Consider the following 72,089-nt stretch of genomic DNA (forward strand, 5'->3'; position numbering starts at 1 on the left):
GTTTAGCACATTCTCTAATGAAGGAATTATAATCTGGGCAGTTTGGGGTCATTTTCTCCGAATCAATTGTAAAGTTCTTAAGTGAGACATTCAGAACCTCCCAGTCCTTAGAGAATTTTGAGATTCCTATAATTAATTAAAGCAGAGTTTGAATTAATCCTTACTTTACTTAATAAATGGATAAGCACCCTGGGTGGGTAGGGGGAGGAAGTTTGGGAGAAAGTATGCTAGGGTAAGGGGTAGAAATAGTTTATGAAATGCTTTAGCTTTTGGATGATACTTTGGTTCATGAGGATTGTGTGTACTAGGAGGTTTTTTTGAAACATTTAAGGAAAAATTAATTACAACTCTATATAATTTTTTAAAAGTAGGAGAAATTATGTCTAAATAATTTTATGAAAAAAAATATGATGCTACCTAAACCAGGAAGAACTAAATGGAAATTTAAAAAAAATCTACCTAAGGAACATTAATGCAAATATTTTAGTTGGATTTAAACCAAGAAGGCAGAGATAGTTCAATATTAGGAAACACCCAACATAATTGAACATATCAATAATAACACCAAAATAAAAATCTCATGCTTATTTCATATGCTTATCAATAGATACTTAAAAATCTTTTGAAAAAGCACAGCATTTGTTCCTATTAAAAACATTAGAAAGTACAGGAAAAATGGAGTTTTCTTTAAAATAATAATAAGTATCTATTTAAAACAATCAACAAATATATGCAATGGGAATAAACTAGGATCATTTCTAGTAAGGTCGGGGTGAAACAAGGATGCCCACTATCACCATCACTACATAGTATTAGAAATGTTAGCTTTAGCAATAAGAGAAGAAAAGGAAATTGTAGGAATTAAAGTTGACAATAAGGAAAAAAATTGCACTCTTTTCAGATGACATAATGGTATACTTAGAGAATTTCAGAATATCATCTTAAAACTACTTGAAACAATTAAGAACTTCACTAAAGCAGCAGGATATAAAATAAAACCACATAAATCACCAGCATTTCTATATATAAAAATACAGCCCAAGGGCAAGAGATAGAAAGAGAAACTCATTTAAATTAATTGCAGACCACATTGACTACTTGAAATTCAACCTCCCAAGACAAACCCAGAAACTACATGAGTAAAGCTACAAAACAACTTTCACAGAAATAACGTCAGTCCTAAACAAATGGAAAAATGTCAATTGCTCATGGTTACATTGAACTAATATAATAAAAATGACAATTTGAATCAAATTAAATTACTTGCTCAGTGCCATATTAACAAATAACTCATAGAAAAATTCATCTGTAGCAACAAAAGGTCAAGAATATAAAGGGAACTGAAGAATAAAAAATGTAAAGGAAAATGGCATTGCTCTACCAGATCGAAAACTAAACTATAAAGCCTCATTAAAACTACACTGTACTAGTTACAAAATAGAATAATGAGCAATTCATTCCACAATTGATGAATGGTCAAAGGATTTGAACAGATAGTTTTCAAATGAAGAAACTACAGTTATATATAATTATATGAAAAAAATGCTCCAAATCATTAATGATTTAGAGAAATGCAAATTAAAACAACTATAAGGTATCACTTCACATCTATCAGATTGGATAAGATGACAAAAAGGAGGATTGGAACATTAATATACTTTTGGTTGAGTTGTAAAGTGATCCAAACTTTCTGAGGAAATATGTAACTATACAAAAAGGTCAGTAAACCTATTCAGACTTTATGACCTAGTAATTCTAATAAGCGGTTTATATACAGATGAAATCATAAGAAGTCCCACATGTTCCAAAATATTCATAGCAGCTCATTTTGTAGTGACACAGAACTGGAAATTGGGAATGTCCATCAATTGAGAAATAGTTAAACAATTTATGGCATATGAATATTGTGGAATAATATCATTCCATAAGAAACCATAAATGGTTGGACTCTAGGGAATAAGGCAACAAATTATATGAACTGATACTGAGTGAAGGGAGCAGAACCATGAGGACATTGTATACATTAATAACAATATTGTGAATTGATTAACCTTGATGGATGCAGTTCCTCTCAGCAGTTCAGAGAACTAGGATAACCCTAGGGGACTGGTTATGGACAATGATATCCCCATCCTGAAGAAAAAAGACTTAAAAAAACAAAGCAAAAAAAACAAACTTCAGAAACCAAATGAACACTACGTTAATTTTTTTAATTTTTTAATATTTATTTTGTTCTTTCATTTTTTTATTTTTAAGGTATATTATATTTGATTCCCAATTATATAACAATAGTAGTTTCTACCAATTGTTTTTTGTAAGGTTTTGAATTTTGCAGTTTTTCCCTCTCCCTCCTTTCCCTCCCCCTTCCCCTGACAGAAGGCACTCTGATTGTCTTTACATTGTTTTCATGATATGCATAGATTAATATTGAATATATCGAGAGAACAAGTAATTCCTTAAGGACCAAAGAAAATATTAGACAGGTGAAACCGTAATGCATAAAACAACTTTTTAAAAATTTGACGATAATACTTTGGTCTTCATTCAAACTCCCCAGTTTTTCTCTGGATACTGACACTATTCTCCATCATAGATTTCCCCCAAATTGTTCCTGGTTATTGCACTGATAGAGTGAATAAATCCATGAAGGTTGATCATCACCAGACATTATTGTTAAGGTGTACATTGTTCTTCTGGTTCTGCTCATCTCACTCAACATCAATTCCTTCAACCCTTTCCAAGCTTCTCTGAAATCCCATCCTTCCTGATGCCTAATAGAAAAATAATGCTTTATCACATAAATGTATACCACAATTTGTTCAGCCATTCCCTAATTGATGAACATCCCCTCAATTCCTCAATTCTTTGCCACTAAAAACAGAGTTGCTATGATTATTTTTGTATATGTCAGGTTTTTACCCATTTTTCATGATCTTTTCAGGATATAGACAGAAATTGCTAAGATCAAAGGGTATGTACATTTTTGTTGCCCTGTAGGCATAATTATAGAAATGCTGCATCAGTTCACCATTTGACCAACAATGCATTAGTGTCCCAAATTTCCCACATCCTTTCCAATATTGGTCATTATGCTTTTTGGTCATATTGGGCAATTTGAGTATTGTGAGATGGTACCTCAAAGAAGCTTTAATTTACATTTATGTAATCAGTAATGATTTAGACCCACTTTTCATGTGACTACAGATTAATTTCCTCATCTGAAAACTACCTTTGCATATCCTTTGACAATATTTCAAATGGGGGAAAATGGCTTTTTGTTTTTACAAACTTGACTCAGTTCTCTACATAATTTTAAAAGGAGTCTTTTGTCAGAAACACTAGCTGTGAATATTGTTTCCCAATGTACTACATTGCTTTTGATCTTGGTTATAGTGGTTTTGATTGTGCAAAAGGTCTTTTATTTAATACAACCAAAATAATCCTGTTTGTTTTTTTATAATATTCTCTATCACTTCCTAGGTCATAACTGCTCCACTTTCTATAGATCTAACAGGTAAACTGTAACTTTTTCTCCTAATTCCCTTATAATATTGTCTTTTATGTCTAAATCTTCCATCCATTTTGATCTTACCTTGGTATAGGTGTGAGATGGTGGTATAATCCTAGCTTCTGCCATACTATCTTCCAATTTTCTTAGCAGGTTTTAGTGAAGACTGAGTCCGTTTCCCAGAAGCTTGACAGTTTGTATCAAACAGTAGATTACTAAAATCATTTCATAGTGTCTCTTTTTGTACCTAATCTATTCCACTAAACCACCACGCTATATTTTAGCCTGTACCATACAGTTTTGATGACTGATGGTTTATAATATAATTATAGATCTGGTAAGGCTAAGTCACATTTTTTGCCTTTTTTCATTTAAATAACTAGATATTCTTGACTTGTTTCTCCATATGACTTTAGTTACAATTTTTTCTAGCTCACTCAGTAATTTTTTTGGAAACATGATTGGTAAGGCATTAAATAAATAGTTTACTTTAGGTAGAATTTTTATTATATTAGCTCAACCTATTCATGAGCAGTTGATATTTGCCCATTTATTTAGATCTGCTTTTATTTGTGCAAAATATATAGTTCTTTTATAGTTTATAGAATTTATGTTTCTTTTATAGTTCTTTTCATAGTTTCTGAGTCTGTATTGGCAGATGTACTCCCACGTATTTTATATTGTCTGAAGTTATTTAAGTGAGATTTCTCTTTCTAACTCTTGTTGCTAAATTTTGTTAATAATATAAGGAACTGTAGAGGATTTGTGTGGGTTTATTTTATATTCTGTAACTTTGCTAAAGATGCTAATTGTTTTTAGTAATTTATAGATGATTTGAGGCTTCTCTAGGTATATAACTATGTCATCTCCAAAGAGTGAGAGTTTTGTTTCCTCCTTCCCAATTATAATTCCTTCAATTCTTTTTTCTTCTCTTTTTGCTGAAGTTAACATTTCTAATACAATATTGAATAGTAATGGTGATAGTGGGCATTCTTGTTTCACCCCTGATCTTATTGGGAATAGTTTTAGCTTATTCACAAGATACTACTTATCATTTTAAGGGACAATCAATTTAATCTTACATTTCCTAGCATTTTTCATATGAATGGTTGCTGTCTTTTGACAAAGACTTTTCCAGCATGCATTGAGATAATCATATGATTTCCATTAGGTTGGTTTTTGATATAGTCATTTATGCTGACAGATTTCCTAATACTGAACCAACCCTGCATTCCTGGAATAAAGTGTCCTTGGTCATATGGTACTATCCTAGTTATAACTTGTAGTAATCACTTTGATAAGATTTTATTTAAGGTTTTTGCATCCATTTTCATTTGGGAAATTTGTCTATAATTTTCTTTCTTTATTTTGAATCTTCCTGGTTTAGGTATCAATACCGTACTGGTGTCATAGAAGGAAATGGTCAGAGTTCAAACTACACTCATTTTCCCAAAAAGTTTATATAGAATTGGAACCAATTATTCCTTGAATGTTTGAAGGAATTCACTTGTGGATTCATCTGGCCCTGGAAATATTTTTCTTAGGGAGTTCATTAATGGTTTGTTGAATTTATTTTTCTGAGATAGGGTTATTTAGGAATTCAATTTTCTCCTCATTTAACCTGGATATTTTTTTTGTAAATATTCTTCCATTTCACATAGATCATCAAATTCATTGTCATGCAATTGGACCAAATTGTTCCAAATTATTACCTTAATTTCCTCCTCATTGATGGTGAGTTCAGCTTTTTCATTTTTGATACTAGTACCTTGGTTTTCTTCTCTCTTTTTTTGAAATAAAATTACCCAAAGGTATATCTATTTGATTGATTTTTCATAAAGCCAACACTAAGTTTTGTTTATTAGTTTAATAGCTTTCTTGCTTTTGAGTATATTAATTTTTCCTTTACTTTTCTAACTTGTTATTTAATTGGAGGTTTTTAAATTTGTTCTTTCTTTAACTTTTTTAGTTGCAGGCTTAGTTAAATCATTTACATTTTCTCTATTCTATTCATGTAAGCATTTAGAGATCTAACATATCCCTTGATAACTACTTTGGCTGTAGGTTTTGTTACGTTGTCTTAGATGTGATTGTCTTGCATAAAATCTTTAATTCTTTCTAAGACTTGTTGTTTGATCCACTCATTCCTTAAAATGAGGTTAATTAGTTTCCAATTAGATTTAGATTTATCTCTCCATGGCCCATTACTGCACCTGCTTTTATTGCATTATGGTCTGAAAAGGAAGCATTCAATAATTCTGCCTTTCTACATATGATTACAAAGTTTTTATGCCCTAGTATGTGGTCAATTTTTGCATAGGTACCATTTTTTTCTGAAGAATAAATGATATATTCCTTTCTGTCCCCATTCAGTTCTCTTCAAAGGTCTATCATGTCTAAGTTTTCTAGCATTCTATTTACTTCCTTAACTTCCTTCTTGTTTATTTTATGTTTAGATTTATCTAATCCTGAGAGAGTGTTGTTGAAGTCTCCCACCCAGTAGGGTTTTGCTCTCTGTGTTTACCTGTAACTCATTCACATTCTCCTCTAAGAATTTGGATGCTTTTCTTCTTCATCCATACATATCTAGTATTGAAATTGCTTCACTTTCTATTGTACCTTTTAGGAGGATATAGCTCTTTTCCTTATCTCTTTTAAGGAGATTTGCTTTTGCAGCTCCTTTGTCTGAGAAAAAGATTGCTGCCCCTGTCTTTTTCCACTTCAGTTGAAGTGTAATATATTCTTCTCTAGTCTTACCTTTACTCTCTCTACTTTCAGAATGATTTATATCTCTCGGCTTCAAATGTGTTTCTTATAAATAACATATTGTGGAATTCTGGTTCTAATTCACTCTACTATCCGCTTACCTTTTATGGGAGAGGTCATCTCATTATCATTCATATTCTTTATTGTCCTCTATGCTATCATCCCTCTATTTCAGTTTATCCCCTTTTTATCACTTTATCCTTATTCCCTAGCAGTTGTTTGTGGAAATAACCTCCTTCAATGGGTTTGTCCCCCTTCTATCTGTCCTTCCTTCAATTCCTTCTGCCAGGTTAATATGGTACATGCACATTTGTGTTAAACATGTTTCCAAATTTGTCATTCTTGGTATGGGGAATTAGGATTAAGGGAAAGAAACACAAAAGAGATATTTTTAAAAGTAAATGTTATGTTCAACAGATTCTGGAGGGTATTTTTTCCCTTACTCAAATAGGGCTGTCCTAGCTCTCTCAACTGCTGAGAGGAGTTGCATCCATCAAGTATGATCAATTCATGATGTTGCTGTTAATGTGTAGAATGTTCTTTAGGTTTTGCTCCCTTCTCTCAGCATCAGATCCTTTAAGTCATTCCATGATCCCATAAACCATTTATGGTTTATCATAGAATGATAGTATTCTATAACACTCATATACCATAACTTGTTCTGCCATTCCCCAATTGATTAGCAACACCTCAATTTCCAAATGTTTGCTACTACAAGAAGAGCTACTATGAATATTTTAGAACATGTTTGACTTTTCTCATCTCTTATGATTTCTTCTGGATATAGACCTAGAATGGAATCGCTGGATCAAAAGTTATGATCAGTTTGATTGCTCTTCGGGCAAAGTTCCATTTTGCTTTCCAGAATGGTTGAATCAGTTGACAAATCCATCAGCAAAGTATTAATGTCCCAGACCTATAACAACCACTCCAACATTGATCCTCTTCCCTTTTTGACATATCAGCCAATTTGATAGGTGTGAGATGACACCTCATAGTCTTTTTTTAATTTGTATGCCATTAATCAATAATGATTTGGAGCATTTTATATGGTTATCTATAACTTAAATTTCAACATTTCAAAACTGTCAGGTCATATTTTCCAAATTTTTCACTCAAAATGGACAATTTTCAATTCTTTTAGTCTTTAAGGGAAAAAAGTTCTAGAATCATATGATTCTTAACCTTAGAATCATCCCCTTACTCTTCTAACTCTTTCATTCACCTTCCCCTTCAGAACTATTACAATTTCTTTTCAATTTTGCCCCAACTACATGTCCTTAATTCATCCCACTCTTTCCAACATCCAAGTTTAGGTTCTGTTGTCTGAATTATTATAACTAATTCGTATTCCTGACTCCAATTTTCCTGTTATCTACTGTATTCTCTAGAGTTGCAAAAACAATATTTCTAAACATCAGTCTGAATGTATCCTTAATTTGCTCAATAACTTACAGTGAATCTCAATCATATTATAATTATTTCTTCCATTTTCTCAGGACAATGCAAACCGCTTAGTAAAAGGGAGCAATTTACTGCTGTGTATGTATAGTTCTCTCTATATATGCATTTCTGACTTTATCTCTATGCCTATATCATAAACACTTAGCAGAGTTTATGGTTAGTAGTAGCTGATAAATTTTTCTATACTGGCCATATTTCTGCCTAGACATTGCACTTTTTTGAAGGCAATCAGAATTAAGTTACTTACCCCAGGATCACATATCTAGTAAGTATCAGAGTTCAGATTTGAACTCATAACTCCAAGGACAGTGTTCTACCAAACTGGGATATTTGCTAAGCCTCTTTATGACTCAATAGAGGACACTGACAATCTCTCAGATTGGGTTCCAGATCAGGCAAATCTTTTTAGACCTTAAAATGTAAAGTGACTTCTTTCCCATTATTGACATTGCCTAGCTTAGCTCAACCTTACACTTTGTAGGTAGGTGAAAGGAGAGGTCAAACATTTATGAGTCCTTCCTCTAATACTGAGCCGGGAACAGAGTGAGGCCAGCTTTGGAAGTTCTTATGCCTCACAGAGTACAGAATATTTTGGAGGCAAAAGGGTATCATTGATTCTCTAGTGGTACACAGACTAAATAAAAATATTATATGTACCTGACCCAATTCAGGGCTGGCCATGGCCTCAACCCAGCCACCCTGTTCCCAACTAATCTACCGTCTGGTAGCTTAATTCATAACCTCAGACTCAGACTGTTCCAGCCAGCCTGACTTAAAGGATTTTCCCCCTCACTAACCCAGATGAGGAATTATACAAAGATGGTTCAAGCTTTATTTTAAAGGGAAAGAGAAAATTCGGATATGCAGTTGTCAGCCTCCATAATACTATAGAAACTCAATCTCTCTCACCAGGATACCGTTCCAAAAAAGCTGAATTGATAGCATTCACCAGGGCTCTAGAATTAGGGAAAGAAAAAAGGATAAACATTTTTTACTGATTCAACATATGCATATGCAGCTATTTGGAAAGAGAGGAGATAGTTTACAGCCATTAAAAAAAAAAAAAACAACCCTCCACTATCAAGAACAATTAGGAAATTCTAGACTTTGTCGAGTTGTTAAAAAACTCCAAGAGTTGTCAGTCATAGTTCATAGAGGCCACCAAACATGATTCAATAAAGTTGTGGGAAATGGACTGGCTGATGAAGCAGCCAAGTGAGCAGCCTATTAGTCTGTTACATTGGCCTCTTTAGTTCCACAAATACTTGAAGCCCCTTTGTTTCTGCAAATACTCTCCTTCCTATAGCTCTCAGGAGCAAACTTTAGCCAAAGAAAAGGGATATATGCTTTTCCCCTCTGGTTGGTTTCAAATTTCTCATGCCAGGAGACAGTCAGTGGGTTACACAGGCCACTCCATTAGGTAGAAAAACCTTTTATTCTTTAGAGGTCACAAGCTAAATGAAACTGTCTAGCAAGTCTGCAAAGTCTGCTCCATTTTTGCCTAATTAAACTCTGAGGGTGGAAATAAGCCTTTGCAATGGAGAAGTACCTATCCTGGGGAAGATTGACAAATTGACTTCACCCACATGCCCCCCTTGCCTTGGTTTTAAATTCCTCCCTGTATTGCTGGACACCTTCACTCATAGGTAGAGGCACGACCTTGTATAACTGAGAGAGTCCAGAAAGTCTCAAAAGCCCTTTTTGAAAGAGATAATCCCACATTTTGTCCTGCCATATCTTTGCAGAGTGATAAAGCCCCCAGTTTTGTTTCTCAAATAACCCAGGGAGTAGCATTGAACATTACATACTTTCTTCATTAAGGATGGCTCCCTGAGACATTAGGGAAAGTAGAAAAGGTGAATGGTACTCTAAAGCTGACCTTAGCTAAATTATACCAGGAACTGAAGAAGACTGGCTACCACTTCTTCCAGGTGGATTGTTTACAGTTCATATTGCCCCTTGGAAAATATTAAGCTTAACCCTTTGAGCTGTTATATGGCACATCATTTCTCACATCTGACATTCTTGTAGATGCAGAGCAAAACTTAGCTGCTCAAATGGGTGCTGTAAGGGCACCTTTTTCTGAGTATGCTAGCACACATCTCCCCAAACATGAAGATAATTATTCTGGAGAACTTTCTCTTGTAAATGCAGGGGCTATGATGTATTTAAAATTTCAGGAGACTCAGGGAGCTGACCTTTTTGGGGTGAAATGGAAGAGGTCATATTGAGTCATTCTTTCTATCCCAAGAGCAGTAAAATTGGAAAGTCTCTCTAGTTGGCCACACTTTTCTAAGATTAAACTTGACCTTTCCCTAGTTTCTCCTCCTGTGACATCACATATTTCTGTGAACCATTAGAACATTTGAATTATCTATTTAAGAAGACATACTCATGAACCTTGGAGATGTGTCTGGATGTTTTACACATTGGTTAACTAAACTGTTTTACTCTATATCTTATTTGTTTAACTTATCTTTTTTTTTCTTACTGTCCTTAAATAAAATCTATTATGTTGCTGCTAATTATCTTTTTTTCTCTTCACTACTATCCCTAAAGCCTTAGGGTTAAGACAGATTCTTCATAACTGGAATTCTAATGCTCTGATTCAAAACAATAATTCTATAAGACAGGATGGGTCCCATGATATCTGGGTATGTCACTATCTTCCTCAAGAGACACACTTGGTAACTCCTTTGCTCTCCTCTTATCCTCAAAGAAAGTGGCATGGGAAGTCACATATCAAAGATCAGTTCTGTATCTTCCTGATATACTTATCAGTCATCTACTCTCAAATCTCACAGCCCAAGAACCTTGTTTCTAGGTTGAAGAAGATCCAGGAGATTTTATCACTTTTATCTCCAATGACATTTTTCAGGGTGGATCAGGTATAGGCAGCAAGAAGATATGTTCTTTTACAACTCCCACTAGAACACCTTTCAGGTCTCATCCTATTTCCTTACAATAGTGCTAGACATATAACTGGAACATTCCCAGGTACCTGAAACACATCCATCCCACAAGCAGTCAGGATAAAGGCTCTCCTGAATGAGATGACAGGATCTTTCTGCCCCTGCATGAGCCATCTTCCCCTAATGGATTGACTGATCTTAGTATCACACTTCCATCACACTTCCATTACAGGTTGTTCTCAGTTCCCACTGTCTCTCCTCCTATCAGTCTCAGGGTCAGTCTGCATTTTGTCCTATACTTCCCCCTGTTATTATCTGCAATAAATTTCATAACAACCATTTTTGTACCAAGCATGGACTTTGGGAAAATAACCTTTGACACCTAATCCAAAGGACATGAATATTTGCTCACCTGGTATGGCCATTTGAAACATGAAACAATTTAACTCTAATTCAACACTTACACTTTCACTCCCTGTTAATAAGACTTCTAATCCCCTTTCTGATCCTCTAGAGTAACTTATTTCTTTGGCCAATGTGGTTCTAGATAATCATATTGCTCTTGATTATTTCCTTGCTTCCAAAGGTGGTATCTGTGCTCTAGTAACACATCTTGTTGCATTTATATCAACAACTGCTATATAGTAGAACTCCAAACCAAGAGAACACTGCAAGAAGCAGCCTGGATACAAGACCTCCACTCCACGTTGACCTCTCCCTCTTCTTGTTCTTCCTATTTCTTTCTCTACTAACTCCCTTCAATTGAGTTCCATCTGCAATGTGTTCCCTATCCAAGTGGACCCAATATGATTGGATAGATACAGAACTTGCTCCAAAAATTTCCAGAAGACTGACTTCTGTCCCAATTCCCCAGATGAATCTGGGCCCCCAAAATTTGAGGGGTGAATATGATATAGGGAATCATGGACAGAAGGACCATTGTAATTGGAAAGAAATTTTATAATATTTTGTTTGAACTTCACCTTGACTTCCAGTCTGACATTGACTGTGTTCACACTGGTAAAGTCAAATTAGGTTACAAAGACTTGACAGTTATTTTAAGACCACCCTGACCAAGAATGAACTCTCCAAATCAAGACCCCTGAACACTTCCAAAAGACAAACTCTCCAATGTAGGACTTTGACAACTCCCAAAACACTGCCTTTTCCCATGGACCCTGAGGAAGACAGCTAAGGAGAATCTAGAAGATGCTAATTCTCTTCTTTCCTTCTGATTTCCTACATACAAGCTGCCCTGCCAGGTTAATTTACATTTAAAAAATAAAAACAAAAAAAGTGGACTTTAACTTCTCTTAACTTTTTCTATCACTTTCTTTGCGTTGTAATGAATTCTTAATAAAACTCTTTTATTTTGGCTCCTGTGTTCTCAAGTCAATTTGAGATTCATCACAGGAAAACAGGAAAGAAAAAACTGAACACTCAACCACATTTTGAGTCCTGTCTATATGGATGGAGTCTTTAAGAGGTATTTCTTTGTTCCACTCTCCATCCCCCCAATTAAAAGTTGAAAATAATAGAAACAGAAAAATAACTAGAAGAAACAATGATAAACATTAACCAAGTAATGAACATTGTGAAAAATAGAAGGATGAGAAAAAGCTGTGACTTCATGAGACAGCAATGAACTATTAAGATAAAAAATGTCCAGAAATATTAGAATTAGGAAACAAAGTAAAATTTTAAAATAAAGTAAACTTGATAAATTCTTCTTGTTCATAATTTATATTTGCTAAGCCCTCTACACAGGCAATCTTATCTAATGCAGTCATCTATATAATCAATGTACTAGCATATATAAAGTATTTTTATAGTCCAGGTATTGTTCTAAACCCTCCAGATTAAAAAAAAAAAAGCAAGAACAATCCTTACCCTCAAGGGACTTTCATTTTAATGGTAGAGAAAATTTGTAAGCAATGGAGTTCAAGGAAAGATAAATTGTAAATCTCAGAGGGAAGCCATTTGGCCCTAAGAGGAACAGGAAAAGGCCTAATGCTCAAGGTAGGATTTTAGCTGAGTGAGATTTGATGGAAATTAGAGATGGAAAAAAAAGAAAACGAAAGACAGAAGAGAAGGAAGTAAGGAAAGGAGGGAGGGAGTGATAAAACGAAATGAAGAAAAAGAAATAATAATGTTTAAATGGATACTGTGTACCAGATACTATGATAAGCAACAAGGCTCTCAGGATTCAAGTACAAAAATTAAAATTAAAAGGTTTTTTCTCAGTGAGCTCAAATTGTAAAGGGATATATATATATATATATATATATATATATATATATATATATATATACATGCATTGATAAGATTTTGAGCAAGAAGTGAATTTAATCTGAGAATTACAAAAATTAAAAATAGAATTAAAGAATTGCTAAAAAGGTCTTCCAAGCAGACAGATTTAGTTGAATAAATGATGACCATGAACATTGGGAAGAAAACACAATAGATAAGTAGAAATGGAAATTTGAAGTTTGAAAGAGTTTAGATATAGGGAATATCACATAGATAAGTATTAACTGATGCCAAGGGAATGTACAAGGATGCCAATGCCAAGAAAGAGAGGAAAAAAGTATAGGAAAAGGATTTTAAGGTTGTTGATATTTAAGGAAAAGGAGAAGGAAGAAAATTTATTGAAGGAGAAAGAGACGGTTTTAAAAATCTTGGGATAATTTGTGTTAAGCAAATTCTTGATAACCAAACAATGATTTCTTTGAGAAATAATGGGTTCATCCACCATGCCAAACTATGAAGTGAACTGAACTGAAATTAATCCAAAGGAACAAATCCATTGTATTATTAATTAGGAAGTCATTGATGATCTAGAAAACCCTAAAATGAAATAAATGGGACTCAAATTGAGAATTCACATGGAATGAGTGTATAGCAAGAACAGAGACCCACCAAAGTTAACTTTAGAAGTCAGTTTGGACATGTAAAGAAGGACAGATGATAACCAAGAAGAAAAATGATAATTTATGGAAATACAAAGCTTCTGTTATTTGTAAAGATTTTTTCCATTTTCCAATTATAAATTCATTATAAATATGAATTTATAGATGTATTTCTGCATGTTTTGCTTTTCTAAGGAATATAAATAAAATTAAGAATGAGTCCTGTAAGTCCCATACTTTTCTATTTTTTAAATTTTGATTATTTTATTTATCTTCAAAAATTTCTGTCATGAGACAGGAATGCATGATAGAAATGGCTCAAATATCTTCACATGAACATTCTGATTCAGATTTCATTCACAAGTTTTCTAAAAAAAATACAATTTCATAATCCCACCCATTTTCATCCATCATCACATATTTTATTATTCAATAAACAGTAGTTGCCAGCAATTGAAAGTTCTAAGGATTTCTGCATATTCATACTGTTTTCTGAACTACCACACAAGAATATCACAATGATAATTTTCATCATACATGGCAACCCCACAAAGTGACAGATGTTTCCACATGAATCTCCCCATTTATTATGAGACCTCTGCATTCCACAAGTTTTATGATATGCTTTTCCTTTTCTCCATACTACTCCCCCATCTTATATTATGTTCATTTTAGGGAATTATATAACATGCTAATCTGATGGCTTTTAATTAATAATAATAATAATTGGCAAATGTCTGAGTCCTATACTGGTGCTCTGTGATAACTATGTACAGAACATATTGAAAAAAACCTACTCATTCTTCCTTTGAAGAGAACTACTTTGAGGTTTTCTTGAACAAATGTAAACAAAAGGAGATAAAAATTTATACACAGAAATATGTGTATCTGTTGATACAGAGAATTTCAATGTGTTTATCCCAAAACATATAGATCTATGCAGATATAAAGAATAAGTTTTTGTGTTCACATTCATACACACTGTCACATACAGCACAAGTACATGCATGCATGTGTGCATGTATGTTGTAAATGTCCTTTTGGAAGCCATTGGAATTTTTATATTACTAAATTATGACTAAATACCTGATCTGCAGCATTATACCTGAGAAGAAACTAGAAGGGAATGAGAATTTTGATGCACTTTGGAATGGCACAATCATGTAAATGCTTGAACATTTAAGACTTTTAAAGTTTTTAAACATGTTCTTACTGAAAGATATCTGAACAATGCAGCAAATAAAAAACAACAACTAAGATTTTATATATTCAAAGTACAAGCAAATACATAGAAAATGCATACTTAGTCATTTTTTAAAGGAAATAAGTATGTAAGGAAAACATAGGTGGCATGCTAAAACTTAAAAAAACAAAAATTTTCAAATGCATAACAATAAATGCCACGATAACCCATAAATGGCCAAAAAGCTTATCACATCTCTGAACAGAGGAAAAATGCCATGTATGCCAAATCTGGAAATCTGTCCTACACCAAAATCATTACTGTTAATAAGACCAGTAATAATTTTTAATTTACTGATGCTCAGTTTCATTCTAAGAAGTTGCAATTGGAAAGAAAGAGGGGGAAAAAGAATCCCAAGCACCAAATTCCATAATTAAAAATTTATTGTATATTTTTCCTAGTTATGTTTAACTAGGGAACTATCAAAGTTTAGTTTTAGGTACAAAATGTTTCCCATTCATAGGAATGTCAATCTGGATCATTTGGAAAACTATTTAATTCAATAGGAGAATCCATTGTTTTTGACGACCATTGATTTTGATCATTATGTAGATAAATCTAATTTATTCATTTTATTTTGGCAATATATTATATTTAAGTAGATAGGTGCAGGGAATAACATCTCTATTCCTTGCTTTAATTTTTATTAGAAAAATATACAAATTACAAATATATCTGGAATCTATTGGTAGTGTAAGAAAAATTGCATATATATGTATATATTATATATATATATATATAAGAAAAATGCATATATGTATATAAAATGGATAGATATATTTAACAGTGCTTTTGTTTTTTCTGGAAGTTCCTGCAGAAAACACTTTCAGATAATAATGTTATTTATTTCAGATCATAATTATTGTCATTCCCTCCCCCCCCAGTATTTACACTGTGCCACTTTCACACGTAACAGTCTTTGAAAAGATGGGTGTTTCAGTCTTTTCTCCTGCTAACTTTGTCCATTTCTCAAAAAACACCAAATTGAAAGTCAGCTCCATTCAGGAGATAAAAGGTAAGATTAATGAAGAAAGCAGACCACATGAAAATCAACATTTGGAGTAATGTACTTCTCTAATACCGCCCCCCCCATTGTCAACTTGACTTTCTCCTTGTTGCAAAACATTTACCATATGGGAAAAAGAAATCATCTTAAGCCAAGGAATTAGGAAGCTGGTGAGTCCCACTGGTCCTCTGGAATAGGTGACTTCCTCTGCTCTTTCCATAGGGTCCCTGGAAGGCTCCTCATGAGCAGCTTCACCCAGGTCCTCACTGCTCACCTCATTGTTCTTATCCCAGGTCATTCTCAAGGGGGGGTTGAAGAATCACTCATTCTTTCATTTTCATCAGCATCACTGAAGGGCTGGGAGCAGCAGCATGGCATGGGAGCATTTGGATGTAGGGAATTTTCATTAGTAGAAATGGGTACTTTATTTTGAGCACTATCAACAAAAGTTTCATTCTGAGGCAAAGCTAGTTTCTCCATGACTCTCCACTGAATGATACTCATGTCTTTTCCACCAGTTGAAATTAAGTGGCTGTCATTATGAGTTAAGCTAACATTGGTAACATGGTTGTTGTAACCACTGTGACTTGGTGTCTTAGGTTTAGAACAGGGATACTGGAAAATGGACCTTGCAAAAGTCATCAGCCACTGCTATCACTTTTCTGTGATCTGTTATCTGTTCCATCTGATCCCTCTGACTATACTCCAAATACTTGGAAGCCTAATACACAAGTATAAGTTGTCCAGTGAATGTCTTTACAGTCAGAACGATTCCGGATTAGTTTGTGGACACTTGGCATGTCCCAGTGCAGTATCTCATAGTGTCCTGAGTTGGACATTATATATTTATTATCTGGGGACCAGTCCAAGCCTGCATAGAAGTAACTGAACTTGTCATGGGATCTTACAGCAAGGAAGTTGCCATCTTTTGAGTAGCACACAACTGAGAGCTGATCATTACCATCTGTATGAATCTAAACTAGATATCTGATTTCTGCATCCAGGACAAACCACCTGTCTGAATGCATTCCTATAGCCACCATGGTGCTACTTGGATGCAGGTCTGCACAGTGTCCTGGTTCATCCAAAATACTGGTCCACTCCAGCCTGTGCTCCAATGAGTTCCACATGCACACTTGCTTGTCCTGAGCACAGGTCAATAGTAATTCTTTGAAAGGTTGTGTAGGGGTGGCTAGGTGGAGCAGTAGATAAAGCACCGGCCCTGGAGTCAGGAGTACCTGGGTTCAAATCTGGTCTCAGACACTTAATACTTACCTAGCTGTGTGGCCTTGGGCAAGCTGCTTAACCCCATTTGCCTTGAAAAACCTAAAACAAAAAATGTGTAGCAAGACCCTGAACTTCATCTGTGTGACCCTGTACTTCTATTTGAAAACTGTCATTAAATGTTCCCCATAGAATAGAATTTCTTGATGTACCAACTAAAAATTTATCTTCCTTTCCTTCTGCAACTGCTTGGATTGGTCCATACTGTTCAGGAACCTCTATTTTTCTTTAAGAGCTTAAGTCAAGGTCCCACAATAATTACTTTTCTTTAATTCCCCTCCTCAAGATAGTAGCATTCCATTCCTCATCTGACAAAAATATGAAAACTCTGCCATCATGAGCTTTTATTTGTTTGGTTATTTGATACACACCTTTAGGTCCTTTACCAGGTGTGGGTTCTATGCTAGTTTTATTCCATATAAGAATGATTCCACCTGACTCTCCTGTAAGACTATCTCCATTTCCCTAAAAAAAAAAATCTAAGCACTGGACAAAGTTGGGTTTTTTATATTTTCCAAAATATCCTTTTTTTCTTGTTAGTGAATTCCCACTCCATGTTCAAAAAAGGATATGAGATTTTCCACATGTTATTATTTTATTTGTATCTGTTGAATGGAATTCTGCAGTCAGATCAACTGCATTTCTAGTCTTTATTTCTGTTCCTTTTGATTTTTTCTGCCAGTCCCACAGTCAGCATGTGGTCATTGGAATCATCAATTACACATAAATGAACACCTGAGTCTGATTTTGAAAAATCCAGACAACCCACTCTGCATTCAAAGGTCCCAAGCCCAATGACCTGCAGTGTGACCAGAGTGATTGAGTCCCAGACTCTGACATGGGGCTGGAGAGACCTTCTATCTTTATCCATTCCAGCTATCTGTCCAGCTGCAATCATAATTTTGTTAGGATGTACAGCAAGGCATTTTACACAGTCTGTGTGACTCAGGTAATGTCTCTGAGTTCTTTCCTCATAATTAAATAAAACTATTTTTTATTAATCATTACAGATTTCTATTATAAGCAGAATAAGTGACTTTTTAGAAATAAAAATCACTACAGTATTGAACATCACTAGCAGTTTTCTAATCTTTCCTTGGTCAAACATTAACAGGCCAAAAAAAAGCAGTCTCATACATACTATCAAATAAAGTATTTATACAATAATAACAGGAAGTGCATTGGTAAAGAGCATCATATGCCCTGAATAGCCAGACCATAATCTCTCTCATGGAATACTAGTATCTAAGAACTCTATATTTTAAAAGGGGCTATTGAGAGAAGATTATGATAAATGCATCTACTATGAACCAATTGTGTTGCCATTTGTGCCATCTGTATTTATATAATCCCAAAGGTTAATCAAATTGAGTGTTTTGCTTTATCTCCTAGTGGGAATAGAAAGGAATTTTGTTCTGTGTTCAGATATTGGTCAAGTTGATGTTCTGCTAATTCAAAGAGAGAAAAGCCACATGGTTAATGATTATGAATGAGTAGAAGAGAATGGCATTTACTCTCAAACTCTAGAGACAACTTCGTGCTAAACCAGAAATCTAAGATCTATGGGGACTTAGGGAATCATTGCAATCTACAGAGTTAGGAGAGTTAGGAAATATTATCTTATTCATAATAATCTCTAGTGCAAGTAAACCTGAAGTAAGGGAGAGAGGGAAGGAATACTTTGACTTAAAATTCATGCTAAGATATATAATACACAAAGTTAACATCGATCAATTAGCTCAAACCTGAATTTACCTATTCACTTAAGTTTGTTCTCAGTCTCATATGATCCAAGCCAATGAATTTTTTAAAAGTATTACCAATGTATTTTTTTACATTATAAAAATTTATAACTTATTCCATGAAAAACTTTTTCCATAAAAAAGCAAATCTATTAAGGGAAAAAAACCTCATGTCATGATCTTACATGAAAGTGAAACATTCCACAACTCTATTATCTCCATCTCTTTTATACAAATGAAATAAATCTAATTTATCTTTCAACCCAAATTTAAAAGAAACGAATTCCATATTGCAAACATTTATAGTCAAGTAAAACAAAAATCTTCAATCACTATATACAGATTTCTCTGACAAAAATCTTTCACTTTGTTATAATATATGGATACACAAGAATATTGAATGGTCTTTAAGCAGATCTTATATCTCAGAAAATTTCAAAATTTTTTTACAGTGTCATCTAATTTATTCTTCTGGTTCTGCTCATTTAATCTTCATCAATTTATGAAAGTCTTTAAAACTTTTCATTTTTCTCATTTTTATGTTATGGCAGAGTTTATTCTTCTGATTCTTCTCATCTCTCTCTGTCTCTCTCTGTCTCTCTCTCTCTCTCTATCTGTATATATATATATATATATATATATATATATATATATATATATCAGTTGATAGAAATTTTTCTTTGAAATAATTTCTTTCCTTACTATTTACTGTACAATAGTATAGTTTATTTTGCCATTCCCCAATTGATAGACACCTCCAGTTTCCAAAGGGTTTTGAATAATTGAAAATAAAACACATATCCATGTCAATCTTGAACTTCAAACTCCAAAGTGTTCTTAGCATGTTCAAATTTTCAATCTAATAAATTTAGAAAATGTGAAAGAATAATTTAACAAGTCTAAGGTTAGATTGCTACAAAAAAGAAAAATGTGAATTATATTAAAAAGTCATAAAATACCCCTTGTTCATTAAAAAAAAGAAACCAGTTGGTTTTATTTGTAGTTTTATTCTTACTTCTTCATCCATAATCACTCCTCCCCCTCCAATCACCCTCTTCCCCATCCCCTCAACCCCACCCCCACATTAAGCCTCTCTGTATTTTTGCAGCAAAATGTTGTTTATTGAAGTTTTTTTTTTTTAAATGAGTTCAAGTAAATTCCCATTTCAAGAAAAGTTTTCACAGAATTGATATCTGGTAGAGTTTGGACTAAGTTAGAGTTTGGTCTAGAAAAAAAAAAATCAACCTGACTAGCATTATCATTAACTTTCCCATATATTGAACACTATACTATGTTTTAGGAATAAAAAGAAAAGTTAAAAAATTGTTCTTATAAAGCTCACATTTCTATGGGGGGTGCATTATACATATAAGGGATTAGGGTCATATAAATTATATTCAAAGTAAGTTTCTGACAACACTAGAATTCCATGATTTTATGTTTTCAGGTCATTTTGCTTCTGGTTAAGGTATAGATTGCATAGTTTTCAGATCCTCTCATCTCAAATCCCTCCCCCAAGTAAATGTCTATGATATACATTTTTATAATTTACCTTTTATTTTGGAAGAGGACAATTAATAAAATACAATTTAGAGAAATTCATTCCCCTAAATCTTCCAGTCTGATAGGTATGAGATAATACCTTATTGTTGCTTTAATTTGTATTTCTCTAATCAATAATGATTTGTAGCATTTTCATATGCTTATATATAGGTGTAATTTCTTCATTTGAAAACTGTTCATGTCCTTTAACCATTTATCAATTGGGAAATGGCTTGTGACCCTATAATTTTGATACAATTTTCTATATATTTTAGAGATGAGAACTTTATCAGAATTCCTTTTTGTAAAGATTGTTTCCAAGATTTTGCTTTCCTTCTAATATTGACAGCATTGAATTTATTAGTGGAAAAACTAATTCAATACAGTCAAAATAATTGGTTTTGCAGTTTACAATATGCTCAGAATCTTGTTTGTCATAAATTTATCCGCTTTACACAGATCTGAAAGATAGAGTATTTATTGATCTATTAATTTATCTCTGGTATCACTCTTTTTTGTCTAAATCCTGTACCCATTTTGACCTTATATTGGTAGAGGGTGTGAGATGTAGTTCTATGCCTAGTTTTTGCCACACTATTTTCCAGTTTTCCCAAAAATTTTTGTCAAATAGCGAGCTCTTATCCCAGAAACTGATGTCTTTGGTTTTGTCAAAAAGTAGTAGTAACTTACTGTGACTTCTTTTGATCATATCCTAATCCACTGATTATACTCTATTCTTAACCAGTAGCAGACAGGTCTGATGGCTGTCACTTTAAAGAATAGTTGGAGATCTGGTAGAGTTAGATGATCTTCATTTGCATTTTTTCATCAGTTTCCCTGTTATTCTAGCTCTGTTACTTCAGGTGAATTTTGTTACTATTTTTCTAGCTTAATAAAGTAGTTGCTTGGTAGTTTGATTGGTATGACACTGAATAAGTAATTTAAATTGGGTAGAATTGTCATTTTTATTTTATTTGCTTGACTTAACCATGAGCATTTGACATTTTTCCAATTATTTAGATTTGACTTTATTTGGGTGAGAAGTGCTTTATCATTGTGTTTACACAGTTTTTACATTTGTCTTGGGAGGTAGATTTCCAAGTATTTAATGTTGTCTATAGTTATTTTAACGGAAATTTCTCTTTCTATGTCTTGGTCTTTGCTTTTCATATATAGAAATGGTGATGATTTATGTGTGTTTATTTTATGTCTTGCTACTTTGCTGAATTCGTTAATTGTTTCATGCAGATTTTTTGATTGTTTTCTAGGGTTCTCCAAGTGTACTATCATATCATCTGAAAAGAGGGAAAGTTTTGCTTCCTCATTACCAATTCTGATTCCTTCAATTTCTTTTTCTTCTTTTATTGTTATTGCTATTATTTCTAATAACATATTGAAAAATGGTGATAATGGGCATCCTTGTTTCACCCCTGATTTTGTTGGAAATGCTTTAAGTTTATTCCCATTAGATGGTTTTGGGTAGATACTATTTATTATTTTAAGGAAAACTCCATTTATTCCTAAACTTCCTAGTGTTTTAATAGAAATGTATAGTGTATTTTATCAAAGGCCTTTTCAACATTCATTGAGATAATCATATGATTTCTGATGGTTTTTCTATTGTTATGTTTAATTATGTTGAGTATTCTCCTAATGTAGATGCTACATGATCCTGGTGTATTTTCCTAGTATAAACTTGCTACACTTTTATAGTTAAAATTTCATTTAATATTTTTGCATCAATATTCATTGGAATATTGATCTATTATTTTTTATCTGTTTTGATACTTCCTGGATTAGGTATCAAAATCATGTCAGAGTCATAAACAGAGTTTGGCAGAACTTACTCCTCTTCTATTTTTTGAAATTAGTTTGTGTAGACTAGCAAGTAATTGTTACTTAAATGTTTGATAAAATTTACTTGTAAATCTGTATGGACCTGGAGACTTTTTCTTAGGGAGTTTATTAATGGTTTCTTCCATTTCTTTTTCTTAAATGGGGTTATTTAAGCAATTTATTTCCTCTTCTGCTAATTGTCTTCTGCTAAGAAAATTGTATTCCAAATATTCATTCATTTCAATCAGGTCATCCAATTTATTGGCATACAGTTCAGCAAAGGAGCTCCAAATTGTCTCTTTAATTTCCTTCTTATTGGTGGTTGGTCTAGCTTTTTCATTTTCGATACTGATAATTTGGTTATCTTCTTTCTTTTATTAAAATCAGATTAATCAAGGTTTTGTCTATTTTATTGACTTTTTCATAAAACCAACTCCATGGTAATTTATGAGATCAAAAGTTCACTTGCTTTCAATTTTATAAATCTCTCCCTTGATTTTCATAATTTCTTATTTGATATTTAATTGGGGAATCTTTAATTTGTTCTTGTTCTAGCTTTTTTTAATTGTATATCCAATTTGTTGATCTCCTCTTTCTCTACTTTATTAATGTAGGCATTTAGATATATATGATTTTCTCTCAAAACTGCATTGGCAGGCAGCATCCCATAAATTTTAGTATCATTTCTCATAATCATCAGTTTCTTGGATATAATTATTGATTATTTCTATTATTTTGTGTTTGATCATCATATCATTTAATTTCCAATTACTCCTTGGTTTATCTTCCTATGACCATTTATTACATGAAATTTTCATTGCACCATGGTCCAAGAAGTGTGTGTTTATTATTTCTGCCTTTCTGCATTTGATTATAAATTTTTGTGGCCTAGTACATGGTCACTTTTGGTGTAGGTGTCACGTACTGCCGAGAATACAGTATATTCTTGTATACACCCCATTAAGTTTTCTCCAGAGGTCTGTCACATCTAAATTTTCTAAGATTTCATTCACCTTCTTAACTTCCTTCTTGTTTATTTAGATTTATTTAGATAAAATTATCTAGTTCTGAGACATGGAGATTGAGATCTCCCATTTTTAAAGTTTTGTTTTCTATGCCTCATTGTAATTCATTCAGCTTTTCCTCTAGAACTCCAGTTGCTATACCACTAGGTACATACATGAAGTATTTAGTGTCCTTCCTTATCCCTTTTAATGAGCTTAAAATCACTACCCCAGTTTTTTTTCCCCCTTCAGTTGAGGCTTAATATACTTTGCTCCAAACTTTTACCTTTGCACTGTCTATATCTCCCTTCTTCAAATGTGTTTCTAGTAAAAAACATATTGTAGGATTCTGACTTTTAATTCATTTTGCTATCTGTTTCTGTTTTATGGGACAATTCATCCCATTCACATTTATATTTAAGATTATTAATTCTGTATTTCCCTCCATGCTATCTTCCTTCATTTATAGCTTTCTATTTCCTTTTCTCATTTGCCTCCTCACCAAAATTGTATTGCCTTTCCCTTTGACTTTTTTAATAATTAAACTTTCAGTGTATTTTCACTTATTTTGTCACCTTCCCTTTAACAGTCCCTTCTTCTATTATCTTTTGCTTTCCCAGTCCCCTGCCTCCCCTCCCTGTAGATTAGCTTAGATTTTTAAACCCAAGTGGGAACGTATCTTATCTAAATCTACTGAATTGAATTTACTCAGCTTTCACATTCTCCCTTCTTTTCCTCTAGAATTATGAATCTCTGTGACTCTTCCATTGGTGTTACTTATGACACTAATACTATCAATAAGGTATCATCAATCACAATTTGATTATATTATTGCTTGATAAGCTCATATTGTTAACAATGTATCATCACACATTGTTTGCTTGATTGCTTGATAAGCAGGATTGACTCAAATTGCATCAAATTTTAATTATACTCAGTTTTTATCTTAACCCTTTTCAAGTATCTTCAAGTGCACACAGTCCTCCTCATGAGTCAAAGTATCATCCAAAGCCTTAAGACTTCTCCAACTATTTGTGCCCCTCCACCCAGACCTATTTTCTCTCATACATTATCCCCTTCCTCCTACCCCATCCAAATCAGGGTACTTTATCCCTGGTTAAGTGAAGCAAGGCCTATTCTCCCATTCCTTGACCCCCCCCCCCAAGAAATTAACCCCTTGCTATATGAAGTACAAGTTAATTCAAACCTTGTTCTAGTTAACTTCAAGAATCTTAAAGATCTCTGAGTACTGGGAGGCTCTGGAGGTATCATCTGTGAACTTTACAAATGATTGTAAGTTATAGGGACCTCCCAGTTTATTATTCCCTCATTAGTCAAGGTGCTAAGCATAGTAGAATTAAATTGGGTCAAAAGATAACAAGACACTTAAAGGTAAATTAACACCCTCGATTTTCTTCAGGACTTTTTGTCTGAAACATAGGGATATCATATTAGACCTCTTCAATGGAGACTTAAGACCCTATCATACCCATATCCTTTAGGTTCATTCTCTTCAATTATATTCTACCCTTTAATTATGTTAAGAGAGGTAAAGTTATAAAGAATTATAAGTATTTTATCTTCCCTTTTATAATTGTATACAATTGCATGGCCTTGGCCAACAATTGTTTTGTTTTGTTTTCTTCCCCTTTTAATTTAACTTTTTATGCAAGTACTCAATTCTGATTTGATGACTGAATTAACTTTTCACTTCTTCTTTGTGTCAGGAAATTCTGGAAATCCTTTATTTCATTTACCATCCATCTATTTTTCCTGCCAGTATATGCTGAATATTTCAGGGTGGTACATTATGGGTTGTAATCCCAGCTCCTTTTTTCTCCAAAATATGCCATTCCACTTCTTCTAATCCTTCTGTGTTGAGGCTGATAGGTCTTGTGGAAGTCTGATTGTGTTTTCTTTCTTTTTGAATTCTTTCTTTTTGTTGCTTGCAATATTCTCTCCTTTATGTGAGAGTTCTGTAATTAACTATTACAGCCCTTATCATTTTTATCCAGGGATCTCTTTCTGGAGGACTTCTGTGGATTTTTTCAGTGGTTATAATGTTGTCTTGTTCAAATCTATTTGGACAGTTTTCCCTTTTAATTTCCTGCATGATGATTTCCAGGTCCTATGTTTGGTCCAGATTTTCTAGTAGTGCAATGATTGGTAGAATGACTGTTCTGCTTCTATTTTTAGGTCATTTCTTTTCACTAAAAGGTATTATACATTTCCTTCAATTTTTTAAGTATTTAATTTTGTTTGATGGAATCGTATAGTCTTATAAATTCATTGGTTCCAATTTGTTCAGTTTTAATTTTAGTATTTTATTTTCTTCAATTAGCTTCTGTGTTTCTTTTTCCAGTTGTTTTTTTTTTACTTTCAATGGACTTGATTTCTTTGCTTAGTTTTTCATAATTTTTCTGCATAACTTTCTTTTTTCCCTTTTTCTTCTTCCTGTCTTCTTTTGTTTCTAATTCATTTTTTATGCTCTGAGACCTTTTATATTTTAGTCCAATTTATAGATTGTTTCTTTAATGGATTGTTTCTTTTTCATTTTTATCTATTTACACATTATTAAAATAGTCTTGTTCTAAGAGTGAACATAACATCCCCTCCCCTGACAGAAATAAAAAAAAACAACTCACGAGAAATAAAGTAAAAGAAAGAAAAAAATGTGCTTCAGTCTGTGTTCTGATAGAATCAGCTCTGTCTCTGGGTGAATTGCATTCCTTATCATAAGTCCATCCTAGAAGTTACTTCCATAATTTTCCTCAGTTGCTGTTACTGCTTATAATTCCCTCCATCCATTTCTCCACAGTACCAATTATTATATTTTCTCTCTCCTTTCATTCTGTCCCTCTTCAAAAGTATGGTGTGGGACAGCCAGCTTACACAGTGGACAGAGCACTGGGGCCCTGGGGCCAGGAGGCCCCAAGGCTACATCCCACCCCAGAGACCAAGCAACCATCCAGCTCTATGGTCAGGGAAAGGTCATGCAATCCCACCACCTTGCAAAAAAGTAAAAAAGAAAATGTGTTATATCTGACTATCCTCACCCATGAACTACCTTCTCCTCTATCACATACATCACCCTTCCCTTACCCCTGCCCCCTTTCTCCCAACCCCTTTCTCTCTTTTTTCTTCTAGATTTGTATGAACTATTAAGTGTATATGTTGTTTCCTTTCTGAGCCATTTCCAATGAGAATGAAGGCTCCTTCAATTCCCCTTCAACTCTCCCTCAACTCCCCCTCCCCTTCCATACCATTTTAAAAGCTACTTCTTCACTTTTTACATGAAATATCTTAGTCTAATCTATCTCTCCTTTACTTTCTCCCAGGCCATTTCTTTTTCACTCATTGAGTCCAATTTTAAAATATATTATTGTTGTGGCTTACTTCCTTGGGGCCCAAAGTAGCAACCTCCCTCCTGAAGGGGAGCTGAGAATAAGGAGTCAAGCCACTACTGCCTTATGCCTCCAGCTCAATTTTATTACTACTTAGTTATTACATATATACTGTTAGGTCTTCTGGGGTAAAACAAAGAACAATTAGGTAATTGGGGGATAAAAGCAGGGTGTATTTCCAGCATCTTGCATTACGGGATGGGGGGTACGTTAGGGAGGAGGTGATAAGGCACAGTTGTGTCTAATGCCCTTGGTCAGTGGGGTGGAATGTCCAGTTCCCAAGGACTCCAGCTCCCACGGACTCTGGCACATCTTTATCTCTAAGGGTGGCTTGCCAGTTCCTGAGATTGTCCAGGTGGCAGTTTACTTGGAGATGATCTGTGTCATGGCTGTTAGAATCACCTGTGTACCAACATATTATACCTTCTCATTTGACTTTCTCTTGTATCTTGACTATTATGAAAGCTCCTTATTAGTGCTCTAATAAATGAGAAGATTTATATGAGTATTATGTGTATCATCTTCCCATGTAAGAATACACGCAGGTCATCATCAAAAAATTCTTCATAATTTACCCTTCTCAACCAAATTCTATACTTCACCTGAGACCTGTACTTGAAGGTTAGACTTTTTGTTCAGCTCTGGCCATTTCAACAAGAACATTTTACATTCCTCTGCTTCATTAAGAGTCCATCTTTCCCCCTGGAAGAGGATGCTCAGTTTTGCTGGATAGTTGGTGCTTGGTTTCCTTCCAAGCTGTTTTGCCTTTGGAATATTATAATCCAAGGCATACTATCCCTTAATGTGGATGCTGCTATGTCCTAAGTGATCCTGACTGCAGGTCCATGAAATTTGAATTTTTTCTTCTGGCTCCTTGTAGTATTTTTCTTTGACTTGGGAGTTCTGGAACTTGGTTTTGTATCTCTTTCAGGATGAGATTGGTGAATTCTCCCAATTTGTATTTTGCCTTCTGTTTCTAGGATATCAGGACAATTTTCCCATAGAAATGCTTTTAAGATGAAGTCACGGCTCTTTTCCTGAGCATGACTTTCAGTTAACCCAATAATTTTTAAATTATCTCTTCTGGATCTGTTTTCCAGATCCATTTTTTTTTCCAGCAAGATATTTCATGTTTTCTTCTAATTTTTTAATTCTTTTGTTATTGTTTTATTGTGTCTTGATTCCTCCCAAAGTCATCACCTTCCTTTAGCTCAATTCTACATTTGGAGGATTTGTTTTCTTCAGATAGCTTTTTTATCTCCTTTTCCATCTGCCCAATTATACTTTTTAAGTTATTTTTCTCCTCATTAACTTTTTGAATTTTTTTTATTTGACCTAAAATAATGCTTAATATGTTATTTTCTTCAGCATTTTTTGGATCTCCTTAACTAAGCTGTTTGACCAGGTTTTCATGGTTTTTCCCTGCATCTCTCATTTCTCCTTCCAGTTTTTTTCCACCTCCCTTACTTGATTTTCAAAATCTTTTTTGAGCTCTGAAATAGCGTGGCATAAACTTCCATATATTTTGGAAGATTTAGTTGTAGAAGCTGGAACTTTCCCATCTTCTGAGTGTATGTTTTGGTCCTCCATGGGACCAAATTAATTATATATGGTCAAGTTCCTTTTTTCTGTTTACTCATTTCCCTAGTTTATGCCATTTTGGGGTGCTTCCAGAGCTTTTGAGTATTATTGGGAAGCCACAAAATGATCTCAGTTCCTCAAGGTCTTATGAAAGACTCTGATTGCTCTCCTATCCTGTGCTTTGATCAGTGGATTACCAAAAGCATGCCTCTCTGCCCTGGACATGTGAGGAGTGTCCCTGCTCTATGAAAGTATGGGGACCTAGACTGTGACCAGAGTCTGAATATGGACAAAGTCCAAGAGTTCTGTCCCAGGGCCAGAGGAGAGACCTCGACAGTCTCCCGCCAACCCCTTAGCATCTTCCATGGGCTAAGCACTCTGAGAGTAGCTGCCTGGCAGCTCTGCAGGTCTGCATCCATTTTCTAGGATTTGAGCTGTGTAGAGGGCTGCAGCTATGCTGATGACTGCTGCTGAGATGAAGGCCATGCTGACTCACACTCACTTCAGCAGATATTTCTCCACTAATCATCAAAGTTGTGCTTGGTGTTTCCTGGATTGGCAGATTAGGAAACTGTTTTTACAGCCAGGGACCAGCACTCCTCAAAAACCCAGTTTCCAAGCACCCAGCAGGCTGCTCCTGAAAGATGGGACCTCTTTTGCTTCCTGCAATATTCCAGACTATGCTGTTGCCATTTCCAACCCCATGCAATCTAGCTTTTCACTATCGTCCAGGTTACCTTAGGATGGAAAATTGCCTCACTGGACCTTTCTGTTGGTTCTGTCTCTTGCAAATTTAGTTAGAGCCATAAATTTAAGATTATTTTAAAGATATTTTGGAGAGAGCTTCTAGGAAAGGCTGTTCCCATGCCACCCTCTTGGTTCTACCATATAAACTGTTTTGATACTTCCCCAGTACATGATTTTTCACTACTTTCTTCTTCAGATATGACATTGTTATCATCTTTGTCTCTAAAGTAGTTTTCTATGTGAGTGTTCTTTTAGTTTATCTTTGTTCTTTTAGCTCTGCTCCTGGGGTATTAGAAGTATAGATTTCTTTTGCTGAGCCTGGGCTCTGATCCTGGGTCTGTCATTGGCCAAGATGTTGCCTATGCATTTCATCTTTACAGAGTTTTTTCTTTACTCCTTAATGTCCAGTGGTTTTGTTTATCTTTTTTGGTTTTAGCTTTTCTCCTGGGGTATAGGGAGTATAGATCCAAGCTTTTTTTATGCTGGGCCTAGGGTCTGATCCCTGACTTGTTAATCAAGATGTTACTTATGCAGTGCTGCCCTTGCCTTTGTGGAGGTTTATTTCCTCCTTTGTGTCCAAGTTCTGACTTATCAGTGATTTGTTCCCAATGCAGTTCAGTCTTTTGACCCTGTGTTCCAGGGTTCATATTGAGTTTGAGTTTGGGACCTTTCCTTCTATTTTGCTATACAGCTGCCGATACTTCTGCTGATGTCAAGAAGTAGAGACTTGGTATAAAAGCCTCCTGCTGACTTTCCCAATTTCCTGCCTACTGGATTTACTTTCCCTTCCCCAGCAAAGTGGCAGACCTTCACTGAAGATCCTACATGAAGTCTAAAGTTGAATACTTATTTGAATATTCTCTTTAATTGGCAGGATCTGTAGTATGAATGCCAGAGTAGAGGCTTTATTTATCTTTGGAATCAGAAAAGCTCTGTGAGCAGGAATTTCACACAGTCATCTTGAACTCTACCCTGGAAGTCCCCTCCATATTCTGAGAATTTGTTGTCCTCTTTTTATAAATAGCTTTAATGTCTGTGTTGAGGTTAAATTTAAAATTGTGTCAGGCAAAGTTCCAGGAGCATAAAAGCTTCATGCTGTCATCTTGACTCTCCCCTTAAGTGTCCCAACACAAAATTTCAATAGGTTTGGAGATATGTTGTGGGGAAATTTTTTAACATATAGTTTAGACTAGATTGCTATAAATATTTGAATACATTCTGTAATTCTTTGATACAGAAGCAAGATGGGAGTTGAGCAAATTTTCCACTTAGAAGGATATTTTCTTTCCATGCTTCATAATCTATGTTACAATAAATTAGCTTAGGCATTTCAATTTATTTACTCCCCAGAGGACCTAATTGTCAGAAATTTACCAATCCAGAAGTTCAACTCTCTTCCAATTGTCATCACCCTCACCACCCTGTATTTGACAAGACTAATCAATGGGTCTGATTTCAGTGTCCAAGATTGATGTATTAGAAAGTTACCAAAAATTCCCTGAAAGTTGAGCTTATGATGAATTGTTTCATTTCCCTTATGTAGTTAGCAACATCTAAGATTTATTCTACTAATCCCTGTGATTTAGAATTTCCATCTACAGAGGAAAAAATGTTTTCCCCTGTTTACTCATTCTGAATTATAATTCCTATACTATTGTAAGTCTACTGATACATAGTCTCCATTCTTTTGTCCCTCCCAGTTTCATTGTGACCTCTTGAAGTCTGCTGTTTATAGGATCCCATCACCCCAGATGTATTCATCACATAGTTTTTCAAAAAAAATGTGTGACTATTTAAAACATTTACTTATTTATTTTGAATTTTACAATTGTTCCCTTAATCTCACTCCCCCCCCCACCTCCCAGAGAAGGCAGTGTGCTACTCTTTATATTGTTTCCATGGTATACATTGATCTAAGTTGAATGTGATGAAAAAGAAAATATATCCTTAAGAAAACAACAGAATTGCAAAATAAGATACCTTTTTAAAGTAAAAATAATAGTCTTTGAGCTTTGCTCACACTACACTTTTCTTTCTCTGCATACAGATCTTATTCTCCATTGAAGATACCCCCAAAGTTGTGCCTGCTTTTGCAGGAATTCTTTTCTCTCCCACCAATTATAGAGAAGATTCAAATAAGTATTCAACTTTAGACTTTTCTCTTCAATATTTTCAGGGTTGTCTCTCCTAGTTCTATTCTTGAGGTCAGTGATTTTGCAGATGAAACGCTTTATATTTTCGTCTATTTTTTCAATGTTTTGGTTTTGCTTAACAATTCTTATTGTTTCATGAAGTCATTAGTTTCCACAGACTCCATTCTTTTTTTAGAAAACAATTTTCTTCATTTACTCTTTGCAACTTTTTTTCCAATTGTTCAATTCAATGATTGAAAGAGTTTTCCATTTGCCAAAATGTAATTTTGAGAGAATTTTCTTTTTTGCATTTGTTCAATTGTATTTTCCAAGTTGTTTTCTTGTTGCAAGATATTTATTTTCATTCTCAAATTTTCGAGTTGATTTTTAAACTCCTTCCTAATTTCTTTGAGACAGGCTTTCTTGGCTGGAGATTAAATCTTGTTTTCCTCAGAGCTTTTAGTTCTCTCTGAGTTAGGGTCTTTAACTTCTAGGTATTTTTCTATGGATCCCCCTTCTTCTAGCCTTTCTTTATTTTCCTATGATCTTATTTTGGAGGAGTGGATGTCTCACAAAAATTTTATATTGAGATCCCTTGTTCACTTGGATTACTAAATCCAAGTGGGCCAGCCAGTAGGACGTACTGATTGCTTTCTCTGGAATGTCTGTTGACTTTGATTTGAGGACCTGTCCTTTGGTTTTAAGGGGTGGGTGATACTGCTGGATACTTTTATACTTGAAAAATGTGGGCTATGCCCTTGGGCAAGGTAATATTCACTATTTTCAGCTGAGGGAACTCTGCTGCCCATGCCTTAGAATGGGAGGGTGGGGTGGTGTGGAGGAGCTGTTACTGTGCTTGTTCTGGGAAGAGAGTTCAGCTGAAATAAATGTATGAAGTCTGAGGTCCTCCAGAACAGAGGAACCCATCTGATCAATGTCTGAAACTCTCCTGGCTTGAGCTCTCCCTCCAGCCCTTTCAGAGGGCCACACGTTGTCAGTCCCACAGCCAGTACCTCCACAACTGAGCCTAGGATATTCCAGCTCTCACCGCATCCCTATACACACTCTTTTCTCTGCCCCTGGCTCACCTACAATCAGTGAAGACAAAACTTGAGGTAGATATTCTTCTCCTAAATTCTTTCTCTGGGTTTGATAATCAAGTGTCTCTCTCTATTATTTTTTATAAAAGATTTTATTTATTTTTGAGTTTTACAATTTTTTCCCCCAATCTTAATTCCCTCCCCCCACAGAAAGCAATTTGTCAGTCTTTACATTGTATCCATGATGTACATTGATTCAAATTGAGTGTGAAGAGAGGGAAATCATAACATTAAGGAAGAAAAATAAAGTATAATAGATAACAAGATCAGACAATAAGATAACTGTTTTTTTTTCTAAATTGAAGGGAAAAGTCCTTGAATTTTGTTCAAACTCCATGGTTCTTTATCTGGGTACAGATGGTATTCTCCATTGCAGAAAGTCCAAAATTGTCCCTGATTGTTGCACTGATGAAATGACCATTTCCATCAAAGTTGATCATCACCCCCATGTTGCTGTTAGGGTGTACAATGTTTTTTTCTGATTCTGCTCATATCACTCAGCATCAGTTCATGCAAATCCCTCCAGGCTTCCCTGAATTCCCATCCCTTATGGTTTCAAATAGAACAAAAGTGTTCCATGACATACATACATATATATATATATATATATATATATATATATATATATATATATATGTGATATTTTTACACTTTTTCACAATTTCTTCAGGGTATAGACCCAGTAGTGGTATTTCTAGATCAAAGGGTATGCACATTTTTTGTTGCCCTTTGTGCATAGTTCCAAATTTTTCTCCAGAAAGGTTGGATGAGTTCACAGCTCCACCAATAATGTAATAGTAACCCAGATTTCCCATAACCCTTCCAACAATGATTGTTATCCTTTCTGGTCATATTGGCCAGTCTGAGATGTCTGAGGTGGTACCTCAGAGAAGCTTTAATTTTCATTTCTCTAATAAGTAATGATTTAGAGCAATTTTTCATATGACTATGAATTGCTTTAACTCCTCCTCTGTAAATTGCCTTTGCATATCATTTGAGCATTTGTCAACTGGGGAATGGTTTTTTTTTTAAAAAAAATATGACTCAGTTCTCTGTTTATTTTAGAAATGGGGCCTTTGTCAGGAACATTAGTTGTAAAGATTGTTTCCCAGTGTACTACATTTCTTTTGATGTTGGATAAAGTTGTTTTAACTGTGCAAATGCTTTTTAATTAAATATAATCATCTGATTTCTTTTTAGTGATGTTCTCAATCTCTTCCTTAGTCATGAACTGCTTCCTTTTCCATAGATCTGACAGGTAATCTAGTCCTTGATCTTCTCATTTGCTTATATTGTTTTTTTTATGTCTAAATCCTGTATCCATTGGGATCATATCTTGGTAAAGGGTATGAGGTGTTGGTCTAATCAAAGTTTCTTCCATACTAACTTCCAATTTTCCCAGCCATTTTAAATCAAAGAGAGAGTTTTTATCCTAATAAATGGACTTGTTGAGTTTATCAAAGTGAAGATTACTATAATCATTTCCTGCTATTGCACCTAATCTATTTCACTCATCCACCACTCCATTTCTTAGGCAATACCAGACAGCTTTGATGACTGATTCTCTATAATATAATTTTAGATCACATAGCACTAAGCCACCTTCTTTTGCAATTTTTTCCTTAAAGCCCTGGAAATTCTTGACTTTTCATTTTTCCATATGAATTTCTTTACATTTTTTTCTAACTCATTAAAGTAATTTTTTGGAATTTTGATTGGTAGGGCACTAAACAGGTAGTTTAGTTTTGGTAGAATTGTCATTTTTATTTTATTAACTCTACCTATCATGAGCCATTGATATTTGCTCAGTTATTAAAATATGATTTAATTTGTGTGATAAGTGTTATATTATTTTTTTCATAATATTTTTGAGTCTGCCTTGGCAAATAGACTCCCAGGTATTTTATATTATCTGAGGTTTGAATGGGATTTCTCTTTCTAGTACTTCCAGCTGTCTCTTGCTAGTCATATATAGAAAAGTTGAGGATTTATGAGGGTTTATTATATATCCTACAATTTTGCTAAAATTGCTCATTGTTTCCATTAGTTTTTTGTATGATTTCTTGAGATTATCTAGGTATACCATCATGTCATCTGCAAAGAGTGACAGTTTTGTCTCTTCCTTCCCAATTCTAAATATTTCAATTTCTTTTTAACCTCTAATTGCTGAAGCTAACTTTTCTAATACGACATTTAATAGTAGTGGTGATAATGGGCATCCCTGTTCCCCCCTGATATTATTGGGAATAACTCTAGCCTCTCCCTATTGAATATAATGCTTGTTGATGTTTTCAGATAGATACTGCTAATTATTCTAAGGAACAGTCCATTTATTCCCACACTCTTTAGTGTTTTAAGTAGGAATGGCCACTGTATTTTGCCAAAAGCTTTTTCAGCATCTAATTTTTGATAGGTTTCTTGTTGATATAATTGATTATACTAATAGTTTTCCTAATATTTAAACCAACCCCACATTCCTGGGATAAATCCTACTTGATCATATTGTATTATCACAGTGATAACTTGTAACTTGTTTTAATCATTTTGACAAGATGTTATTTAAGATTTTTGCATCTATATTCATTAGGAAGATAGGTCTATAATTTTCTTTCTCTATTTTACATCTTCCTAGTTATCGTATCAGCACCATATTAGTTTAATAGAAAGAGTTAGACAGAGTTCCATTTTTCTCCTATTTTTCCACGGAGTTTATATATATAGAATTCGAACACATTGTTCCTTGAATGTTTGATAGAATTCACTTGTGAATTCATCAGGCCCTGGAGATTTTTTTTTAGGGAGTTCAATGATAGCTTGTTGAATTTCTTTTTCTGAGATAAGGTTGTTTAGGCAACTAATTTCCTCTTCATTTAACCTGGGCAACTTATATTTTTGTATATATTCACCCTTTTCACTTAGATTGTCAAATTTATTGGGATAGAGTTGGGCAAAATAATTTCAAATTATTATTTTTATTTCCTCTTCATTGGTGGAGAGTTCATTTTTTTCATTTATGATACAAGCAATTTGGTTTTCTTCTTTCCTTTTTTAATCAAATTGATCAGAAGTTTATCAATTTTATTAGTTTTTCAGAAAACTATTGGTTTAATTTATTAATTCAATGCTTTTTTGCTTTTTATTTCATTAATTTCTCCTTTGATTTTTAGAATTTCTAATTTGGTATTTAATTGGGGATTTTTAATTTGTTCTTTCTCCAAATTTTTTAGTTGCATATTTAGTTCATTGATTTCTTCTTTCTCTAATTTATTCATGTAAGCATTTAAAGATATATAATATATCCCCTGACAACCACTTTGAGTGAATCCCATAGGTTTTGGTATGTTGATTCATTATTGTCATTATCTAGGATAAATTGATTAATACTTTCTATAATTTGTTTTTTGATGCACTCATTCTTTTTTTTACGTTTTTGCTAGACAAATGGGGTTAAGTGACTTGTCCAAGGCCACACAGCTAGGTAATTATTAAATTTCTGAGGCCTGGATTTGAATTCAGGTACTGCTGACTCCATGGCCAGTGCTCTATCCATTGTGCCACCTAGCTGCCCCTCCACTAATTCTTTAAAATGATGTTATTTAGTTTCCATTTGATTCTAGTTCTATATCTCCTTGGCCCAATATTGCATATAACCTTTATTGCATTGTGATCTGTAACTTCTTTCTTGTTTATTTTATGATTCGATTTATCTAGATCTGAGAGTGGGAGATTGAAGTCTCCCACTAGTAGAGTTTTGCTGTCTATGTATTCCTGTAGTTCTTTCAGCTTCTCCTCTAAGAATTTGGATGCTATCCCATTGGGTACATATACATACATACATACATACATACACACACACACACACACACACACATATATATATATATATATTCAGTATTGAAATCACTTTATTGTCTATCGTACCTTTTAAGAGGATATAGTTTCCTTCCTTATGTCTTTAACACTATCTATTTTTGCAGCTGTTTTGTCTCAGATAAGGATTGCTACCCCTGCTTTTTTTTTTTACTTCAGCTGAAGCAAAATATATTTTGCTCCAACCTTTTACCTTTCTTCTATATTTATCTCTATTCTTCAAAGAAGTTTCTTGTATGCAGCATATTGTAGGTTTCTGGTTTCTAATCCACTCTTATAATTGCTTCTTTTTTTGCCCACCATACTATCTTTCCTCTGTTTTTATTTTCCCATTCCCCCCTTTATCCATATTTCCCAGTATTTTGTTTCTGAATACCACCCCCTTCATTGTGTTTGCCTTCCTATATCAAATTTCTCTTAAGAGGTTTGTTTCATATTATATATGAGGGAAGATCAACAGACCTCAGCACAGTGTTTCTCTTTTCTCAACCATCTTGTCCAGAAGTCCCTGTGTCTGTGACTTCTAGAAAAAAATTTGTTTACTTCTACACTTTTTTTATAATTGAATATACAAAGATTCAAAGATAAGTTATGAGTAGGACTTGATGTCATTTGAGAGGAGAATAAATCAAAACATCTTTTCTTAAGATCAGAAGAATGTTTGATTGGAAGAGGTGTTGTTTTGAAACAATAAATTTAAGATTTCTATTGGAATATATTATTTTGTTTAGAACTGGGAGATTTCTGTACACTGTCTGACACTCCTAAATCTAGATTTTATGCTGAGAATTAGTGGGTTAGTATATCCTACAAGAATGTGTTTAAACTGAAATTGAAATTACTCTCAGGTTACAGAAGTTATATTTAGGGCATAGTTTTGTCTTTTTTGTAAAGACATTTTTATAGAAACATTTTTAACATAATCTTAATTGATAGATTTCTAAGTGCAATTTAATTTCAATTTATTTTTTTAAATGTTAAAGGTAGAGTAACAGGAATGGCAGTTTAAAGATCTGGATTTGTCATTGCTAGAAATAATGAACTTAAAAATATTTTACTCTTTTTTCAGAGTTTCTGCTTCATAAATTTAAGTTTCCTTATTTAGAAAACAAGGGAGTAAAATAGCATTTCCAATATTTCTTCAATTCCAAAATTCCATAATAGCTATAAAGCTAATAAAGAATGCAAGACATCTAAAATTATATTAATGTGGAAGTTGTTAAATAAAAATATAATAAAGCACTTCAGTAAATTTAGCAAATTCCTCACTCCAGGAAAGAAATCCCTATAAAAACAAAAGTATCATAGATCCAATAAGAGCACTGAATTAAGGCTCCAGTCAACTATGTATGCCTTTGCCTTGGGCATATTTGTTTAGATGAAAATTGAATTTCAGAAACAGGTAGAAAGTGGGGAAAGAAGGTGAGTGCTTCATTTTTGAATGCTTAGGAATGTATCATTTGAGGACTATTTTGAATGATGTAATTCACATTCACCTCTGAGAGGGGAAGCTTAGAGGAGAAATATACTGTCTTCAAGCAGGGCAATAAAATGAAAGCATGTGAAACCAAGTTGATAAGCATTAATTGATCCTACAAGTTAGGACTTCAAGACTTTTAGTCTCTTATCAAGAAATTAATACCTGACTGCCATTAAGGAAAATACATACTTAATATTAAAATTGGAATTCATGGAAGTCCACATTGTTTACAAACAAATAGAGAAGATTATTATCTCTAGGTAATGAAAAGTATGTTAGCAGAATGGGAATAGACTCATTATTTTTTTTCTTTTTTTGGTTTTTGCGAGGCAATGGGGTTAAGAGACTTGCCAAATGCCACACAGCTAGATAATTAAGTGTCTGAGATCGGATTGGAACTCAGGTCCTCCTGACGCCAGGGTCAATACTCTATCTACTGTACCACCTAGCTTCCCCCTAGACTCCCTATTAATGCAGAACATTATTGCTGCAGTATGTAACTGCCTACTTTTCTTTTTACCTGCTAAATAAATAATAGATTGCATGAGTTGCAATCTCTGACTTTCCAGCTAACTACTTTTGTTCTTTAATTATACTGATTTCCACTTATTTTCCATCACATAAAAAAATCAATGCAAAGTTTAGCTACTAAATTTAAGTTAATAACAATCTGTACTTTACCATGGTGTACTTGCTTTTAAAAATTGTGGATAACATTGGCATTCTGAAATGTGTAGGATTAATAATTGGTTAAGAACCATAAATGGTGCAAGCTCACATGACTGTGACAGCTTCCCCCACACAGTTCTGCCAACATGTCTCATTACTTCAGTATTTGCAATGCTCTCACTGTTTTAATCCAGAATGTTCCCTTCAGTGCCAGAAGTTGCTAACTTGTCACACTGTGATTTAAAGTACAATTCCAAATTCTTATTAAAGAGCTGTCAAATGCACTTTGGTAGTAATGAATATAGCCCTGTATCCCTTGAAACAAAGTCCTATATTTTCTATTTCTCTGTCTCCTCTATCATTTATATGTCAAAGCCAGGCATGAAGCTTGTGCTCAGCGAACTTTTGTTGCTCAAGGTGGGAAAACCTGCCTCCATTTCTGTACCTCATGTTCTCACATCTATGACATTTATAATACTTTAATCTCTTTTTAACTATAGTAAAATACTGAAATACTTAACCACATACTATTTTCAGGAAAAATGTTCATTTTTCTTGTTTGTGCAATTTTTAAAAATTTTAAAAATTCCATCACTAATAAATAATCTCAATGATGTCAATTTACTTTGTTTTTTTAATTTTCTATCATTTATTTATCTATTCTTATTTTGTACAAATAATGATTTTTATACATTACTAAAATATTTTTGTTTAAGAGTAACATAATACCCTTTCCCTCCAAAAAAAACATAGACCCACATGAGAGACAAAGTAAAGGGGAGAGAAAAAAATTAAAATTAAAATTAAAAAATAGTGATAATAATTGTAGGTATGGTTAGGTGGTGCAGTGGATGGAGCACTGGCCCTGGAGCTGGAAGCACCTGAGCCCACATGCGACCCCAAACACCCAGCAATCACCCAGTTGTGTGACCTCAAGCAAGCCACAGCAACCCCATTGTCCTGCAAAAACTAAAAAAAAATTTTTAAAAGACCCAAAATAAAATAAAATAGTAATAATAATAGTAGGGGTGGCTAGGTGGTGGACAGAGCACTGGCTCTTGAACCAGGAGCACCTGGGTCCAAATCCAGCCTCAGACACCCAGCAATCAGCCCCAGGCAGGTCAGCCAGCTCCATTTGCCCTGCAACCCTGTCAAAAAATAATAATAATAATAATAATAAATGTGCTTCAGTCTGTGTTCCAACACCACCAGCTCTGTCATGAGTGGACTTAATGCGTTCAGACTCCATTGTTCTTTCTTTGTTTGGGGATGACATTTTCCTTCACAAGTCTTTCAGAATTATCTCTGATAATTATATTTCTGAGAAGGGCTAACTCTGTCCTAATTGATTATCACATTTGTTGCTGCAAAGGTGTACATTATTCTCCTGGTTCTGTTCAACAGGATTAGTTTATGTAAGTCATTCCAGGTTATTTTGAAATCCATCTGCTCATGATTTATTATAGGATAATAGTATTCTATCACATTCATATTCCATACTTGTTCAGCCAGTTCCCCAATGGATGAACATCTCTGCAAATTCCAAATATTTGCCACCACAAAAAAGAGCATCTGTATATATTTTTGCATGTGTCGACACTTTCCTCATTTTTATGATCCCTTTGAAATACAGATATAGTAGTGATAATGATGAATCAAAGAACAATCAGTTTTATAATGTTTTGGACATGAATACCAAATTATTTTCCAGAATGGTTGGATCACTTCACAACTTCACCAGTAATGTATTTGTGTCCCACTTTTCCCACATCCCCACCCATATTTATCTTTTTTTCCCTTTTCTTACATATTAGTGAATCTAATATGATGATATTTTGCTTTAAGTTTCATTTCTCTAATTCAAGTCTGTCCAACCTTAGCTATCTTACGGCTGCATTAAAATAAAATTGGTATTCCAGGGCCACACTCAGAATAAAAAAAATATACTGGACAGTAATATAATAGTTAATTTGTAGTTCTACCTTAAATTTAGCAAGAACTAAAAAAATTTACAGCAGTTTTAACTTCTTGGAAATTGGGAAATGCATCATCAATGCAACAAGCAAAGGAGCAAAGAGTGAAAGTAAAAAGTAAAAAACAAAACATCAAAGTGACAACACAACAGTGTAAAGATAGTTGCAGAGAGTCTGCATCATACTGACAGAATGCATTCTACGGATTGAAAATTCTGCATAATTTGCTCTGTCCTTAATACTGCTTAAAAACACCAGAGAAAACTGGCATCACTGAGATTATTTATTAGCGATGGAATTTGAAAAATCTAACACATATTCCATGCAAATTATTATTTTATTTCTTCATTTATGTAAATCAAAACTGACAGGCAGGCTGTATAAAAATTGTACTGTGGGCTGCATGCAGCCAGAGTGCCATATTTTGTATACCCTTGCTCTAATAAATAGTGATTTAGACCAGTTTTTTTAGATAAGTTTGCATTTTGTGCATTTGAACATTTATATATATTGGAAAATGACATATATTCTCATAAATTTTACTCAGTTCTCTATCTTAGTTACATTAACTCTGAAATGTTTTTACAGCTTTTTGCTTTCCTTGTAATTTTGGTTGTATTGGTTTTGTTTGTGTAAATCATTTTTAATTTAATATTATCAAAATTATTCATTTTGAATTTCATAATGTTCCCTACCTCTTATTTAGTCATGAATTTGTCTAGTCTACATGGATCTGACAGGTAAACTATTACTAATTTTCCTATTTAGTTTATGGGGTCACCCTTTATATCTAAATCCAATATTCATCTCAACTTTATCTTGGTAAATGGTTCGAGATGTTCATCTATGTTTAGTTTTTGCAATACTGTTTTTGAGTTTTCCCAATAGTTTTTTTTAATCAAATAGTGAATTCTCAGGACAGAAATTGAGTCTTTGGGTTTATCAAACAACAGAATATTATAGTCATTTACTATGATGTTTTGAGTAACTAAACTAATGAAATGATCCAGTACTCTATTTCTATAACCAGTACCAATTAGTCTTGAGGATTGCTATTTTATAACATGTTTTTAGATCTTGTACAGCTAAGTCTCCATCCTTTGCATTTTTTACTAGTTCTTTTTAAAATTTTTGACCTTCTGTTCATCTAAATCAATTTTATTTTTATTATATTCTTTATCTATAAAATAATTTTTAGGAGTTGATTAGTATGGCATTGAACAGGTACATTAATTTAGGTAGAAATACCAATTTTTGTTTTATTAGTTTAGCCTATTCATGAACAATTGATATTTTTCCAATTGTTTAGATCTGATTTATTTGTGTGAAAAGATTATTATAATTGTGTTCATATTGATTCAGGTTTGCATTCAGTGCATGTTATATTTTTCTTTCTTCTCAATCATTTTTCTAGCTCATTTAACTTTGGTGGCAAGAATTAGAATTTCTGTGGTTAAAATTATCTAATTCTGAAGGAAGGAAGATAAATTCTCCAATCATATAGTTTTACTGTCCATTTCAGTTTGTCTATTCCAATTAACTTCTACTCTAAGGAACTGGGTATTATGCCACTTGGTGCAAATATGTTTAATATTGATATTGCTTCATTGAATATAAAACATTTTAGCAAGGTGTAGTTTCCTTCCTTATCTCTTCTCATTAGCTCTAATTTTGTTTTTTGCTTTATCTAAGAACAGGATTGTTGCCAGGCTTTTTTTTTAACTTCAGCTGAAGCATAACATATTTTGCTCCAGCCTTTTATTTTTATCCTGTGTATATCTCTCTGTTTCAATTTCTTGTAAATAATATATTGTAGGATTCTGGTTTAACATCCACTCCATCATCAGGTTCCATTATATTGGAGAGTTCATCTAATTGTCATTCATAGTTATGATTAATAACTTTATATGTCCTTCCATTCTATTTTTCCCTTTTTGTACCTTTCTCTTCCTTTTTTGCCCATTTCCATTTAACTAGTGTTTTCCTTTTTACTAATTTCCTTCTAACCTGTGTTTTGCTTCTGACCATCACCTGCCTCAATCTTTCCTCTCTTCTATCAGCCCCTCTTCCCCTTTTCTTTCCCATTTTCCTTCCTAATTCCATATAGGATCAGGTAGATTTCGAAACTCTACTAAGTGTATATAGTATTTCCTCTTTGAATCAAATGCAAAGAGTGTAAGATTCAACAATTTTCACCATTTCTTTATTTCCCTCCACTGTAATATATCCTGTGATTTTCTTTATGTGGTGCAATTTACCCTATTCTGCCCTCCTTACTCCCATTTCCCGGTACATTAGTTTTCATTCCTTAATATTTTTATGTAATCAGATGAAAATCTCCTTATGACCACACCCTATTTCTGTGTAGATTCCTTCTAAAAGAGTTACAAGTCTCAAGATTTACAAGCACTGTCTTCCTATGTTGGTATGCAAACAATTTTATCTTAGTAAATTTTTTTTGTCCTTCCATTTACCATTTTATTAGTCTCCAGTCTTGTATTTGAAGATTGAATTTTCTGTTCAGCTCTCGTCATTTTGGTCAGAAAAAGTGTGAAAGCCCTCTTTTCCTTGAATGTCAATCATTTTTTCCTGAAAATGTATGCTCAACTTTGTTGAATAGTTGATTATTTTATTATAATCTAATTCCTCATCCCTCTAAAATATCATTGTTTTCATGCTTGTTTATAAGTTTTATTCATTCTGGATGCAAGCTGTATTTTCTCCTTCATTCTGAAGTTTGGCTACAATATTTCTTGGAGATTTTATTATGGCATGTCTTTCACAAGATGATAGGTTTATTCTTTCAATGTCTGATTCTAGAATTCTAGAATTCATGGCAGTTTTGCTTGACAATTTCTAGGAAGATGTTTCCTAGCCATTTTTTTTTTCTTCACAGCTTTCAGGTAGTCCAACAACTTTACTGCATTCATTTTCCAGGTCACTTGTTTTTCCAATGAAGCACATAATAGTTTTTCTTTCTATTTTCCATTGTTTTACCTTCCAGTTTCCCAATTCTGATTTTTAAGGCATTTTTGGTAAACTTTTTTTTTTTTTTACCGTTTAGTCAATTCTATTTTAAAAGTTATTTTATTAAGTTATTTTCTTGTAAATTTATTTCCACCATATTTTAAATAGATTTTTTTTCTCTTTGCCCAATTGCATTTTTTAATGTGTCAGTATATAATATTCATGTCCCACAGTCCTCATGCATCCCTCAAATTCCATTCATTTGGCTTATGTTTTGTCACTAAAAAAATGAAGAAATATATGAGTATGTATATCAACTTTGCAAAATCACAGACCAGCTTAAAACTTAAGTAACATAACTGGACTTTTACACTTAAATAATATTGTTCTCACAGAGCACAGGATTTATTTATTTGCATAATTATATGCAAATTGAAATTATTATCTTTATTTAACATAAAATTGATTCACCATAATTGCAACAGAAAACTTTGTTATTTTCTTTTCTATAGTGTAAAATAATACACATTTATATGTATTTTTCAGTGTGTGATAATAATTAGACTATTCCTACAACCTATATAGCTCATTAACTCAGGGAATTTGGTGACAACCTCAAAAAATGTTGACAATAAGTAACAATAGGTGGATCATATGATAACTGCAACCAATATATTTAGATAACAAATTTCTTGGAAAGATAAGACAGAAGGTGCCAGCACTCCAAGAAAAATAATATAATTATAATTTAACCAAAATCATATAATGTACTATAAGTATCCCATCATATTATCTGCAAATAATGAAAGCCTTGTTTTTTCATTGCATTTTCTAATTTCATCAGTTTCATTTTCTTCACTAATTGTTAAATCTAAAATTTCTTAAAAAATATTGAACAATAGTGGTGACAATGAGTATCCTTGTTTCATTCTTAATCTTATTAGGAATTCTTCTAACTTATCCCCATTATATAATGCTTGCTTATCTTTTAGAAAGATATAGTGTTTATCAGTATATTCTCTAGTGTTTTTAATAGGAATTATGCAGTATTTTGCCATAAGCTTTTTTAGCATCCATTGAAATATTCATATGATTTCTGATATTTTTGGTCAATTATGCTAGTAAATTTCATAATATTGAATCATTCCTGCCTTCCTGGTATAAATCCTACCTGATCACTTAATACTATCCTAGTGAAAATCTTATGTAATATTTTGTATATATTTTATTTACAGTTTTACATTGGTATTAATTTAAAATAGGTAAACAATGTTTTTGTTATGACTCCTCCTGATATAGGAAGCAGTATCATCATGTTAGTGTCTGTTTTTTAAATAATTTATATAGAATTGTTCCTTATATTTGGTGGAATTCACTTGTAAATCCATCGTGTCTCTTGAATTTTTTTCTTAGGTAGATAATTGATGACTTCTTCAACTAATTTTTTCTCTGAATTCAGTTTAATTAAATATTACATTTTCTCTTTTATCAATCTGGTGTGTGTAAATATATATATATATATATATATGTCTATACATGCACATAGCTATCATACACATATGTACCCATATATGTATATATTTTGTGTGTGTGTGTGTATATATATATATATACATATATATATATATATATATAAAGAGAGAGAGAGAGAGAGAGAGAGAGAGAGAGAGTATATTCTTCTATTTTACTTAAATTGTCACATTTACTTGCATAGAGTTGGGCAAAATAATTCTGAATTATTACTTTGATTTCTTCTTTACTGGTGCTGAGTTCACCATTTTCATTTTAGAAACTGGCAATTAGATTTTCTTCTTTTTTTAAAAAAATCAAATTAACTAAATGTTTAACTATTATATTATGGGTCTTTTTCCCCCAAAGAAAGCAATTTAATTTCATTTATTATTTCAATAACTTTCTTACTTTCAATTTTATCAATTTTTCTTTTGATTTTTAAAATTTCTAATTTGGTATTTAATTGGGGATTTTTCATTTGATCTTTTTCTTACTTTTTTTAGTTGCATTGTCAAATTGATTGATCTCTGCTTTCTCTATTTCATTCATGTAAGCATTTAGAGATAAAATTTCCACCTAATAACTGTTTTGGCAGCATCCCACAAATTTTTGCACATTGTCTAATCATTGTTATTATCTTGCATGAGATTGTTGAAAATATTTATGATTTCTTCTTCTATCCAATTTTTTAAAATTAGGTATTTATTAACAATTCATTTTTCATCTTTCTTTCCAAGACCCATTAATAATTGTCATTTTTATTGTATCATGACCTGAAAATGGTACATTTAATATTTCTGACTTTATACATTTAATGGAAGGTTTTTAATGCATTAATACATGGATAACTTTTGTGGAGGTACCATTATCCACAGAGAGAAGGTATATGATTTTCCAACTCCAATCATTTTTTTCCAGAGGTCTCCCATATCTAAATTTTCTAAAACTACCTTCACCTTCTTAATGTTCTTTTTTTCATTTTATGGTTATATTTATCCAATTGTGAGAGTCCTGTAATTTTGATTGCGGTTACCTGGTATTTAAATGTATTTTGTTCTTGTTATTTGGAGTATTTTTTTTCTTTTGCTGGGGATTCAGATATTTGACCAATATATTCCAAGGAGTTTATATTTTAGTATCTCTTTCCAGAGGTGATAGACAGATCTTTCTATTTTATGATTTTATTCAGAGATATTACAGAAGTTTACAATGATAATTTTTTGAAAGACATTTGAATGGGCTCCTTTTTTATTATGACTTTTAGGCAGACAAATAATTCATAAATTATGTCATGGATTTATGTTCCAGGTCAGTCATTTTTCTACATGTTATTTTCCATATTTTTCCTGTATTATTTTTGTTTGATCAATCATTATTTCTCATAGTCATTAGTTTCCATTTGTCCAATTCTTATTTTTAGAGTTTTATTTTCAGTATTTTTGTGTTTCCTTTCCCAGTTTATTAATTTTCCTTTTAAAGGTATTGCTTTCTTCAGATAATCTTTGTACCATTTTTTCATACCTCTTTATCATTCTTTGTACCTAATTTTTCTTCTTCTCTTTTTTTTTTGATTTTTAAAATCCTTTTAGATTGCTTCCAAGAAGACTTTTTGAATTTGTGGCCAATTCCTTATCGCTTTTGAGGTTTCACATGAAACATGATTGCATTTTGATTTTTCCTGTCAACAGACAAGCTTTCTATGTCTAAGACTCTTGTTTTGTTGTGCTTTTGCTCATTTTTCAAGATGAGCTCTGTTCCTGCAGCAGAGAAAGTATATTTCCAAGTTTGGGGGTTTTTTTGTACTGGGAATTGGGAATTTGGCTGCCTTCACTGTCGTTTTAGTTAGCTCCATAATTTAGGGTAGTCTTGCCCAGTCTCCCACTGGCTTCTCAGCTCTTCTGCCCACAGTGGGCTAGATTCCATTTTTTTGGTGGATTCTTTCACTTAAGGATTTGTTTAAAATTTGTTTGGGGAAAAATTCTGGGAGTTTGCTAGCCTCTCACCACCATCTTGGCTCTTGGTTATCACCAGTACTTTATATAACACTTTGTATAACACTTTATATAATCACCAGTACTTTATATAACACTTGAATATAATACTTATAAATATTTTGTGACTTGATTTGGAATTACTTATAAAAGATCCTTATGAACCATAGAGGATAAAAGGATTGTCATCTACCAGTGTCCCTAGGACAATAGCATTTAGCATTGGTATCTAAACTGAGACTTGAGGACATCCATTGACTGAGAAAAGGAACCCATCATTAACTTCTATAAATATATTTGAAGAAGATCTTGAAGATTCCCGAAAAAAAAGTTTTAGAAAGAGCTGTGACATCATTTTGGCAGTTATAGACTTTAATTTTGAATCTACTTTACATATGGGTTTAAATAATTGTTGTAAAGTTTGTCACATATTTTGGGGCTGATGTTTTGTCTCAACTGTTTTGTTGTTGCTAATGTTATTTTTACTATACTACCTTTAAAATTGTATTATTCTTCTTGTTCAGTCATTTCAGTTATTTCTGGCCTTTCATGATCCCACATTAGGTTTTCTTGGCAAAGATCTTAAAGTAATTTCCCATTTCCTTCTCCAACTCATTTTACAAATAAGGAAATGATGCAAACAGTAAAGTGACAGGGTTAAACAACTGTTAAGTGTCTGAGCCCAGATTTGAGCTCGTGAATATGAGACTTCTTGATGTCAGATCTGAAACAATAGCTGCTGGGTCATTAACTGACTACCATAGATGTCATTTATCTAAATATATAGATGACCAATTATTTTCTTCTCATTATCATATGAACTGGGAAGGGTACTATTAGTAGATTAGAAAAATGTACCAATATTAAATTAATCTTCTATCCTCAAGTACTTCCTTGTCACTCTTAAGGGAAAAGAGTATTAAGTATCAAGTATTATGTATTAATATTTCCATATCTTGTGAAGAATTGGAAAAGTATATATATATATATATATATATCCAAAGATCTATGCTATAATGTGAGTCAACTTCAAAATGACATAATAACTTTCTTTTCTACCTTACTGGTTTATTTGGGGGGATTTGGTGAGGTAGTAGATGGGGAAAAATTATTAAAACTGCAAAACTCCTTATAAAATAACCTAAGATGAAAAAAGAGGACAATCATAGATCAGGAGCTGGAATAATTTTAAGGATTGTTCAGTTAATAAACTCATTTCATATAAGAGGAATCTAAGACTAAAAGAAAGTAATTTTTTCGTGGTTATCAATGTAGTAAGTAGGCAGAACTTAGACCAAAGTACAGCATCTATACTTTTAGCATTGCTGCCAAAGTTAGCATCCTCTGCACAGGAATCTTCCATTTAACTAAAATTTCTTTTACAAGATAAACATATGACTGAAACCAAAGTATAAATTTGAATTGTGTATCTAACATGCATTGAACCAACAGAGCTATTTCCATATAATGTCATAAATGAAAGTACATATTAAAATATGCTTGGTCAATGTGTCTATTTAATATTTTGACAAAATGCAGATAATTGTGTTACTAAGAATACAATTTGAATATTATAGTTGACAAATAAAATATTCAGGAAATATATTTTGAAATATAATTCACTTTTAGGTATTCTCAATTCAGTTAATCATCTCATTCAAATATATTTTCTAAATTTCAAAAATAATATATTTTCTTTGAATCAAAATAAATTTCCCAACTATCCCTCAAGAAAAAAAATAAAAATTCTGAGAAATTAAGCAAAACTTCTGTGTTAAGGTAAATAATACAGATGATATGTTGCATTAATTTGGTACTAAAATTGTGCATTAAAGTTCTCCTATTTTTTCCTATCTTTTAATATGGTCTTTATTTAACTTACAGAAGTAGTTTTAATATTATGTACCTATTTGAAGATTTGCAACATTAATTCTTCATATACCATTAGATAATTTTTATACAATATTTATGTTAAATATTATACTTCTTTTTCCAAGGATGATTATCCACTTTTTCCAATTCAAAATATTTCATTCCTTTCTGTCCATAAGTACTACTTGAATTTTATTGTTTATGCATAAGTAATTTTTCCAAGGTATTACAAAGGCAAAGTAGGTTTTTTCCTTGCAGAATAAGCTGATGAGGAGTTGAATGAATTGTACAGGGAATAGTTAGCACAAATTTGCACTATTATGGACAGTCAAAAATATAATGCCATCTCAGGCCCTATAAATAAAAATAAATTCCAAAGATTCCACATAGTCATTCTGCCCATTTCTCTTCCTTCATTGCAGACTCACATGATGAATTAACTTATGTTTAACTAAAGTTAACTTTTTATTTGTTCAAATGATCCCATTTTTCAGGAAGCATTTGACAGAGACATACCCTTTCCCAGAAGAACTCCAGAATAATTTCAGAACACATACTTACGCTGACATTTTCTAGTGATTGACCTTTTACTGGTTTGAGAAATTAATTTTTATGGCAATAAAATTGGTGATAATTTATTAAATCAGTACCAAGATTATTCTTCTGTTCTACTTCCTCACCCAGAAACTAACCAGTATGTGAAATCTCTCTTAAAGATTGAGCTAGGTTAACATCAAATTAGAAAGCAAAAGAAATTCTAGATTTAGGTTAATGGCTAGGTTCCTGCTGATTGTATTTGTTCAGTAAGTGTTGATTCTACCTTTTCTGAGATAGTTGATAAGAAAATTAATATCTTTTTGACCTATATTTGGGTAGTCAAAAGCAAGTTCTCCTGTATTCTGATTGTAATATAACCAAGTTTATTGTCCATGATAACTTTCAGCAAGATATAATTTCATTCCATATTTCATTTAATTAGATCTATTTTTGCATTTCCTTAGTCTGAAATAAAGATTGCTACTTTTTCTTTTTTATTATTTCAGAATAATAGATTCTGCTCTGGCTTTTTTATCCTTATTCCATTGTATATCTCTGCTTTAAATATATTTCTTGAAAACAACATATTGTAGAATTCTTGATTTAATCCAATCTGGTATCAACTTCCAACTTCCTTTTTTTTTTTTGCTAGGCAATGGGGTTAAGTGGCTTGCCCAAGGTCACATAGCTAGATAATTATTAAGTGTCTGAGGTCAGATTTGAACTCAGGTACTCCTGACTCCAGGGCCAGTGCTCTATCCACTGCACCACCTAGCCATCCCATCCACTTCCTTTTTAATGGGAGTTTATCCCATTCAATTTGAATTTTATGACTACTAACTGTATTACACTTTAACACTTTTTATACTTTTCTCTCTCTCCTTTTGCCCTATTCCTCTTCATGCCGTTTCATTTTTGATGACCATCTCTCTCTATCTGTCTTCCCTTCTTGCAGCACACCCCCTTATCCCCTTCTTTTCTTATTTCTTACCTCTCTTTTAATATCCTTTCTATGAGCCTACCCTTTCCCCTTTCTTCCCACTCTCCCCTCTTGCTTACCTATGGGGTAAGGTAAATTTACAAACCTGAGTGTGTGTTTGTTATTCTCTCTTTTAGCCAAATTCTATTACAGTAATATTCAAGCAATACCCATCCCTACTCTTCTTGGTCTTTATGGTAACAGGACTTGTGCCTCTTCATGTGATGCAATTTTTCCTATTCTGTTTCCACTTTTCTACTACCCCAACACATTTCTTTTTTCCATGACTCATTTTTATTTCATCATGTCAAAATCAACTTTTTTTCACATTCTTTGTCCAAATATCCACCTTATAACTGTCTTAATACATGCATCATTATCAAGAGCTACTCGTATCATCTTCCTGTATAAGCATGTAAAGAGTTTCATCTTACTGAAGAGCAATTTTTTCTTTCCTGTTTACCTTTTTAATATATCTCTAGTGTATTGTATTTGAAGATCAACTTTGTAATTAGATCTGGTCTTTTCATCATGAAAGCTTGAAAGTTCTCTATTTCATTGATCATCTCTTTTCCCTTTAAAGGATATGCTGGGTTTTGATATGTAGTTGAGGCTTGGTTAAAATTAAAACTCTTTTGTCTATAATAAATTGTATCCCTCATGCTCTGATTCTTTAATATAGAAGATGCTAAGATCTGTTTAATTTTGATTCTGGCACCTTGATATTTTCTATTTCTTTTCTGTTGGCACAATTTTCATTTTGAAATCTCTTTCAAGAAGTTATCAATGGAATCTTTCAATAACTGTTTTATTCTATCATTCTAGGGTATCAAGGAAGTTTTACTTGATAATTTCTTGAAGGATGCTTTCTAGGATCTTTTTTTTTTTTTTTTTGCTTTTTGCTATAGGCAGTCCAATAATTCTTAACTTATCTCATCTGGATCTATTTTTCAGACCTTTTATTTTGCAAATTAAGTATTTTCATTTTCTTCTGTTTTTTGTTCTTTTCATTGTATTTGACTGAAAACTGATATTTTATATGTCCATTTCCTTAATTCCAGTTTGTAAGTAATCATTTTCTTCAATTAACTTCTGCATCTCCTTTTCCTCTTGGTCTATTATACTTTTAAAGGAATGCTTTTTTTCAATTATTTTCCCATTTGTCCCTATTTTTACACAGTCATTTTCTTCAATCATAATTGTGTTCCTTTTTCCAAGTTGTTGATGCTTTGTTTTAAAATTCTCTAGCACAACTCTCAAATTTTTCCTTGATTCATCCTAAATCTCATACCTTTATTTTTTTAACTCTTCAAAGAAGACTATTTCAAATATTAAGCAATTTATAATGCCTTTTGAGGTTCTCATGTGGGCATGTTATCATTTTCTTTTTCTGAGGTTTTTATTTTGATCTTACTTGTCTTCCAATACCTTTTAAAGGTTGGAACTCTATTTGGTGTTTTAAATGTTGAGCTCTGCTCCTGGGTCACAGGGGCACTGTCCCAAGCTACTTGAGCTGGAGACAGAGCTCTGATCACTGAACTGGAGTCTCATGTTTTGGTATCTTGCTAACTACTCTTGTTGATCTACCCTAATACTTCCTGTTGTGCCAGGGTTCCAGGACTCAAATATGCCTTCTGAGTTGGGGATAGATGTCTCACTTCTGGCCTGTTGTATCATTAGTTTACTAAATCCAGTCAAGAAGCCCCTTTGCTGCTATTCCTTGTTACCAAGCGCTTCCAGATACCTAGCTATCATCCTTTGGGCTATACTTTTTTTTTTTTACCCAAGTGATTAAAATCCTGTGTGATTCTAAGCTATCTTGAGGTAGAAAATTGTTTCACTCCATCTTTTTTTGCATTTTGTCACTGCGGTTTCTGTTTAGTGGTTTGATTTAAAATTGTTTCTGGGGGGGGGAATAGGAAGATTTTGGGCAACTTCCTTACTTTTCACTGTCATCCATCCATTTTTGGTTTTATCCATCATTAATTGTTATTAAATTAGATTTGAGTGCCAAGTAAAAGCACCTTCTCTTTACTCTAAACCCCTTATATTAGGTATCTGAAAATCGTTTTCTTAATAGACATGGGGCACTTAGATGGTGTGGTTGATAAAGTACCAGTCCTGAAGTCATGATGACTTGAATTAAAATCTGATCTCAGACACTTACTATTTGTGTGACCATGGGGAAGTCACTTAAGCCTGATTGCCTTGCATCCAGGACTAACCACAATCATCTTGATTCAAATCTGGGCACTGTACCCAAATGGCTCTGGAGGTGAAAGTGAGGCTAGTGACTTAGCACAGCTACTTATTCACTTAAATTCAATTCATGTGCTTGTCATTGCATCACCTCCCTGATATCAAGGATATTTTCAAAAATTAAAGACAAACATTATTATTAATACATATTCTGGTCCTTATTAATAAAATTATTACAATACTTGCAAACAATTTATTTAAGAATTTCAATAGAACATGTTTATAGAATTTTTTAATCATCAAAGTGCTCTCACCTTAGTATCCCTTACTAGAATCCCTGGCATGCACCATGAATTTCTCTAATATGAATTTGTAATTCAATACCCTACTCACCTGAGAAACAGTTATATTTCAAGACACACTGACCTCAGTTATTTTCAAGTGAAATTAAGGCAGTTTCAGCTGCTTATAGTATCTTATGCTTTCTTCCTATTAGTACCAAAATATTTAGCTTGTACTTCTGGAGAGATTCAGTCACAAAGCCAATCAATCTGGTTCATTTTGAGTAGGAGACAGTTACAGGCTTTTCCATTCACAGCTTTATCAATTAACCTGAGATATGTCACTGTGAGATCATCCGCTTCCACCTGGATGTCTGCAGGAGCAGTGAAACTCTTTCAAGATTCTCACAACATCCTGGTCAAAGGGTACTTCCTGTCCTTATTTTTGCTCAATCCTGTTCTTCAAATTCTGGTATACCTCAACTCCAATCGCCTCTTTGAACTTTTCTTCTCTAATAGGGAGTATCATGAATTCCTGCACTGTTAGTCTGTTACCTCCATGACAACCAGTATTGATCACAATGATGACCAGAACTTACAGGATGAAGTCTTCATTGCCTACAAAGTTAACAGTATGGAACCCTTCTCAGCAACTACAAACTTAGAAACAGTAAGACACTTCCAAAATGGCATTTACACCAAATGATTTATTTTCACTGATTCCCACCTCTGATATCAATTTGTCTATCCTCTGCCCTGCTGGTTTCATTTTCTTGCTAATCAGGTTAAGGACAATAGTTTTAATTATGTGCTCAACAGCTTTTGAGATAAATGGTCTTATCATTATCTTGGATCTCCAAAGCTTTAAGAATGGCTTGGGTCTGATAAAAACTCATAAACTAAGGACTCTAACTAAACTTTCAAGAGACAGAACCCACAAAGGGTCCCAGTGAGGCAGTTCTCCTACTCAAGGTAACCTGAAAAAGAGCAGAGAGGCTCTGCTTCCCGGGCCAGAGGGGCAGCCGGCCAGAGGGGTGGCCTGACAGAGCCAAGGAACTTCAGCCTCCTGGAGGCAGCCCCAGGGCACTGGGAGCCTCAGCTCACAGCAGCCAGGGGAGTCACCAGAGCTGCACCCCGGGGAGCACCGGCACAGAGTGGGGGAGCAGCGGGGGACCTCTGCCAGGGTGAGCACATGGATCCCAGCCCTCAGGGCACACAGCCAGCAGCCTGGTCTTTTGGCAGCCCAGATCCAGGAAACAGAAGCAGGAGGAGCCAGTAAGCAGGAGCCCCCAGGGCATGAGCCCATTGAGCTAAGGGAGGGGAGTAGAGAGAGACTGAAGAGCTCTGTCCTCTGCCCCTAGAACAGGTCTCTGGAGCTCTGACTACATTCAGATCCTGATCAGGGTCTAGGCCCGCCCATAGAACAACAGGCCTCCCCCACCTGGGCCCTTGGCAGAGGGGGCCACTTATGGTCATTCACAGACTAGGAGGGAGGACAGAACCTCACACACTGAGACCCTTGTGGGAGTGTCCCAAAAGCTCAGGAAGCACCCCCAAAAAACAGGCTTAGGCTGGGAAAATGAACAAACAAAGAAACAAGAGGAAGACCATTGAGAAATATTTTGCAAATGAGCCCAAGAAGGATCAAAATACTCAGTCTGAAGATGAGGAAGCACAAGCTCCTGCATCTAAAGACTCCAAGAAAAACAGAAATTGGGCTAAGGCTATGATAGAGCTCAAAAAAGCCTTTGAAAATTAAATGAGGGAGTTAGAAGGAAAACTGGGAAAAGAAAGGAGAGAGATGCAGGAAAAACATGAAAATGAAGTCAGCAGCTTAGTCAAGGAAATCCAAAAAATGCTGAAGAAAATAGCATGCTAAAAAACAGCTTAGGTCAAATGGATAAAACAGTTCAAAAAGTTATTGAGGAGAAGAATGCTTTAAAAAGCAAAATTGGCCAGATGGAAAAGAGATAAGAAAACTCTCTGAGGAGAATAAATCCTTCAGACAAAGAATAGAATTCAGGGAGATTGATGAATTTACCAGAAATCAGGAATCAATACTTCAAAACCAAAAAAATGAAAAATTAGAAGAAAATATGATATATCTCATTGAAAAAAACAACTGATAGAAAACAGACTTAGAAAAGATAATTTGAAAATTATTGGAATACCTGAAAGTCATGATCAGGAAAAGAACCTTGACATCATTTTCAAAGAATTACTACAGGTAAATTGCCCTGATATTCTAGAAGCAGAGGACAAAATAGAAATAGAGAGAATCCACCGATCCCACCGAGAAAGAGATCCTCAAAAACCAACCCCCAGGAATATTATAGCCAAGTTCCAGAACTCCCAAGTCAGAGAGAAAATATTACAAGCAGCCAGAAGGACATAGTTCAAATATCGTGGAGCTGCAGTCAGGATCACACAGGACTTAGCAGCAACTACATTGGAAACTCGTAGGGCTTGGAATACAATATACCGGAAGGCAAAAGAGCTTAGAATGCAGCCAAGAATGAACTACCCAGCAAGGCTGAATGTTCTCTTCCAGGGAAAATGATGGACTTTCAATGAACCAGGGGAATTTCAAAGGTTCCTTTTGGAATGGCCAGAGCTGAACAGAAGGTTTGATCTTCAGATACAGGACTCAGGTAAAGCATGGAGACTGGAGGAAAGGGGGGAAATATGAGGGACTTAATGAGGATGAACTGCATGTATAGAAAAATGATACTGATAATATTCATATGAACCATCTCAGTTAATAGAGCAGGTAGAGGGAGCTTTTATAGTCGAAGCACAGGAGAAAGCTGAATTTGAAGATAAAATATGGTGTAAAAATGGAGTCAATAAGAAAAAAAGGGAAATGGAATGGGAGAAAGAAAAAGGAGAGGGGGAATAGTCCAAGCTATTTCACTTAATAAGATTTTTTTTTATTACAATGAGCTATTGCAATGATATGGAAGAGGAGAGGCAAGGGGGAATGAGGGAACCTTTGCTCTCATCAGAGATGGCTAGGAGAGGAAACAGCAAATATGCTCAATGGAGTATAGACGACTGGAGTAAGAAGGAGGGGGGAGCAGGGGGAAGGGGTGGGGATGTGAATAAAGGAGGAAAGTGATGGACCATGGTGGGACAGTGGTCAGATATAACACATTTTCTTTTTTTTAATTCTTGCAAGGGGCTGGGATTGGATGGCCTGCCCAGGACCAATTGGGCCAGGTGGATTTTGGGCCTAAAGGGTGGTATGGGGTCTCAGGGCTTCTTGGCCCCAGGACCAGGGATCTGTCTGCTGCGCCACTCACCAACCCTACAGCAGAGTCAGAGTGAAATTAGAGAGAAAATATAGTACATGGTAGTGGAGAAATAAGAAAGGAGGGAGTTGTGATCAGCAATGGCAACGTTGGAAAAATATGGAAGTAACTTTTGTGATGGACTTATCATAAAGAATGTGATCCATTCACGACAGAGTTGATGCTGTTGGAACAAAGACTGAAACACATTTTTTGTTATTATTATTTGGGGGAGGGTGCAGGGCAAGTGGGGCTGGGTGGCCTGCCTGGGGCCACATAGCAGGGTGATCATTGGGTGTCTGGGGCTGGATTTGGACCCAGGTGCTCCTGGCTCAAGGGCCAATGCTCTGTCTGCCACCCAGCTACCCCTACTATTATTACTATTTTATTTTATTTTGGGTCTTTTTTTTTCTTCTTTTTCGTTTTTGCAGGGCAGTGGGGATCGGGTGGCTTGCATGTCACATGGCTGGGTGATTATTTGGTTTACGAGGTTGGATACGGACTCGGGTGCTAGTGGCTCCAGGGCTGGTGCTTCGTCCATTGCACCACCTGGCCATAACTACAATTATTACTATTATTTTTTTTAATTTTAATTTTTTTCTCCCCCCTTTACTTTTTTGCCCAAGCAAGTCTATCTATATTCATGGGGGGAGGGGGTATTTTGTTTACTTTTAAACAAGTATATTTTATTAACGTAAAGAAAAACATTTGTACAAAATGAGAATAAAAAATAAATTAAAAATTAAAAAAAAAGAATGGCTTGGAAGAGATCTTTGTCAGTGTAGAGATTGATTTCAACAGTGAAATTTTGATGAGAGTCAATGATCTGTCTTACCTGTGTCTTCAAAATTGAGACATTGAGTTTCTGGATGGGATTTCCTCGGCTGCAGTCAAAGGCTTGGGATTGAGAGATTTATTTCACTTTTAATTGAATCTTTTTAAACTTTAATTATTTCTTTTTTTCAACAACATGCAATAGTACTTTTCACCAATTATATTTTTGCAAGGTTTTGAGTTTTACATTTTTCTACTTCCTTCTGTCCCCTCCCTTTTCCCCCCTGGCAGAAAGCAATCTAATATAGACTCTACATGTGTAATTATGCTAACCATAGATCCTTATTAATCATATTATGAAAGAAGAATGAAATCCAAATGGATTATTTATGCATAAGTAATTTCTCCAAGGTATTACATAGGCAAGGTAGGTTTTTTGCTTAAAGAAAAAGATGATGAGGAGTTGCATGAATTGTACAGGAAGCATTTAACAAAAATTGCACTTTGATGGGTAGTCAAAAAATATAATGCCATCTCAAGCACTATGAATAAAAATAAATTCCATAAACAATTGCCATTGAAAAGCTCACAACTTTGACATTCAGTACCATACCAATCAAACTTCCAAAAAAATTACTTCTGTGAGTTAGAAAAAAAAATGACTAAATTCATATGGAGGAACAAAATGTCAAGACTATTAAAGGAATTAATGGAAAGAAATGCAAAGCAAGGCAACCTAGGGCTACCAGATATAAAATTATATTTCAAAGCATCAGTAATGAAAATTATTTGATACTAGCTGAGACTTAGAGTGGTGGTTGAGTGGAATAGATTAGGTACATGCTATACCAAAATAAGGTTGAAACAAATGTTGCATTTAGACATAAAAGGTAATAATATAAGACAATAAGGAGAACAAAGATTAGTTGACCTATCAGGTCTATGGAAGGGGAGCAATTTATGACAAAAGAAGAGCTAGAGAACATTATAAAAACAAACTGGATAATTCTGATTATATTAAATTAAAAAACTTTTTGCACAAGCAAAACCACTGAAACTAAGATTAAAAGGGCTGTCGTAAATTGGGATACAATTTTTGCCACTATTTTTTTCTAACAAAGGACATATTTCTAAAACATATAGAGAACCGAAAGAAAATTAATAAAGAAAACAAATCATGCCCAAAATGATAAATGGTCAAAAGCTACAGAAAGTCAATTCTCAGACAAAGAAATGAAAGCTACCTAGAGTCATATGAAAATTTTCTCTAAATTTTATTGATTAGAGAAATACAAAATAAGACATGTCTGAGTTACCACCTCAAAACCTCTCTAATTGACCAATATGACTAGAAAGGAAAATTATTAAAGTTGGAGGGAGTATGGGAATGCTGCTACACTAATGCACTGTTGGAGGAGTTGTGAACTGATCCAGATTTTGTGGTGAGCAAATTGGCATTATGACTAAAATGTGATAAAAAAAATATGTGTGTTCCCTTTGACCCATCAATACCACTATTGGGTCAGTATCCTAAAGATATCATGAATAAGGGTAAACATACTATATGTACAAAAATATTCCTAGCTGCTCTTTTTATAATGTCAAAGAATTAGAAATTGAAGGGATGCCCATCAATTTGGAACAAACAAATTGTGGTATATGTATATGATGGAACACTTGTACTGTAAGATATCATGAGAGATGGTATTGAAGGAAAGCCTGGAAAGACTTGCCTGAATTGACACTTAGTGAAATGAACAGAACAAGAAAAATATTATATATAATAACAACATCATGGAGGAATGATCAAACATGATTGACTTGTTCATTTCAGCAGCAGAATAATCAAAGGAAATTTTAGAAGATTTGAGATGGAAAATAACATTCATATCCAGAAACAAAGTGTAAATATGGAGTTTAAATGAAGACCAAAGTTTATTGTCTTCAATTCTTGAATGTTATCTTATGCATCATGTCAATTATCTCTCTGTTTTCTTTCACCTATTTCTATCTGATTCTTCTCTCACAACATGTTCCATATTGATCTATATTTAACATGATTCTAAATATAGAGCTTATATCTGATTGCCTTCTGTCAGGGGGGAGAGGAAAGTGAAGGGAGGGAGGGAGAAAACACAAATCTTGTCAAAAAATATTGGTAAAAATTAGCATTGCATGTAGTTTTAAAAACAAATAAATACAATGTTTACATTTTTAAATGGATGTATGGGGAGGAGGATGTGCAACCAAGATGGTGACAAGAGAAGAGCTTCTCCTTAGTTGCTCTTGCCATAATATTTCAAAAATCATAAAATTATGACTCTAACTAAATTTTTGAGAGTCAGAACCCACAGAGGGATCCAGTGAGGCAATTCTCCAGAACAAGGTAACCTGGAAAATAATGGAAAGGCTCCACCCCATGGGGTTAGAGGAGCAGCCTACCAGAGTGACGAAATTTTTCCTCCCAGGGGCAACCCCAGGGTGCCTCGGAGTCATGACTCATGGCAGCAGGGGCAGTTTCCTGACCTACACCCCAGGGAGCACCAGGCACAACATGGAAGATCAGTAGGGGGACCTCTGCCAGAGTGTGTGAAGCCCAGTCCTCAGGGCACTCAGTCAGCAGCAGTGGCCACAGCAGCCCAGATCCAGAAAATAGAAGCATGCAGAGCCAGTAAGCAGGAGCCTCCAGGCCACTGAGTCTTGAGTGCTCAGCCTACCAAAGGTAGGGGAATGCAGAGAGACTTCCAAGATCTGTCCTCTGTACATGGAATAGGACTCTGGGGCTCTGACTACATTCAGATCTTGATCACAGTCTGGAACCCCCATAGGAGAGCAGGGTCCCTCCTCGACCTCAACCCTGTGTCAGAGGGGTGTGCTTGTGGTCATTCACTGAACAGGAGGAAAAAAAAATCTTCACATATTGAGATCCTTGTGAGGGGTGTGCCAATAATACTCAAAAGCTCAGGAAGCACCCCCAAACCAGGCACAGGCTTGGGAAATGAGTGAACAGAGAAAAAGGAGGAACACCATTGAGAAATACATTGTCTATGATCCAAAGAAGGATCAAAATACTCCATCTGAAGTTGAGGAAGTAAAAGTTCTGTGTCTAAATACTCCAAGAAAAATGAAAATTGGGCTCAGACTATGACAAAGTTCAAAAAAGATTTTGAAAATCAAATAAGGGAGATAGAAGAAAAATTGGGAAAAGAAATGAAAGAGATGCAGGAAAAATATGAAAGAGAAGTCAGAAGTTTAGTCAAAGAGATACAAAAAACACTGAAGAAGATAACATGTTAAAAACAAGCATAAGTCAAATGGATAAAACATTTCAAAAGGTTATTGAGGAAAACAATGCTTTGAAAAGCAGAATTGGTCAGATGGTAAAGGAGATAAGAAAGCTCACTGGGAAAAACAAGTCCTTTATAATTAGAATGTAGTTAAAGGAAGCTGTTGACTTTACAAGAAGTCCATATAAAATACTTCAACAGTAAAAGAATGAAAAATTAGAAGAAAATGTGAAACATCTCATTGAAAAAACTACTGATCTGGAAAACAGATTCAGAAAAGATAATTTAAAAATTATTGAGAAACATGAAAGTCATGATCAGGAAAAGAGCCTTGACCTCATTTTAAAAGAATTTGTACAGGAAAGTTGACCAGATATCCTAGAAGCAGAGGGCAAAGTAGAAATTGAGAGAATTCACCAATCTCCCTTGGAAAGAGATTAAAAAAAAAAGACAAACCACCAGGAATATCATAGCCAAATTTCAGAACTCCCAAGTCAAAGAGAAAATATTAAAAGCAGACAGAAGGACAAAATTCAAATATTGTGGAGCTGCAGTCAGGATCACACAGGTCTTAGCAGCAAATACATTAAGTGCTCGTAGGGCTTGAATAAAATATTCCAGAAGTCAAAAGAGCTCAGAATGCAACCAAGTATTAACTACCCAGCAAAATTGAACATCCTCTTCCAGGGAAAAAGATGGACTTTCATTGAACCAGGGGAATTTCAAGTGGTCCTGTTGAAGCAACCATAGCTGAACAGAAAGTTTGATCTTCAAATTCAGGACTCAGCTGAAGTATAGAAAGAGGAGTAGAAGGGTAAAATATGAGGGACTTAATGATGATGAACTGCATGTATTCCTGCATAGAAAAATCATACTGATAATACTCATATGAAACTTCTCATTTAATGAAACAGGTAGAAGGAGCTTTTATAGATTGAAGCACAGGAGAGAGCTGAATTTGAAGATACAATATATTGTAAAAATGGAGTCAATGGCTAAAAGGGAAATGTAATGGGAGCAAGAGAAAGTAGAGTTGGAATAGGCTAAGATATTTCATATAATAATTTTTTTTTATTATTGCAGGGAAGGTGGGGGGGAATGAGGGAACCTTCACTCTCTTCAGAGGTGGCTCAGAGAGGAAACAGCATATATACTCAATGGTGTATAGACATTTAGAGTAAAAAGGAGAGAAGGGGGATGGGGAAGGGGAGTATTTGAGTGAAGAGGGTGAGGAGGGTCAACCATGGAGGAGAGTGGTCAGATATAGCACATTTTCTTTTTTACTTCTTGTAAGGGGCTGGGATTGTATAGTCTGTCCAGGACCACAGGGTCAGGTGGTTGCTGGGCCTAAGGGTGGTATGTGGACTCAGGGTCTCTTGGCCCCAGGGCCAGTGATCAATCTGTTGCACTACACAGCTACCCTATAGCAATTTAAGAAGAGGGACAGAGTGAAATGAGAGAGAAAATATAGTATATGGTAGTGGGGAGGTAAGAGTACAAGGAACTATGATCAGCAATAGCAATGGTAGAAAAAGATGGAAGTAGCTTTTGTGATGAACTTGTTATAAATAATGTTATCCACCCATGACAGAGCTGGTGGTGTTGGAACACAGACTGAAGAACATTTTTATTTTTTCTCTTTACTTTATTGCACATAAGAGTCTATATTTTTTGGTGGGAGGGGGTATTTTGTTGACTCTTAAACAAGAATATTTTAATAAACTATAAAAAACATCATTAGTACAAAAATTTATATATATTATATATATATTTATACATATATATACATATATATACATATATATGTATATATATGTATATATATATATATACATATATATATATGTATATATAACAGGAAAACAATTCAGGTACAGAATTGGAAGTTGGAAACTGATGTGTGAGATGGAGCCACAATAATTTGACTGAGTTATAGAGTGAGGTAAGTGGACAGACACTTAGAAATGCATGCATGTATACATATACATATATATATATATATATGCATATATATACATACATATATATGAAAAAGGAAAAGTTCAGAGATAGAGTCAAGTTGACAAGTGAAAGCAGAAAATCCCATCAGCTCTTCTCTAAATGACGCCAAATACCTTTATATAACATCTCTAACCAAATTCTAGAGAGACAGAACCCAGAGATTTAGTGGAACAATTTTCCAAACCAAAATAATTTGGATGATCCATGGAAAATGTCTCTTACACAGGGATTAGAAAAAGCCTGTGCTTCAGTCTAATGTTGCCAGAGCAAGTACTCTGCATTCATTTAGGAAGATCCTGTGGGGCACCTGGTGCCTGCATCTGTGGCAGCCACAGCAGTTTCCAGAACTCTCAAACTAGGTATTGGTACGGATATCTTGCCAAGTCAGGAGGAAAACTACACCACTCCAGAGTGAGAAAGGGGCCCAGTACAGTGGAAGCCTCAGTGCAGACCCAGTACCTGGAAGTAGAAGCAGCACTGTGGTGTTAACCCTGCAGGGAGTCACTGGGCAGGTGCTTCCAGAGTGCTCAGTCCATAGACAGTAAGGAGATTGGGGAAGACTGTAGAGGTTTCTTTGCCATCTTTGAGGCAAAACTCTGTTACTCTCCCCCAAATCAGATCCAGGTTACAGTCTGGGGCCCCCCTTTCAGAAAATGAGCTTTACTGCCATAGATGTGAAGGGAGTCCCTTCACGGTTCCAGGGCAGAGGGGAGTGCTTGTGATCATCCACAGACAAGACCACAGGTCAGAACAACAGTCAGAACTTTTCATAAGAACTTGAAGAAATTGATGTTCTTGGGGGTATGTCCCTGAAAACAGCTGCAAAACCTCTCAAAAGCTTGGGAAAGTTCAACCTTCACCATAGAAGTAGAATCCCACTTCAACAAAAAGCAAAATTGAAGTCATGGGTTGGGGAAATCACCAAACAACAGAAGGAAAAAATTGATCATAGATAATTACTTTAGATCTTGGAGGGTCAAAATTTACACTCAGAACCTAACCAAATCAAAGCTTCTGTATCCAAATCCTCCAAGAAATATCTGAATTAGTTTCAGGCTATGGAAGAACTCACAAGTAAGATTTTCAAAATCAAGTAAGGACAGTGGAGGAAAAATTGGGAAGAAAAAGGAGAATGATGCTGGAAAATCATGAAAACCAAGTCATAGCTTGTTGAAAGAATTACAAAAAATACTGAAAAAACTAACATGTTAAAAACCAGTTTAGGAAAAATGGAAAGAGCAGTCTACACAGGCAATGAGGAGAAAAATCCCTTAAAATTTGAACTGACCAAATGTAAAAAGGAGAAAGAAAAGATTTTTGAAGAAAATAATTCCTTTAAATGTAGAATAAAGCTAAGGGAAGCTGATGACTTCATGAAAATTCAAGAAACAATAAAACAAAATCAAAGGAATGAAAAACCTAGAACAAATCTCACTAAAGATCTCACTAAAAATGCATTTGCCCTGGAAAACACATACAGAAGAAATAATTTAAAAATTACTGGGTTACCTGAAAGTCATGACCAGAAAAAGAGCTTAGACTTGATTTTTCAAGAAATCCTTCTACAAGGAGAGGGTAAAATAGAAATTGAGGGAATCCACTAATTACCTACTGAAAGAGATCCACAAATTAAAAGCTTCTAGCAATATTGTAGCCAAATTCCTGAATCCCAAAGTCACTGAGAAAATATTGTAAGCAGCCAGAAAGAAACCTTTCAAATATTGTGGTGTCACAGTCAAGATCACACAAGATTCAGCAGCTTCTATCTTAAGGGTTCATGGGCTTCAGAAGATGATATTCTGGAAGGCAAAAATGATTAAATAACAACCAAGAATCAACTACCCAACAAAAAGTGAATATCCTCTCTCAGAGGAAAAGATGAATGTTCAATGAAATAGGGAACTTTCAAACTTTCCTGTTGAAATAGCCAAGCCAAACAGAAAATTTTATCTTTAATTATAGGACTTAGGTAGAACATACAAAAAGTAGACAGAAAAAGCATATAATTCCTGCATGGGAAGATGATAATTATAATCTATATGAAAATTATCACTTATTAGGGCAGTTAGTAAGAGCATGTATAGACAAGGCAAATACAGAAACTGAATATGAAGGTATAATATATCATAAAGTTGGAGTTAATGGGAGAGAAAGAAATGTGCCAAGTAAAAGGGAAAGGAAAAGCAGAATGGACTAAGTTGCTTTACATAAAATAGGCAAGAAAAATCCTTTTTTGCAATGTAGCGGAAGGGAAGAAGCTGAGGGGGAATGAGTGAGCTCTTCAGAAGTGGCTCAGAGAGGAAATAACTTACATACTCAATTGGCTATAGAATTCTATCTGTTCTTATAGGAAAAATAGGAGAGGAAAGGGATGGGAGAAAGGAGACACAGGAGGGGAGAAGGGTATAAGTGTTAGAAGAGCAGGAAGATCATGGTAAAGGATAGTCCTAAAGAACACACTTTTGAGGAAGTAGAGAGAGAAAGGAGAGACAACAGAATAAATGAAGGTGGGAGGAATAGCATGGAGGGAAATACAGGTATCAAAAGCAACTGTGGGAAAAAAAAATATGGTAACAGTTTCTCTAATGGATATATGATTAAGAAACCTCTCCATTCCAAAGACACAGTTCATGGCATCTGAATAAAGACTGAAGCACATATTTCTTTATCTCACTTATTTTTATGAGGTTTCTTTTGTACTATTGAGGTAATGTGAAGAAATAAATAAAAAGTAAAGTGCTTTTAAGTTTAAAAGAGAAGAGCTGGAAAAGGAGAAGAAAGAAAAATCAATGAGAAGAAAATCAAGAGAAGTTACAGTTACAGTATCCAAGAAGAAGTGAAGATGAAAAGTTTCAGATGAAGCAGAAGTAGAAAGTAAAAAGGAAAAAGTCTAATAAGAGACCAGTGATAATTGTGGAGAGGGCAATTCAGTCATATGATGTCAGTAAGCTCTACAAAACTGTCCTGACCCCTTACTGGTATCAGTAATTTGTGCATGCTATATGCAGTGATCAATATAGAAACCTCTTTAAATCATTGTTAACATAAATTGTAGAGAAAGCCCAGTTAGAGAATAAGGTAATAACTATTAAAATTTCAATCTGAATTAATTATTTTTATTATACATATTTTATTTATTTTTTACCTATATACAATGACATTTTTTACCATTACATGTTTTTTGGAAAGCTTTGAGTTTTACAATTTTTCTTCTTCTTTTCCTTCCCTCTCCCCTCCCCCATCAGAATGAAATCTAACCTAGGCATAACATTTGTAACTATTTAAACATAGATCAAAAGGGAACATATTGTGAAAGAGGAATCAGATCCAAAAGGAAGATGAAAACATTAGGGAAGACAAAATTACATAAAATATAAAACAGCTTTTAAAAGTTGAAGAAAGTAAGCTTTGATTTTCATTAAAACTCCACAGTTCCTTCTCTGGTTATGGATGGTTTCCCACCACAAATCAATTAAAATTGTCTTTTACAATTGTACTGCTGAATTGAACAAGTACACCATGGTTGATCAACAGTCCATGTTGTTGTTAGTGTGTATAATGTTCTTCTGGTTCTGCTCATTTCACTCACCATCAATTTATGCAAGTTTTTCCAGTCTTTTCTTAAATCTTTTCTGATTTCTTAAAGAACAATAGTGGGGGGCAGCTAGGTGGCACAGTGGATAAAGCACTGATCCTATAGTCAGGAAGACCTGAGTTCAAATATGAACCCATACACTTAATAATTGCTTAGCTGTGTGACCTTGGCCATGCCACTTAACCCCACTGCCTTAAAAAATAAAAACAAAATAAAGAACAAAAGTATTCCAACATATTCATATACCACAATTTGTTTGGTAATTCCCCCAAGAGAAGGGTATACCTTCCAATTATTTGCCAGATCAAAAATAACTTCTATGGATATTTTTGAACAAGTTGGATTTTTACCATTTTTCATGACTTCTCCAAGATACAGACAGAGTAATGGTATTGCTGCATCAAAAAGAATGCCCATTTTTATTGCCCTTAGGATATAATTCCAAATTGCTATCCAGAAAGCTTGGATCAGTTCACAAATCCAAAAAAATACATTAGTGGCCCAGATTTCCCATATCCCATCGAACATTGATTATTATAGGTTCTAGTCATATTGATCAATCTGAGAGGTGTGAGGTGGTACCTCAGAGATATTTTAATTTGTATTTCTCTCATCAATAATGATTTAGAACAATTTTTCATGACTCTGGGTAGATTTGATTGCTTGTCTGAAAATTATCTTTTCATATCCTTTGATCGTTTATCAGTTGAAGAATGACTTGTGTTTTTCATAAATTTGATTAAATTCTCTAAATATTTTAGAAATAACTCTTGTCAGAAACACTAGTTGTAAAAATTATCTCCCAATTTGCTGCATTCCTTTAAATCTTAGCTGCAGTGATTTTGTTCTTGAAAAACTATTTTTAATTTTATGCAATCAAAATTATCCAAAATTAATGTTCTCCATCTTATCTTTTGTCATAAACTTCTTCCTTTCCAAAGATTTGGCAGGTAAACTATTCATTGTTCTCTTAATTGGCTTATAATATTATGTTTTATGTCTAAGTCCTGCACCCATTTTGACCTTACCTTGGTATAGGGTGAGAGGTTATGGTCTATTCCTAGATTCTGCCACACTATCTTCAAATTTTTCCCAACAGATGTTGTTGAAGAGTTATTTCCTATTCCAGAAGCTGGAATCTTTGGTTTTATCAAACAGTAAATTACTATACTCATTTACCACTGCTTCTTTTGCACCTAAACTATTCCACTTATTGCTCACTCTATTTTTTAGCCAATACTAGATAGTTTTGATGACTGATACTTTCCAAAATAATTTTAGATCTGATATAGCTAGGCTACCTTCTTTTCCATTTTTTTCATTAATTCCATTGATATTCTTGTTACTCCATATGGAGTTAATTACTATTTTTCTAGCTCACTAAAGTGATTTTTGAATGTTTGATTGGTATGGCACTAAATAGGTAATTTAATTTAAGTAGAATTGTCATTTGTATTATATTAACTTGGCCTATCTATGCACAAATGATATTTGTCCAATTATTTAGATCTTATTTTATTTGTATGAAAAAATATTTTATTGTTTTTGTCATAGTTTCTGAGTCTGCCTTGGCATGTAGAATTCCAAGTGCTTTTTGCTGTCTGAAGATGTTTTAATTTTGATTTATCTATTCCTTGCTTCTGTATCTTGTTAGTAATATATGTAGTAATGCTTAGGATTTATGAGTGTTTATTTCATATCCTGCAACTTCCCTAAAGTTGCTATTTGTTTCCAGGAGGTTTTTAGTTGATTTTTTAGGGTTCACTAGGCATACTATCAGATCATTTGCAAAGAGCAAGAGTTTTGTTTCTTCATGACCAAATATAATTTATTGTATTTATGTTTCTTCTCTTATTGTTAAACTAACTTGTATAATACATTATTAAATAATAGTGGGGATAGCAGGCATTCTTGATTCACCCCTGATTTATCCCCATTACATATAATGCTTGTTGCTGATTTCAGATAGATAGTACATACCATTTTAAATAATAACCCATTTATTCCTATGTTATCTATTGGTTTTTGTAGGAATAGGTGCTCTATTTTTTTCAAAAGGTTTTCAGCATCTATTGATATTATCTTATGATTTCTGTTAGCTTTATTGATTTGGTCAATTATGAGGATAATTTTCTTAATATTAAACCAAACATATTCCTGGTATAAATCCTGTTTGATTCATTATGTATTATTCTAGTGATACATAACTTTCTATATTCACTTCAGTAATGTTTAATTTAATTTTTTTAATTCATATCACTGGGAAAATTGGTCTTAAATTTTCTTTTTTTATTTGACTCTTCCTAGTTTAAGTATCAGTATCATCTTGGTGTCATTAAAGGAATTTGGAAGAGTTCTTCCTTCATCTATTTTTTCAAATAGTTTTTAAGAATTGGAGCCAATTTTTCCTTAATTATTTGATGAAATTCACTTGTGAATCCATCTGCTCCTGGGGAATTTTTCTTACAGAATTCAATGATGACTTGTTGAATTTCTTTTTCTGAAATAGGGTTATTGAAGTATTTAATTTCCTGTCCTTTTAACCTAGATAATTTATATTTATGTAAATATTCATCTATTACATCTAGATTATGAAGTTTATTGGAATACAATTTGATAAAATAGTTCCAAATTATTACTTTAACTTAATCCCCTTTGGTGGTGAGTTTGCATTTTAAATTTTTGATATTAATAATTTCCTATTTTAATCAAATTAAACAAAGGCTTATCTACTTTATTGACTTTTTCATAAAACCAACTCAGTTTTATTTATTAGTTCAATAGTATTGCTTTTGATTATATTAATTTTACCTTTAAATTTCAGAATTTCAAATTTGATATTGAACTATGGATTTTTAATTTGGTCTTTATCTAACTTTTCTAGTTACATGCTAAGTTCATTGATCTTTTTCTCTACCTTATTCATGTAAGTGTTTAGCGATATAATATATGCCTCAATAACTGCTTTGGCTGTATTCCATAAGATTTGTATCCTGTTTCATTATTGTCATTGTCTTGGATGAAATCACTAATTCTTTCAATGATCAGTTGTTCTTTCAATGATCTGTTGTTAGATTCACTTGTTCTTTAAAATGAGGTATTTTAGTTTCCAATTAATTTTAGGTCTATTTCTCCATGGCCCTTTATTATACATGATTTTTATTGCATCATGATCTGCAAGGGATATATTCAATATTTCTGCCTTTCTGCATTTGATTATTAGATATTTTTGCCTTAATACATGGTCAATTTGGGGGCTGGCATAAAAATATATTCTTTCTTCCCCTTCAATTTTCTCCAGAGGTCTATCATATCTATTGTTTCTAACATTCTTTTTACTCCCTTAATTTCCTTCTTGTTTATTTTATGCTTAGATTTATCTAATTTGGAGAGAGGGAGGTTGAGGTCCCTCATCAGGAGAATTTTATTGCCCATGTCTTCCTGTAACTTATTTAGCTTCTCCTCTAAAAATTTAGATGCTGTGCTGCTTGATGCATTCATATTTAGAAATGAAATTATTTCATTGTGCATTGTACCATTTAACAGGAAGCAATTTCCTTTCTTATCACTTTTAATGAGATCTATTTTTGTAACTGCTAAGTCTGAGATGAGGATTGCTATCCCTACCTCTTTCACTTCAACTGAAGCAAAATATAATCTGTTTCAATCTTTTAACTTTACTTTTTATGGGTATCTCTGCTTCACATTTATTTCTTCTAAGCAGTACAATGCAAAATCCTGGGCTTTAATTCACTTTTCTATCCTCTTCCTTTTGGGGGAGGGTTCATTCCTTTGCTATTCAAATTTATAATTATTAATTCTTTCCTGCTTTCCATGCTATCTCCTCTCCATTTTTATTTTCCTCTTCTTTCTCCTTATCTCTCCTCCCCAGTATTTTTTTCTGAATACCATCTCCTTCAATGTGTTCATCTTTTCTATCTACTCCCTTTCTTTACTTTTCCCTTTCCCTTTCTCTTTCCCCCCCCCCTCCCTTTTATCAGTCCCTCCTTCACACACACATCATTTATCCTCCTAATACTTGCAAAGAAGGCAAAATTTCTAAATTCAATGGAGTGTATGTATTAATCTCCTTTTAGGCCATATTTGATGAGAGTAAGATTCAAGTGGTTCTGCCTACCTCCCTACTTCCCCTCCATTGCAATAGGTCCTTTGCACCTCATTTTATGACATGAATTATCTTATTCAGTCCCCCCCTTCCCTGTTTCTCTTTACTGTTCCACCTATTTAATAAAATATGTATATTTTAAGTCATTCCATCAGAATTATGGACTAATCATGAATGTCCATAACTTCATCCTAAGAATATTCTATCTAACAGATTTTCATTTCTCAAGAATTATGAGAATCTTCTTCCCATGTGGAGGTGTAACCAGTTTAATCCTACTAGATATTTTTTTCCTTTTCCTCTGTTTACCTTTTCATGTATCTCTTGAATTCTTCTGTTTGAAGACCAAATTTTATATTTAGCTCTGATCTTTTCATCAGGAAAGATTGAAAGTCACCCATTTCACTAAATATCCATCTTTTCCCCTGAAAGAGTAGTCTCCGATCTTTGGATAGTGAATTCACTGTTGGCATCCAAGCTTCCTTGCTTTTGTAACATCATATTCCAGGACCTTTGATCCCTTAATTTTAATGCAACCAGGTCCTATGTAATACTCACTGTGGCTCCTCATTATTTGAATTGTTTCTTTCTGGCCACTTGCAGGATTTTCTCTTTGATCTGATAGTTCTGGAATTTGGCCACAATATTCTTTGGTGTTTACATTTTAAGATTACTTTTAGGAGAGGATTGATGTATTCTTTCAATGACATTTTACCTTTTCTTGTGGAGAGTTCTCCTTAACTATATCCAGAAGTATGAAATCAAGGCTTTTTGTTGTTGTTGTTCTTGTTCAAGGTTTTTTGAGTAATCCTCTGATTCTTAAATTGTCTCTTCTGGATCTATTTCCTAAATCTGCTTTTTAACCAGTGAATAATTTCTCTTCCATTTTTTCAGTCTTTTGATTTTGTTCAATAGGTTCTTGGTGTCTCATGAAATCATTAGTTTTCATAGCTTCCAATCTTATTTTAGAGAAGAATTTTTGTCATTTACCTTTTGTATCTCCTTTTCATTTGATCAATTCTATTTTTAAGGAGTTGTTATACATTTCCATTTGTTCAATTGGGTTTTAAGGGAATACTCTTCTTTTTGCATTTGTCCAATTGTATTTTTAAAGGATTTGTTTCCTTCTGTCATTTTTTGTTGAAAGATAGTAATTTTTCTCCTGCAAAGTGTTTGATTGTATTTGTGGTTCTTTTCCTAATTTTTCCATTTGATTTTTAAATTCCTTTCTGACCTCTTCAAAGAAGTCTTTTTGGGCTAGAGATCCTATTCATGTTCTCCTTTGAATCTTCATTCCTTCTGTCCTCTTTTCTTAACTAGTATCTTTGTCTCCAAGGTACTATTCAATAGATACTGCTTTTCAATGACCTTTTTTTTTTTTCATTTGGAGATCTTAGTTTTTTCCTAGGCTCTTATGTTGGGGGATGGGTTGGTTCACAGACCTTCAGTATTGGTATTCCTTGAGGCCTTTTTTCACTGGAGTTAGTAACTCCATGGAGTTACTCAGTGAACTCGCCAGTAAAAAACCAGTAGCCTTCCCCAGATTGTCTGTGTTGGAGGTGTGGGTGGCCCACTCCCTAGGCTTGGACCTGAATCTATGCTGTCCTCACATGATCTAGGTTAGAGAGTGAAGGTTGAAAAAGCCAGATGTTTTCTCTGAGTAATCAGCACTGTAGAAGATCTGTCGCCAACACCTGGACTTTAGGGAAAGGTAAAAGCAACTTGGGCCCTTTCTGTGTTTGCACTGAAGAAAGCCAGGCACTCCCACAGTAACAATGAAGGTTTCTCTGGAAAAAGACCATTGGAAATATGGGGGCTCTTGCCATGAACCATCCAGATCAGTTAAGCTGGCTGAATTAGTGTTTGGACAATTATGCTAGAGCTCTCCCTATCTTTCCACCATGCATTTGGCTATGACTTCTGCCACATTTCTCAGGTTAGTGCCAGGGCCTCACTCTGTCACCCATTTGCTGGGTCTCTGTTCTCTGCTCTAGGCATGTCCACATTCCCCTGTGACATACCTTGCTGGGATTTGTTCCTCTCTGTTCTTTTATAGGTTCTGTTTGATCCAAAAATAGGTTAAGAGGCTTGATTCATAGTGGCTTTGAGGGAAAGCCAGGACAGTTTTAAACAGTGCCTGGCTTTTCTCTGCCATCTTGGCTGGATGTAACTAAATTAATGATTAATTTACTTGTTTACTGGAACTATTTGAGAAATGGAATTTATCTTCAAGGAAAAAAACAAATAACACTAGATCTAATCATATATTAATTGGTCTCCAAGTCTTAGGCAAAATATATGAAAATAAGAGGAGCTATAATCTTTGATTAGTATAAATATTGACCTATTACATTATTGGGATTTAGCTAAACTTTTAGAAAAGGGGAGGGGAAAAGGTTTAATTCATTTCAATTAAATATCTAATAAATATCTCTGTCGTATAAGACATTTTGCCAGAAGTTGGAATAAAAATTAATTTTTTAGTCTTAATTTTTTATTTTACTTT

The 72,089-nt window shown here is 33.9% G+C and overlaps 1 pseudogene; it reads right to left on the reverse strand.

Annotated features, from left to right (window-relative positions):
* Nucleotides 1–15,967: 15,967 nt before the first annotated feature.
* On the reverse strand, nt 15,968–28,687 carry LOC141499288 (echinoderm microtubule-associated protein-like 4 pseudogene; annotated as a pseudogene).
* Nucleotides 28,688–72,089: the final 43,402 nt, after the last annotated feature.

This window comes from Macrotis lagotis, chromosome X (genome assembly GCF_037893015.1).
Source record: "Macrotis lagotis isolate mMagLag1 chromosome X, bilby.v1.9.chrom.fasta, whole genome shotgun sequence".
NCBI classification, from domain to species: Eukaryota; Metazoa; Chordata; class Mammalia; order Peramelemorphia; family Peramelidae; genus Macrotis; species Macrotis lagotis.